The sequence below is a fragment of the Dioscorea cayenensis genome, chromosome 3 (assembly GCF_009730915.1).
Source record: "Dioscorea cayenensis subsp. rotundata cultivar TDr96_F1 chromosome 3, TDr96_F1_v2_PseudoChromosome.rev07_lg8_w22 25.fasta, whole genome shotgun sequence".
NCBI classification, from domain to species: domain Eukaryota; kingdom Viridiplantae; phylum Streptophyta; class Magnoliopsida; order Dioscoreales; family Dioscoreaceae; genus Dioscorea; species Dioscorea cayenensis.
The window spans coordinates 17,768,945-17,841,033 of record NC_052473.1 but is presented as its reverse complement, the minus strand read 5'-3'; the positions used below and the strand labels follow the sequence as shown (position 1 = coordinate 17,841,033).

At 34.5% G+C, this 72,089-nt stretch overlaps 4 protein-coding genes across 4 annotated transcripts; 3 read left to right on the top strand and 1 right to left on the bottom strand.

Annotated features, from left to right (window-relative positions):
• Positions 1 to 6,349: 6,349 nt before the first annotated feature.
• Positions 6,350 to 7,371, bottom strand: LOC120254312 (protein GLUTAMINE DUMPER 1-like). Its single transcript, XM_039262436.1, has one exon. It carries the CDS (start codon positions 7,149 to 7,151, stop codon positions 6,768 to 6,770), a length of 384 nt encoding a protein of 127 aa, XP_039118370.1. The 5' UTR covers positions 7,152 to 7,371; the 3' UTR covers positions 6,350 to 6,767.
• A 20,599-nt stretch (positions 7,372 to 27,970) lies between these two features.
• Positions 27,971 to 32,404, top strand: LOC120251166 (glutamate receptor 2.8-like). The gene is made up of 6 exons (XM_039259707.1): positions 27,971 to 28,225; positions 29,525 to 30,694; positions 30,744 to 30,865; positions 30,952 to 31,264; positions 31,353 to 31,762; positions 31,844 to 32,404. Exons 1-6 carry the CDS (start codon positions 27,976 to 27,978, stop codon positions 32,402 to 32,404), a joined length of 2,826 nt encoding a protein of 941 aa, XP_039115641.1. The 5' UTR covers positions 27,971 to 27,975.
• A 9,970-nt stretch (positions 32,405 to 42,374) lies between these two features.
• On the top strand, positions 42,375 to 45,822 carry LOC120256289 (glutamate receptor 2.7-like). The gene is made up of 4 exons (XM_039264004.1): positions 42,375 to 42,693; positions 42,927 to 44,242; positions 44,317 to 45,024; positions 45,109 to 45,822. The coding sequence occupies exons 1-4, from the start codon at positions 42,384 to 42,386 to the stop codon at positions 45,700 to 45,702; spliced, it is 2,928 nt and encodes a 975-aa protein (XP_039119938.1). The 5' UTR covers positions 42,375 to 42,383; the 3' UTR covers positions 45,703 to 45,822.
• Positions 45,823 to 62,769: 16,947 nt separating this feature from the next.
• On the top strand, positions 62,770 to 71,652 carry LOC120251145 (glutamate receptor 2.7-like). The gene is made up of 7 exons (XM_039259687.1): positions 62,770 to 63,073; positions 67,512 to 67,665; positions 68,041 to 68,188; positions 68,269 to 68,847; positions 68,924 to 69,631; positions 69,719 to 70,198; positions 70,987 to 71,652. The coding sequence occupies exons 1-7, from the start codon at positions 62,770 to 62,772 to the stop codon at positions 71,650 to 71,652; spliced, it is 3,039 nt and encodes a 1,012-aa protein (XP_039115621.1).
• Positions 71,653 to 72,089: the final 437 nt, after the last annotated feature.

Genomic DNA, 72,089 nt, shown 5'->3' with positions numbered 1-72,089 from the left:
TTAAATATATTAAGATTTGTCACTTTTTAATCTAGATGTTTCTACATTTAATGTTCAATAATTTTAAATTCTAAATAATAAATCAAAATAATATATATTTATTTGTTGTATTAATTATATATATATGGCAAATTGAATAAATAAGAAGAGTTAATTTCTATTTAATTTAAATGAAATTATCTGATCTAGCTCACTATAGTATCTTGCAACACTGTGCTGAAGTGACTTTTTGAGTGCGTAGTGTGATCTCACGAGTTGAGATGGATTCAGTGCACCAGTATAAAAAGCTTTTTATATTCAGGTGCAATGACGTGTACGCCAAGCCACTAATTAACTTTTCACGGTGACTAACTGCAGATAATTTGGAGATAAAGAGCTTTATGGATAAACAAGATTTCCAACAGCGGATATATATATATATATAAATATATATGAGCAAAGATCATATGAGCACGTGCATGAGTGAGAGTAAGTACAAGAAAAATAATCACATATTGATGCATGAACAATACGATCGCCGAGCATGGTACCTGATCAATACAGGTTGATTAATTTCTATTATGTTCACAATTGATGGTTTAAATTAAAATATTGTGGTATTATTACGATCGCACCTACAATTTAGATTATAATATTGCGTACTTTAGCTGTCTAATGCAACTATTTACATAATCATATGACGCGCATTTGAATGGTGGGACACCGTTGGGATTTGATGATACTTTGACGATTGATAATCAATCTTTTAGATTTTAAATCTGACGATGTATTGCGTAGAAGATGCAGTATCTTATATATATATAATAAAATAAACAGCAATTATTAAATAAATATGTAATTTTAAATTCTGAATAATCAAATAAGAAAAAGCAAATTATAAGTCACAATGCATGGTTAAGGTACAATGACACTAGTTGTGAGAGAAATATCAAATATATGGGCTTAGGCCCAAGTGAACAAGCAATTGATTTTTGATAGTTGATTTTACATATTTGTTTTTGAAATTCTCAATTTGAAGTATCATATAGAATATAAAATTCTGATTATTTTTCATATTTTATTCTATAATAATATAACTTCTCATTATAGAGTTATATAGGTTCTATATGATTGTTCTTTTTTCATTTGAAATTATATTTATATATAGATGTTAAGTTAGTTATTTATAATCCATTTCATCAAACATGTCAAGAAGGAAAGCTATATGACTTTAATTATAATTATATGATGTTTTGTGATGATTTGCCATACATTAACTCTTTTGTTGAATTCCTACTTTTAAAAATGAATTTCCAGTTCACAATAGGGATGCAATATTTTTAATTTTTCTATGAATGTATTGTTTCCTTAATTTTTTGGCTATTTTTATTCACAGTAGCATGTTTTATCAGATATGTTGATATTTTAATTTAAAAAGAATGAATGCTTGCGAATTCTATTTAAATATAACTCACATCACAGTCTATAATGATATAAAGATTTACCCTAGCACAGATGCGCTTCAATGTTCCAGTCATAGTAGTGAAGCCAATGGATCATTTAACGTGATTTATTTTTCATTTTCACCCTACCCAATATAATTGATACAAAATAAAATAAAATTTCCACAAATTTACATTTTGAAGTAAAAATGATTAATGTGAAAATTTATAAGAAAGTATAATATTAATGTAATATATATATATATATGTATATTGATAAAAATATATATCATAAATTTATTATAACAGATACTAGAGTCCAAAATCAAATTAGTGCAGATATATATATTGAAAATAAATATAATCTCAAGTTTTGAATTCAATAAATGAGTCAAAGTATAGAAACTTTATTTTGATGCTCAAAGATAGATACATTTAATTATAACTTGGTCCTTAGAAGTTTAGTGTGAAGGTGAAAAGAGATTGATTTTTGATGTATGGCGTGATCTTTTTGGTGCACTATGTATGGTATAATAGAGACCAAGAATATTATCTATGAAATAGAGATGGTCCTCTATTTGGTTTGTTAATTTTGTGGTCCTAATAATTAGCCACTTTATGTTTCAAGTCTAGGACCATTTCTTACATTATAAATAATTATAACATATTTCTTTATATCTCTATATATATATATATATATATATATATATATATAAATATAGATAAGGCCAAATGATCCAATTCTTAACTTTTTAAGTAGAGAAAAACGAATATCAATATTATAAAAGCTGCTCCATATGTAACTTGATTAAAAAAAAAATTAAAATGCAATATTAAAAAATAATACTATAACAAAGGAAATTATTGGCCATTCTCTGAAACTTCAATATTAATTCACAATATAACGTATATTTTGTCAAGATATATATATATATATATGAGTACAAGTCAGCACGACTATTAAATTCCTATCCACCGGACCATCTCTACATTAGAACTAGTTCCATTTAAATATTAAAAATTTATTTTATTTATTAATCTATAAATAATTATAACATATTCTTTATATATATATATATTTATTTATTTAAAAATATAGCTAGGCCACATGATCCAACCCTTAACCTTTTTAGTAGAGAAAGAAATGAATATTAACTTTCTTATTATAAAGGCTCCTCCATATGTAAGTTGAAAAAAAAAAAATCAAAATACAATATTAAAAAATAATACAACAAAGAAAATTATTGGGCATTCTCTCAAATTTCAATACTAACCCACAAGATAACATATATGTGTGTACAAATGTACAATGGCGGTTAAATTCTTATCTATGGGCCACAGAACAAGAGGTGGCATTGCTTTTTTTTATATATAAATAAGAAATAACCTGTAGTCCCCACCATATTTATTTTTAAAAAATTCTAACGTTACGTTTGTTTTTGTTTTTTTTACATTTTATACTTTATGTTTCAATTACTTTATATCAAACCCTACCCACCTCTTCGCCTCATTCTATCTTGTCGTTTAAAAAAAGTTAGATCGAGCGTCTCTCATTAATTACTTGTGGTGCTGGAGATGAGGAAGAGGGAAGGATCTCACCATCGAAGGTTTATTTCACTATTATTGTTCATGTAAAGTTCTGATTTATTTTGTTTTGCTCTTTATTGTTGTGGCATGATACTAGTTAGGACTAGGGTTTGGTGAGAATTTTTATTTGATTTAATTTGAGGATAAGATTCATAAATTTCATATTAGCATAGCAAAAATCCCTCTTTGATTTTGGAAGATCTAGAGACTGATTTTAAAGGAGATTAAAATACGGAATTTATAGATATTAATCTTAACTAGTTTCATCGTAGAAATTTCATGATTTTTACATAAGTATCTTTAGTAAAATTATAAGCTTTTAAACACAGTGTGACGTGGTCAATATCGCAGTACCCTTGAGAATTTATTAATCTATTTTGTGATTGTAGAGTCTGATTTAGATTTAGACTTATATAAAAAGTTGTAAAAGATGATTGTATTTTTGGCCTCGCCAACTTTTAAATTTTTACCATTGTAATTTGTGAGATATCATCGATTTTTAGTAGGTGACTCAATAACATTGTAGGGAAGCATAATGATTGAGCGAGAGAATTTGAAGATCTTAGAAGTTGAATCGGACTCTTTATTTAACAAGAAATGTTGTTTAATTTTAAGTTAATTATATGTGCTCCTAAAATTTAATCTTATTTAAAAGTTATATATTGTGAGATATTTTTATTAGAAAGGGCATGTCTGAAATTGTTGGTTGCATGTGTATGGGTGTCAGATTTGTGATGCTGTTTTAGTTGCTTAATCCATGATCATTGCTGTCGATTATGGTTAATCATTGTGTTAATAGCCAGATGCCAACCTTGCCCATATTTAGTTGTATTGTTGAGTGGGCCCAACATTGTATAGTCAATTGAAAACATTTGACACGCCACACCTACGATTTCATTTAAGAAGCTATATTTTTTGGTTTCGATTTTAGAAATTATTTGTAAAATATAGGATCTTTTGCTAGGCTTGACGTTGGTGTTTGGGTTATGATTTGAAGTTATCGTTGGTGTTAATCAGGGTTTAACTCTTGTTTGAATAAACAAATTTTATGTAGGGAAAGAAAATGTTCAACCCTTTATTTAGATAGACAAATATTATGGAAAAAAAGAAAATGAGGGTTTTTTGATAAACCTTATTTGGTTAAGGAAGGGAAAGGAGAGAAAGAACATATAATAAATTTTTAATAAATAATAATAATAATATTCTTATTATTATCATTATTATAATTATCATCATTATTTTGATTTTGATTTTTATATTTTAATTTTGACTCGTCTCAAATACAATCATTTATTTTTTATTTTTTGAAAATATGTTATAAATTATTTAAAGACCAATTCCTCTTGAACAAGATCACTTTAGTAATCCTATTTTAATATTTTAATTATAGCGTAGTAATCATGTTGAATTAAATAATTATTAGTTTCTTTTTCTCACTAAAAAATTTTAATTTGATTTATACTTTGAATAAAATTTTTATAGTAAGGTATTTTATTGAGATAAATTCTTCTAAGGATGAATTGAGAGATAAAAAACACGCCATAAACAAACAAATAAATAAATAAGTAAATAAAAAATACATAAAAATAAAGATTTGCAATGGGTGTCATGTGAATACTTGATTAAAATAAAATTAAGTTAAAAAAAAGTGGAATAAGAAACTTCTGAAGTGACATTATGTAATTAATTTTAAAAAATAAGGTATTAAATATTTTTAAATTTTTTAAAATATTTTAGTAGGGTTCTGCCTCTCCCAGCACCCCAAATCGGGTGGCCAGAAAAAATGGGGTTTTGGAGGGTTTTAGAGTACTAGAGTTAACCCTTCATTTCCTTTTATAAATTAAAAATATCTATCCAAACAAGGAAATGGCTTACTCTGACCCTCCAAAATCCTCGTTTTACTTTAGTTTCACTCACCATCCCCCAATCCAAACGTAGCATTTAGTTTCTGATTACTTAAATTCTGAATTATTAGATAGTTTATTTAATTTATGATTGTTATATTCCTCTGAGTTGCTTGAAACTTATATATATATTTTTGTTTTCTGATTAATAATATTTTTAAAAATATCAATTTAAGTTTGGATTCAAATAATTTGTTTATTTTAATATGATAAAAATGGTATCACATGACTTTCTAGATATTTTACTTGTCAAATTACTTTGTATTTTGCTCAATTCGAACTTAATAATTTGTTGTTTTGTAAATATGAAGTATTTTGACATACAAAATAGTCCCCAATTAACTATACACTAACCCTATCACTGGGGTTTAACACTAACGATGTCGACATGTATCTCTGTTAAGAAACTATAGTTTCTCACCGTTCGTCGATGAAGAATAACAACCTCGATATTCCGCGCTTTTGGTCACCGAGGGTAAACAAATGAGCTCGATATTCGGTTCGGGTCACGAGAATAAACAAAATGATCTTTGACATTTTTGTTTTTGGCAATAGTTATTTGTGGGATATATATGTTTGACTTTTTTTATCGGTTATGTTTTATTGTAAACTTGATTTCTGAATTTGATTATGATAAACTTATATTTTATTATACTTTGTTTGAGTTTTGAAATTTTGAAACTTTTATGATTTCAATATTTTTAGTGGATACTTGCTGGGTTGTCAAGCTCATAATCTATTATTAATTTTTTTTTTTCAAATCAGGAGTATAATAGCTTAGCAAGAGTGAGCAAGTAGCATGCCCTATCCGAGGCGTCGATGTCAGTAATTTTGTCTTTATTGTTAACTATGAGGTAGTATTTAGTAAATTTTTTGTAAATTTTCGATTATGACTTTTACCGCACCGGGCCTGGTTTGTCGGGTTTGAGGCATGCCATAATCATTGTAAAATCCTTTGTACATTCCCTCACAATAACAACTAATGACAACTATAAGTTGTCTTTAGATCAAGGAAAACACGTAAACTTTAATTACATATACATTATAGATATTTATACATGATATATAATTTTATATACATTACACATACATTATACATTCATATATCTTCAGTTTTATATACATTATACATACACACATACATACATATATCTTAAACTTGTTAAATTTTAGCATTATAGCAATGAAGAAGCACCATTTGGCTTTAAGTATCAGATGCACTGGTCATACATCTTTATGTGTCATCTGGCATCAGTTGGAATGGCATTATTTAGTGACCAAAGACACTCTTACAAATCATCCACACATGTTTTTCTTTGTTTTCTCAACAAAAACCAAGAGATATATATACTTTTGTGGAATTCCTTTTCCTTTCATTTTAGTTATCATATAATATTATATAATATCCAAGAGATGTATAATCAAGTCTTTGCTGTGGAAAATAACATGAGAAAATTAAGATATATCTGTTGTAAGCTAGGGGACAAAACTAAGAGATTAAACTTAACAAGGAATCAATGAGAAAGTCATTTATTCTCATTCCCTCACTCAAATAAAGATAGAAAAAAAAGGTGAAAAGAAGTGCAAAAGGTGGTTTAAAAAAAAAGCCAAACCAAAGCTACCCATTCCCTAATTCCAACCACAAACTTCATCTCCATATATAACTCCAAACAAACAACATGATGATATGACTTCATACCTTTAACTTAAATCATTCATCAAACACCAAAGAATAGAAAACTCTGGTGAAAAAAAAGTCCTTCACTCGAATTGAATCACTCCTTCAATTCTCCTACATATAATATATATATATATATATATATATGAAGTAAGTAAATAAGAAATCAATAACCTATCAAGAATGCTCATGGCTTTCCTCATAAGAACTACTCTTCTTGTGATTCTCTTCACTAATTCTATCTTCAAAAGAAGAGGCTCTGCTAGACATGGGAGTGGCCAAGAAGGTTGGCTTCTCTTCACCTGCCATGATCACCACAACATGCTTCAATTCAAATTGATTAGATATAACTTTGTTGTTGTTATCACTTTCCTTTTGCTGATCTCCAGTATCTGTTTCTTGAGACTCCGGAAACCCGGAGAGTTTCCAATAAGAGCAAGCAAGGATGAGAAGAGCAAAGGCGATGAGGCCGAGCATGGCGGCGAGGCCGGCAAAGAGATATGGCACCGGAGAATGCCAACCGGAGTTTGGCTGTTGATGGTGAGCCATTTGAGTACTCATTGATGGCCCTTGTGATATTTCTTGTGAATCAATGCTTGTTAAAGTCCTTATTTCTTGTTTCTTTTGTGGTTGGAAAAGATGAGGGATATATATGAGTTTTGTGTTTGTGGTTGTATTTATAGTGTGAATGAAGAGGTTCTTGTATTTTGATTTTTGAGTAGTAAAGTGGGAAACGAGTGGTGATTGAATGGGAAACGAGTGGATGTGTTTGTCTGGAATAGGAAATGAAACTACTCAATGAGTCTTTATTTTAAGTTTGCTTTCATTGTTCTTCTTTTTCTTTTCTTTTTTTCAATTTTTTTTTGGGCTAATAATTTTTTTTTCTTCTTTGGTTTGTTGAAGTTTTATATTCATTGAGATGTTGGGGACTTTTAATTGGATGATGTTAATGTGAACTTATCCATAATTGGGCCCTCTATGGCTAGACCTCTAACTCATACTTGAAGAAATTATGTTATATTTAATAGGTTTATTTTATTTTAAATGTATATATATATATAACACTTTTTTTTAATAAAAAACATATCACTTTTTTTAATTAATCATTTATTTACTTTTTAAAATAAAAGCATAAATTAAATTCTTTAATAATAATATCTCTTGAATCATATATTTTTATGTTTTTAAAAACAAATTTATACATCTATGCAAAAAACAAAAAGGCATTCTTTCATTTGCTTAGAAATGGTCTAAAGTGAGAAATGTTAAGAAATAACACTTCACATAAATGCTTGAAAATAATATCGTTTATATTAATTCAATTGTTTATTTTAGAAAAAATTAAAGAGTCTTGAAATGTGAGAAATGAGCTTTTATATGGTACTTATTTCTTTCATTTTGATAAAAAATTATACATGAGTTTATTTAAATAATATTAATTTTATATTAGAGTGTTTTGCTCATAATAATAATAATAATAATTATTATTATTATTATTTAAATTTATTTATGACGAGATAGACAATAATAATGATGGGCATGGAATGTGGGGGAGAGGAAAGGTGGTGGGGTCAATATTAAGACATCATCACCTTTATTTTTTTATTTTTATTTTATTTTTTTCTCTCATTTTATGGCTATTAAAGCATAATTTAATTTCTACCAACCATTTCTTTTAATTACCTTCTTAACATGTCTCCTTGAATAAGTACCTCTTTTCCTTATGGTCGCTTGCTTGATATTAATACAAAAATTATATCTCTAAACCTTCACATATATATATTTAAATGAATAAATCACCGCTTCATTGAAAAAAAACCTTCATATAAAAAACCTACTAATTAATACACATATTTGGAGAAATATGATCATAAAACAAAGAGTATATATATATAAATATTAAATGGAAAAGTGAATTAATTTAGAGGGGCATAAGGAGAAGCATGGTATCGATTGATGTCATATAAGATGAAGTGGTTGGGTCACATGATGTGCACCAATGCATCAATTTTTTGGTTTAATGTTGGTTTTGTTATGAGCTATGCGTCACTTACCTAACAAACTAAAGTTGTAAACAATTCATTGCTTGTTGCCATTTTAATTATATTAACTTAAAACCTTTTTTTTTTGGACATTCGTATATATATATTTATATTTGATAAATTTAGATAAAATAATAATTTTTAACCAGATTGAAGGAAAAATAAACTATCACTCTTTTTATTATTATCAATATATATATATTAATGATTTATTTGTTTTTTTATATGAAAAATGGAGCAAAAAGCAGTAAAGTTTACCGCGGAGGACGGGAGTCAGGATCAATAAAAGATCGAGGCCATCCATATAAAATCGAACGGTTGGTATCAATCTCGGAAAAAAGACGATTGGGATAACCCCTGAGCAATAGGAGGTGAACACGTGGGTCAGGTGGGTTTTGGGGCTCGATAACGATGTATGATTGGTGGGCCAGGCCGTGTCTAAAGGCCCATGAAGTCGTTGTGGGCCATAGGGAGACTAAGGTCAGGTCATTGGGCCTAAGTGGCGGGGCCCACATCCAACGTCATTTCCCACCCGTACAACAACACACTTTGATGCTCCGCCTCGCCCACAGCACTAAACGCACTAAATTATATATATATATATAAATGATTAGTATGAGTTATTAATTATTAAATAATATAAATAAATAGATGTTTTATATTTAAAATTCTCAAATAATATGAATTTAATTCAATTGATTATCTCTAGGATATCTGGACAACCAAACAGTAAAACACTTGACTTCTGTAAGTGAAGTAAAGAAAAGTACAACTTTTTTCTAATACATGCTTGAAATTTGTTAAATAATAATAATAATAATAAATAAATAAAATGATCAAATAAATTATATTAAAATAATATTTATATATATTATATAATTGTGAAAATTTTATATAAAAATAAAAATGGGAGAGTGGATGTAAATGGCGCACTTTTCTTGTTTGGCAGTGTTCACTGGAGCCATCACCATTCATGGTTTGATATTGAAAAGACAAGCCTTTTTTAGATTTTTTTTAAATCAAATTGGGGAAAAAATGGAAAAGAAAATGATGAATTATATTATTTATTATTAATGATTATATGTGCTAAAATTGTGGCGAGGTTTTTTTTAATTTTTTTTTAGAATTAATTAATTGTTTTCGATTTGACTTAATGACGTTGATTCATTTTGAAATAATCATAATTTTGCCCATGAATTAAAAGGCATTTCAAAATCTTTCTCTGATTAAAATGGACAAGACTAATTCCATGCTAAGCTTGTAGACTAGCTTAGAGGCACCATTCTTAATTTTTCCCTATATTACCAATGTATTATTTATTATTTTTGAGTCTTAAGATCAGCATATATTTTTATATTGAATATTTTTTATTTTATAAATTCATTTTTATAGAGTAGAATTTTTTTTAGAAAGGCGACAAGCGCTGGAACCCAAGGACGAACACGTGGGGGAGCAGCGCTCACCACTGAACCGTGCCCTCACTTTACGTAAGATGTGGATCGAACTCGGGGAACCACGCTCGACACTCAAGATGAAGACTCTACGCAAGGGATCCGATGCCAATAGACCAAATGGTCGTTGGCATAGAGTAAAATTCTAAAATTGTTGAATGATATTCATTTTATTTTATTTTTATATATATTATCATCATCTGACAGAAACATAATATTTATTTTTGTGTATTATATTAAAAAAAATTTAAAAAAATAAAAAGAGAATTGTCTCTTGTTATTTATCCCTTAATTAACTTATACCAATTATTTTTAATTTATATTTAAATCAATTATTAAAAAGCTTATTAAGAAATGTATCAATTATGAAACATCAATTTATTTTAATAATTCAGTAAGGATATTAACTGTGCCAAGTTTTTATTAAAAAATTGGATTTTACCTAATCTATAAAAATTGGAGTGACATGAATTGATGGTAAGTTTGGCACCTTTTTAAAGTAAAATAATAAGTGAATGTAATATTTCACTTTAATTTGTCTTACAAATTAAAGTGATGCAAAGTCTTTTCCCATTAAAGTGTTTTAAAAGTGGATTAGACCAAATTATTTGTAAAGTATTATAACCAGTGAACCAAATTCTATGTGCTTATGTTCTTTACATTAGATTGTCTTCCTATATTATTATATATATTTACAACAAAAAGATAGATAATTATCTTCACATGCATTGAATCATGCTAATAAAACACAAAAAATTCTAGATAAATTACAATTTTATTGAGCAAAGTAATATTAGTTACATACCATCTGTTAATTACATTGGATGACAATGGAGAGAAATAAGATGTGTCAATAAATAAAATAAAATAAAATAAAAATAAAATAATTATTGTTGTTAATTAATTTTTAATAATTACTTTTGATTTGACTTAGTGACGTAGATTTATTTTCAAAGCGTCATAATTTTGGCGAGTTTGACACCTTTGAAAGTAAAATAAAAGAAGGTAATAATTCATCATGATTTTGCCGACGAATTAAAGCTATTTCAAAGTCTTTCTCTGATTAAAGTGGATAAGACTAATTCCATGCTAAGCGTGTAGACTAGATTAGGCTTGTGATAATTAGATGCTATAACTAGTGAACTAGTGCCAAACCACCACTCTTTTATCCTATGTTACCAGTGAGTTATATATAAATATATTTATTAAGACCCCATATAAAACCAACAATTATATGATTTATTCATATAAAGTCTCTTTAGTAGAGTGTTTATTTTAGAGAATATCCGAGATCAAACTCCAATGTTCACAGCAAATAAAAAGTATATATACTTATTGAGCTTGTTCCACATTTATGCATGTCTCTGATATCTCTTAAATTAGAGAAGCATATTACCTATTTGTAAAAAAAAATCAACATATCTTTATATTAACGGTTTTTTTTTATTTAATGTATTAATATTTTAATATTGTTGAATTATACATTCATTTTCAGTCGTTCGCTAATAATATATATTCTTATCTATTATACTAAATAAAAATGAAAAAAAAAATGATGAAGAGAATTGTCTCCTGGTTATTTATGGTTATTTTTCAATTTATATTCAATTGTTAGAAAAACTTATTTGGAAATATATCAATTAGAAACATAAGTATATTTTAATAATTTAGTAAGTATATTAATTACGCTAAGTTGTTATTAAAAAGGATTTTATCTTGCTAATGGATAAGAATTGGAGTGACATAGATTTATGGTAAGTTTGACACCTTTTGAGTGAAAAAATAAATGTGAATGTAATATTTCAACGTGAAATTTCTTACAAATTAAGTGTGTTCAAAAGTGGATTTCACCAAATTAGTTGTGTAGTGTTATAACTAGTGAACCAAATTCTATGTGCCTATGTTCTTTTTATCTGATGGTTTTTCCTAATATTATTATATTCACAATAAAGGATAGAGAATTATCTTAACGTGCATTGAATCATACTAATAAAAACATAAGAATTCATGGACCATTGTTTAAAAACAAAAATCAACCTAATAAAAGTGGATTGGTCACAATTTTATCAATGTAAAAACAAGAACAGTTACATACTATATATCAATTATATTGGATAAAAACTAGAGAAGATAAAAATAAAAAATTAAAAAATAAAAAAATCAAAATATCAATCAACAAATGCACTAATTGTTGATTGGCCCTACTAATTGTTGAGTTTGACCATGCCATTAATTCTTCATCAACACTGGAAGGCGCAAGGATGTCATTTCTCCCTCTTTGTCGCGACTTGGTAGTAGGTGAAGAGAGTTAGTGGGGGAATATTTTGTTGTGTATTTGGGGGTAGGTGCACCTACCCCATCATTATGCAGACCTTGGATCAAAATGATCCTAGCCCTTAGTTTTGTTTGGTGAGAAGGGCTATATAAACCCCCATGACATTTTGTTAAGACACACAGGTGAAGTGGGAGTTTAGAGAGAGAAGCAGGGTGAGAGTGTGAGAAAATAGTTTTGAGAGTTAGTCTATTCTCTAGTATACAGAGGATACTGGTTTTCTCCTTATTATTCAGAGAGAGTTTCGTAGCTTCGAAATTTTTCCACTTAGTGAATTTCTTCTATCCCTTGCCCGTGGTTTTACCCTAATTATTTAGGGGTTTTCCAAAGTAATATCTTTTGTGTCTTTATTTTTCGGCATTATTCTTATTTATTTTCGTTTGCTGATGACTAGCCATATCCAGGTCCTACATTTCCCTACCACTAATGGTATCTAGAAAACAATCAGGGTAAGTGAATTATTTATCCTAGTAGCAAAAGAGGAAGAGAGATATCAACTCTTTAGTCAAGTCAAAGTTTGTGCCTCATTCACCAAGTTTGATGGCTGAGTCCAAAAAGATTAAGATTATGCTTGATTGTCGTAATGGAGTACACCTTTCAACTTGGGGTTTTATGTGCATTTAGAGCTACTAATATATATAATTTTTGATTAAAAATCGAGGTGGGAGAAAACAATAATTATAAATATTGTTATTCCTTCCAACTAAATGTTAAAATATATATGTATATATATATATAGCTCGGACTACAAAATCCACACTGAGAAGGTGGCCCATCGATCGAGTTAATAAATAAAGGTTAAAATATTTTATTTAATTATTCACAAGTGAATTGGAGTTTACTTAAGTTGATAAATCACACAAGTAAAAAAGAATGCACTAGCAACAACTTGATGATATAATAATAAAATAATTATCATTACCAAGTAATTTATTATTTTTGTCATCACTAAACCCTCTACTTAAATAACATGGCATGAACAATTCTCTCACCGTGGACCATTCTGGATACCATCCTTGGCCCCTCGAAGACCGAATCCTCCGACCTCACGTCCTGCAATCCTCGTGGAATATCCGCTTGAAAGAAATATTCATATTTCAATGATCGCATCTTCGCGATCTCAGTATTATTTATAAACTCCGTACGCTTCTTTCCTGGCTCTCACAAAGACTGTGTACATCAACAAAGCCTCAATGAGGCTTCACAATCCCATCAGCTCTCACTCAACTTTTAGCGCTTAGAGCCTCAAATCCTACTCTGGCGATCCTCGATGCACGACTATCGCTCACGGCATAGATACATTTACTACTTCTCCTACGAGGCCTGAGATGCTGGACTAGGCCTCCTCACTGATTAGACTCCCTCTACTTTCTGCCCTTTGCTTTCTCCTCCCTGACTTTCTTCCCCGCTCCCGAGAGGATTTAAGACTTAGAATCTTTGTTCCCTTTTAATAAATCGAAATGTTTATCCCTTTATTCATAACATGGCATCATCATGGATTCATGAGCAACAATTATCATTAGTTTTATTTTTTATTTTTATAGTAGGTGGATTCCTAATTAGATGTTTGGATTAGAGAGAACAAGTAGCTAAGAAGCTTTAGTAATTAGTTTAATCACTAATTAATGAGGTTTTTGAAAGGGATTAGGGAACAAATATTACTTGGTTGGAATCTCTAGTGACCAAAACATTACATTGGACAAGTTGCTCACCACATCTCTCTTGATGTATGTGTCCATTATGAAGACTATAATATTTTGAAAATATTATTTTATGTTTCCATTCTTATATTTCCATTTTTGGAGAATCAATTGGGTATAAAAAGGTTTCCTTCTAGAGTCATTCTCCTATATTAAAAATTATCATTATTATTATTTTATAAAAAGCATATAGCACTAATTCTATGGATTAGGTTTTTGTTTAGGTTTAAGAAGTGGATTAGAGAGCATCACTAGGTTAATTAATTAGCTTCTACATCTTAGCACTAGGATTAATTTTACCGTGGAATTTGGCCTAACTTTAAATCAAATCATATAGTTAGGTTATTTGTCATCAAATCATTATCTACTTGTTCTTATTCTATTTTATAAACTAAAGAAGACAATGTGTGTATATATTCAAATAAAAATCTTAATCAATACGGAGTATGTTATTTTATACATATAACAAAATGCATTTATTTATTTATTTATTTTTTTCATTTAATTTTCAATCCGTGGTAGTTTGTTGTCTGAAATATTGTTAAATCTATTTCTTCAAGATTTTAATGATATCTTACTATTAAATGTATAATTATAATTAAAATTTTAATTCATTTATTGGTCAAAAGCAATAATAGAGATGGGGTTTGAATTATGCTTGTACTAATTTATACGGAAAAGTTTTTAGTAGAAATGGGAAAAAAAAGGAGCTTTTGATTAAATGATCAAAGTTCATGAAAAACATTATCACATTAAAAATTCTTTCAATCAATTTATTAGTACTTTTTGACTAGTAATCAAAGGTTAGAAGAGTACAAAAAACTTTTCACAACTTGCTTATATCAGCATTTAATTAGCTCAGTTTTCCACTAATTCACACTAATAAAATAAAATTAATTAAAGTGCCTTTTTGGACAAAATGATCAATTTTAACATCTTTTCTCAACTTTTTTCAACATTCCAAATCTTACGAAATGATCTCAGCTATTATTTATTAATTTCTTAAAACCAAAACTATGTATTTTCAACCCATTGTTTTCACTTAACAGATAATGTCTTCCACGCAAAAAACTTTATTTTTTAAAACAAATTTAAATAAAATTTTTGAAATAAAAATTTTTATGTCTTTTTCCATGCTAATGTTTTTATGGTGTTCAGCCTTTTTAATTAAAAATGAATTAAATTAAATATTGTTTTTATGTTCTTTGGCTACATTACAAAAGTTTATGAGATGTGATTTTTCTTTATTTATACAGTAAAAAAAGAGAGAGTTAGAGGTTTTCCCTTGAGGTTGTGAAAACTATTTTTTGAATGAAAACTTTATATAGAATGACATGAGCTATAGGAGGAGAATAGAAAATAATAATTATAAAACTTATAAAAAATATTAATATTATGAATTGGTTTGATTTATACAAAATTTGAAATATAAAAGCTAGAAAAAAAAAAAACAAAGAAAAAGAGAAAAGGCTTGATTATGAGATGGGCCTCATTTATAGTCCATAAGTGAAAGATCCAACCAAACGTTCTTGGGCTCCTTTTATCTTAGTCTTGCTATGAATTGTTCTAGAATATTTATTAGTCAGTGGATTTTTGTTATTTTATTTTTATAAAAAATTAAATAAATCACATATATTAGTTTCTTGTAAATTTAATTTATATAATTAAAGCCATCCTATAGTTTCCCTTATTTGCAATTATCTCTTTTTGAATCCTTGGTCTATAATTTACATTGAAAATTTTTTTCTAACTTTCTCGAAAACTACATTTACTTTTTAAAAATTATTTGTAATTTTTGAAATTATTGATGAACTACCAGCTAAGCCCCTCCGTTCTTTTTATATGTCATAAACCCTCGTCCTTTTATCCGGCTATTTTTTTAAACATCAAGAAGTATTTATTATTATTATTATTATTATTATTATTATTCCAAAATTACTCTAACACTCTATTTAATTCTATTCTTGAAATTTAATATGAGAGAGAAATGTGAAGATATAAATTAAGAATAATTTTGAAAGATAACTAATTTTTATTAAATTATGCGAGATAATCAACTTTCTTGGTATGTGAAATCTAGGTTATTCACGATAGATAGAAAAGGAATGGAATGAGTATATCAGCATGTAAAAAAGAAATTACTTAAAAATTTCAGTAGATTGTTTGGTATTTGAAAAATTCGCAACTTTAGTGTAGCTTGTTTTTGGTTGAACCAGACATCGCTTTAGGGAGGAGCCGAAAGTGGGAAGGGTGTTGCTCGCATCATTTAATCACGTATCACCGATCCGGAGGGTGATAAAAATGGTGGAACCTCACTGCTAATGGGATTTTCTCGACCAAACTCTTCTCATACTTCTTGGTGGATAGGCGGATGTTTGAGGGTCTCGCCGGGTCGACTTGGCCCTTCCCATAGCTTTTTCTGTGGCTTTGTCATCAAAATCGTGTGTGAAATGCTTTGGCTAGTAGGAAACGATTGCATTTTTAACGCTTCTTCTATGTCTTCGCACTCTATTATTTTGAAAATTGCGCATGTCCTGATTTCTTGGTTCTTTCCACATGCTGTCTCCGCCGTGCAAAAAGCTCGAGGAGCATACTTCATCGCCTGTCGTGCTATAGTGTTCTCATGTCACCGCAGTGTTTCCGCTCGATAGAGTCGCTGTTGGAGTTGCTCTTGGTGATGGGGTTTTCAATCAAGAGATGGGCTAGATTTTTCGTAGTTTTGTTGGTCGCCGAGTGGGACATGTTGTGGTTTGTTGTAATTGTGAGTCAACTCGCTTGTGGGTGGGTTGTTGGTCTTGTTCGCTCTCGTTTGCGCGTTGTTCCATCGCTTATTTTTCGAGAATGAATGCTGATTTTATCCACCTTATTCGCAACGTTTTAGGCATAATGGATTTTTAAAATTTTAAAGTATTTTTTATAATTACAATATTTATTTTTGGGAAATGTGCAGTAATCTTATATCTAAATCTTTAATCTCTGACTAAAAAGAAATATGAAATGCCAATTTTACAATGGCTGGAGTGGCTCTATAATTATTTGTTATCAATTTTTCTATTGCGGTAGTGACTATGATTATTTGTTATCAAAGCTCAATGATATAAAAAAATATATATGTTTTTCTTAAATGAAAAATTGAAGTGATTTAATTTGTAATTTACTAGCTAAAATGAGTAAATGATTATTATTCAAGAACTAAAATTACATTATACCGAAATAGAGGTGACTTTTTGTTTTGTATAGACTATTTTGGTTTTGTAAACTTTGAAAATTTTATGGTGATGAGTTTTTTTAAACTTAGTTTTTTCTTCTTTTAGTTTTAGAAACTATATTTCAAAATTAACTTGTTGAAATTAAATTAAATTTTAATTTTGCTATTTTTAATTCTCAATCATGTTTTATTTATTAATATATAGTCTATTTGATATATATAATATAATAAAAAGCAATTAATCAAAATACATAAAAACAAATTTAATTATATTAAATATTATATAATTATTATTTAAAGAGTTAAACAGGTATTATGAAAGACATTAACTTTTCTGCAAAATATTATTGCCAACTACAGCCAAGTTGATGGCAGCATTAACTGTCAGCAACTTTACCCCAAAAAAATCTATTGACAAGCAAAATTCATCTTTCCATTCCATTTATTGCAAGCAGAAGAATTTTCAGAGACAAATTTAGTTTGAAAAGCTCTTTCACCAAAAAAATAATAAAAAGCATGAGACTCTTCACCACTTTTACATCCACCATCACATTCACATTGATTGTGATATGAAACATTGAAACAAATAAAAAGGTGGATAAACTACATAAATATCCAACAATACATCGACTACAGATGCTAGAAGAGAGACTACAACAAAACCAAAAACCATGTGCAAACCGAAAGATGCATTCATAAAAAACAAAGAAACAAGACAACACAAGCAGCCTCCAACACCCTCCCCACCGCTACCCTCACCCAACGCTAGAAATCACGACCACCCTCTAATATCGGTACATCCCCGAGAGCTCCTCCACCGACATACTCTGGAACTCCAAACTCATGTCTGATAGTCGATGAGTGATGAGTGCTCCTCCAATTTTGACTAAAAAATCTTTGTATTTGTGTGTTAGCGGTTTTTTATATATATATATATATATACAATCTTTTTCTCCATGTCAACCAACAGTGTGAACTCATGCTCTTTTATTCTTTTTCATGGATTCATGTAAGACTTTGTCTTTGCATGCCTTCTTGTGGTTTTGATTCTGTTCATTGACCTTCAAAGGACTAATTATTTGACTTTTTCAAAAACATCATTTCTCCCTTGTCATTGAAAATGTATACATAGTTTTGTGGACTTGGCATGCTAATTTGTTGATGCTTTTGATGCTTGTTGTGATAATTTGATTGATTTTTGTTGATTGATTTTTGCTTGCATTGTTACTGAATATTTTGGTTTCTTAAGTTGAAAGACAATCTGGAGTGATTCATGCCAAAAATTTGTATAAAAATAATACCAACAAAAACCAGAGAGCTTTGAACTGTTATGTGGTCCATGTCTAATTCAGTAACCAGGTGTCATGAGTCTTCTGACACGTTTACACTAAATAAATATTTTAAAAAAGGATAATCCAAACATCTCACCACTTTTTAAAAATGCATCTCAAAAAGAATGTTCTTGAAATAATATTGATATTATTACTGGTTTTCTTATTATATATTTAACTTTCAATATGAACACATGCCTTTGCACAACAACAACAACAAACAAAATATGGTGCTGAGTGCACTTAGCACAAAAAGCATTCAAAAGATGAATAAAAACTCAAAAAGTAAAAACTAATATATATATATATATATATATGTAGACATACTAGTTATGCTAAAGTGGAATGCTTCCTTTCCTTCTTGTTCTCCAACCATTTTGAGAGATGAAGAATTCCTACTAAGGTACTTTGGTTTTCTTTTTCTTTTTGCTTTCACTTTGATCTTGAGTTTTTGTGATGTTTTCTTCTGCTTCTTTTTTCATTGTGTTCTGTTTATCATGCTTTTGTACTAGCTTAGTTTTTTGTATTACTGTCTGTATTTGTTTGTAAAACTGATACCTTTTTCATGTTTATTGATGGAATTGAGAAAATTTGTGTGCCTTTGACATTGTTGTGATTCTTGGATATGGATTGCAAATGACAGGAGTAGCTTAGGGATTTACTGTACATTGAAGCTGTGTTTGGAATGGGATCAGATCTGTTTTATTGCTTCTCATTGTTCCTGTTCTCAATACCAATTTCATTTGGTTTGTGTCTCTGATGGGCAAGCTTTTGCTTTGCTCTGTCAAAGAACTTGGTGTTGCCATCCTCCATTAAATCATCTTGGAACTCATCTGATCCTAATCCATGTGATTGGGTTGGAGTTGAGTGTGATTTGCACTTCAATGTGGTCTCTTTAACCTCTCTCAGCAAGGAGCTCTCCGTGAAACTGGGGCCGGAGATTGGCTTGCTGAGGCACCTCCAGACTGTTGATCTTAGCAACAATGAAATTGCTGGATCGATACCGTCGGAGTTGGTAATTGTACTCACCTTGAATATTTGGACTTTTCAAACAACTTCCTCACCGGGGACATACCGAATGTGCTAAACTTCAAGAGACTGTCCTTCCTCTCCTCTTCACCAATGCACTCAGTGGAATGATTCCGGCTTCCTTGTTTCAGAATGGCATTTGGAGACAGTCTATCTGAACCAGAACAAACTCACCGGCCGATCCCGCACAGCATAGGAAAAGTTGTCCAGTCTCAAAATACCTTTGGTTATCTGAAAATCAGCTGTCAGGCAATGTACCAGATTCAATCGGGAATTGTACTAAATTAGAGGAGCTATCCCTGTTCGACAATCAGCTCACCGGAGCTCTTCCTGAGACCTTGAATAACATAAAAGGGCTCAGTTATGTCGATGCTAATACTAATGATTTTCAGGGAAGGATTCCTCTCAGTTCAAGCAGTTGCGGCAGCTGCAAATGTTCATTTTGTCGCTCAATCGCTTTCAAGGTGAGATCCCGGCATGGCTGGGAAATTGCAGTAATTTGACAGTGTTTGCTGTTGTAAGCAATCAGTTGTCTCGGCCTGATACCGCCTTCCATCAGTTTGCTAGAAAACCTCGAGATACTAGTATCTCTCTCAGAACTCTCTGTCAGGGCCGATTCCTCGATATAGGGAATTGTCGATCACTGTATGATTTTTCAGGCATATGGAGAACCAGCTTGAAGGCATTATTCCAAGAGAATTGTCAGCTGTCTCAATCTCAAAAACTCTCCGCTCTGTTTACAAACTACTTCACCGGTGAGTTTCCGGGTTGAGATTTGAGGATCAAGAGCCTCAAGAGGTTCTTGTTTTACAACAACTCTCTCTCTGGGCTTTTGTCTCCAGTAGATGACTGAACTTAGAAACCTCAAGAATGTCACTCTTTTCAATAACCGGTTTAGTGGTGTCATACCCTCAAGGGTTGGGGATCAACAGTAGTTTAGTGCAAATTGACTTCACTAATAATAATAATTTTGTTGAGGCATCCCACCAAATCATCTGTCATGGGAAACAATTGGAGGTTTTGAACTTGGGTTATAATTTTTACATCAAGGTAATGTGCCTGCCGATGTCGGGAACTGTTCAAGTCTGAGGAGGCTGATTCTTAGAATAAACAAGCTCAGTGGTTCTCTACCTGATTTTGCTGAGGATTCAAGCCTGTTGTACATGGATTTGAGGAGAATAATTTGAATGGGCCATTACCTCCCAGTGTGGGTAATTGTGTGAATGTCACTATGATAAAACTTATCAAGCAACAAAGATCAAAGGCTGGGTTCCTCAAGAAATTGGAAAAGCTAGTTAATTTGCATGTTTTAGATTTATCGAGTAACAGATTATATGGTCAGTTGCCTTCACAAATTTCTCAATGCAGTAAGTTAGATATACTGAATTTTGAGCTTTAATTCTTTCAATGGAACAGTTCCATTGAGCCTGAAAAACTTGTTGCTTCTGTCTCAACTGATGCTACAGGCAATCAATTCAGTGGCGTGGATCCCAGATTTCTTGTCAGGATTTGAGATGTTGCTCGAATTGCAGCTCAGTGCTACGCAATGATCTCGCGGCATGATTTCCTTCATCATTAGGCAGAGTAAGCAGTCTTCAAATAGCTACAAACCTTAGCAGTAGCGGCATCTTTTCAGCTGGCCAGATTCCTTCAGAGTTTGCGTAAATCTGAATAGACCACAGACCCTTGATGTCTCTCTACAATAATCTGACCGGAGAACTAACTTCATTCGCGATCTTAGTTCAGTCGCTCTAGGTGAATGTTTCATATAATCAGTTCACTGGTTCTCGTCGAAAAATTTGTTAAACTTGTTGGTTTCCTTTCCAAGCTCATTTCACGGCAATGCAGGCCTTTCGTTGTCCGGAAGGTGAATCTTTTCTTGCTTGAAGAATAGCAGTCCCACATTATGTGGTGGAAGCAGGATAAGAAAAGATCTCAGTACGATTGCCATTGTGCTGATTAGTCTTGGTTCGTTCTTTTTCTGCATGTTACTGTTCCTTGGTGCTGCGTTGTATTCTCCTTGGGCGTAGGAGGAGTTACCGAGGGAAGGCCATCGTTACATGAAGGATCATCTCCCTCCTGAACAAAGTACTGAAGCCACTGAAAATTTGAGACTGAGAAGTACATTTTGGGAAATGGAGCTCATGGAACTGTTTACAAAGCTTTGCTGAGTCCGAATGAAGTCTATGCTGTGAAGAAACTTGTTTTCTACTCCAGAAAGGGATCCAATGTGAGCATGGTCAGAGAAATCCAAACAGTTGGTAAGACCAGGCCATAGAAATCTTGGCGAGATTGGTGGACTTTTGGCTGAAAAATGACTATGGATTGATTCTCTACGACAGTATGGAAAATGGAAAGTCTTCATGATGTTTTACATGAGATAAAGCCCTCCGCCAGTTTTGGAATGAATAGCGCAGCAAGACAGCTCTTGATTGCCAGGCCTTGCCTATCTCTACGATGACTGCAACCCGGCCATTATTCACCGCAGACATCAAACCGAAGAACATCTCTTTTAGACTCTAACATGGAACCTCCCTTATCTCTGATTTCGGAGTGCTAAGCTCATGGATCAAATTTCAGCATCTCCTCAGTCTCACGCAATCATCTCATGGGTACCATTGGCTATATGTCACCTTGGTATGACTTATATCTTCATATATTTTCATACTTTATCATTAACAATTGTTTCAGAAACAGAATGCAAACTCACTTAACTTGTGGATGACTTGTTTTTGATTCTCTTCTGTCAGAAACTGCATTTACAACTAGAAGAAACAAGGAGTCCGACATGTGTATAGCTAAGTGGGGTGGTTCTACTTGAATTGATAACAAGAAGATGGCTCGATCCATCTTTTTCCGGATAACATGAACATTGTATAAATTGGGCACTTTCCAACTTTGAATGGTACTGATGATGGTAATGACGGTAATGATCCAAGTATCGGCATGAGAATTGCTCGGTTCTGTAGAGTTGGAAATGAGCGAGTACTCAAGTTGTGCACCACAATGTTACAGCCAGTGAGGCGGTGACAGGCCTTCGTGAGGGGTGTTGTTGCACCAGCTAGCGGAGCTTGAGATCCCAGTGTTGCTAGATATGGAAAGGACGTCAAATGAGCATCACTGACCTTTTTGTAGTCGCTGTCAGTGCTGAATGTCGGTTTCTTGAAGAAGTATGACTATGAGACTGATCCATCACATTGTACAATGTAACGGTTGTTTTACAGTTTCCTCTGACAAAAGAAATGGTCTTATGTATCATGGTTCAAGTTCCAAATTTCAATCTTACGTCTTGCTGCTTTAGATTTCGATCAACATGTCACATGCTGATCAGTCTAATCTCTTCTATCTTCACGAAACTCATGCATGCCATGCAGCTATTCTCGGTTTCAGCTTGTCTAGCTTCATTTCCTGGTAAGCTGATCTACAGTGCAGATTCATGCTTATTTGTTTTGATTTTCGGATGCAATATCTTTTCTGTCTTTGAATAACTGAAATTTGATGAGAGTGTTTTTGCATATCTGCCTACGAAAATTGGGAAGAAAGTCAGCTGATCGGGAGAAGTGAAGTCTTTAGAGCTTAGGACTTGGGAGTCTTTTGGAAATACTGGGATTCTTTCTATACTAGTGTTTGACTATATGCTCCAAATCTAACACTTAGAGAAAAGGAAGTTGTTCAAAACATTCAAAAGTGAGGCATGTATAATGAAATCTGATGAGTTTCCAAAAGATAACAAAAACCATTATTAAAAGGCATGTGTTGAACATTTCCATGTTTTCAAGATATCATGACTGATAGATGGTAGGGTGAACTGCGCTTTGTTTACTCTCCACTTGAATTCTTAATAAAATCAATCTTGTGATATAAATAGTTTACTAACATATCATTGTTAGTCCATTTATATAATTTCAGTATTGGATTATTCTCTTCCTACTTGCCTCACCAATGAACTCATTGAGCTCCTTTTGATTGTAGGACTAATGCCAAAGGGGCATGACTCAATTCTTGAAAGAAAATCATTTTAGATTTAAATTAATAGTTTCTTACATATCATTATCGACCTAAACCATTTAGTATAATGTTTGGTATTTGCATTATTCTCTACTACAAGTTTATTAATTAATTTATTAGCGTTGCCGAAGAAATTCCCTCAAAAACTGAGATATAATGAGATGTATTCTCTTCGAGTGCCAGAGACTCTGTCTATCTGTGCTTGGTTATGCAAGGTCGACTTTCCGAATGAATTCCCAGATCAATTGATCTCTTAATAACTTGATATTTTACACACACTCAGCTTTCTTCTTTCCAGCTATTCGGCAGTAACAACTGCATGACTTTCAAATATTGGAGAATTCCTGCGCCAGTGTGGATCATGACTGTCTTTTTCTGCATTGCAATTATCATGAAAATTTCTGCTGAGAATGAAAGAAGAATATGAGTCATTGGATAGCATCCTTTACTTGTCAAGCATCATATAAGGTCTGCAGGAAATTCTCTTCGAGAGAATTCAAGCCCCAAAGTTGGAATAATAGATAAATCTCATTAACTTCAATGTTCGTCGTCTTCTAAACTATTTAACTCTGCTAAATTATTCTAGTCTTTCATGTGATGGAGACTTGGCAGGAATAAGCTTAGCTCAAGTTAGCATTGAAGTCATCTACAGTTAGTCTTCTTTTCCTAAAATTCCAGATACCTTGTATATGTATCACTGAAGGAACATTGCTTTTAAAGGTCCCTCTCAAGTTTTTAGTTTACTCAAAACTTCCTCTAATTCTCTTAATATTCAGGACCCACATTTGAAAAATTTACCCTGTTATATTGGAATCTCACACTTGACTTGCTGGGACTTACTGTGAAGAGACTTACATTGGCACAGTCTAGTTGGCATTGCTGTTACTGTCTGAGGCACCTCTAACGAGCTTACTGTCAGTTTTAATTTACGATGTCTATGTTTATATTATATAATTACTGATTATGTCAGCTATTTTTGTTATTTTTATGTCTATTGAGTTTTATTATCAATTATATATACCATGCTTTTTCTTTAATCCAAGTGGTTTATTTTTATTTTTTTTAATTTACTTTTGTATATTATTTAACTTTATTAAAATTTTTAAGAAATTATTTTTATTATCATCCCCTCATCTTTCTTATGGAGGAGAGGAAGCGGCATGGGTTAATAATGTATATTTTTAGGGTGGTAAAAAATCCGGTCGCGACAAAATCGGGTTCGATATAACTATTAATATAAATAAAAAACTTGTAGTCTCATTTAAAATTTGGACATACTTAACATGTTCAAACCCGGTTTATTTTAAGACCAGATTGTCTGGATGTTTAAATTTGTCCAAATTTTATAAGCTATTTTTAAGTTCACTAAAATATTAAATTATATAAAAATAATTTAATTCACATTAAATGAAAAAAACAGCGTCAATAATTCAAAACTCAACTCAAATCATAAAAACTTAAGTCTTAACAATATATGTTTGAAGTTTTTAGAAAATTGTGCTTATAACAAATGGTCCTAAGATTGTGGGCTTTTAAAATTTTAGGGGTAAAAGGGTCCGATCGTCTGCAATTTTTCACGTCGAATTCGGTCGGATTTAAATCACGACAACTAAGTCATGTTCGGACTCGCCTCGGATTTTGCAAAACTTATGTCCAAACCCTTTTATTCCGAGGTCGAATCATAATCGGCTAGGTAGTCCGATAGACTATTGCCACCCCTAGTATATTTTTAAAAAATAATAATAATTAATAGTTAAAATATTAAAATTGTTACATGATTTGAGGTGCATTTGAAATTTATCATTCATTTCTTTATTTATTATTATAAATTAAAAACTTATTTTTATAATTATATAAAAATGATAATTTAGTATAGAGGGATTATCAACAATTGCAAGGTGCTAATTTAATGTGTCCATTAGGGTTCAAAGATTAGACGCAGCTGAAGATGCTGCTTGTTGTCTTTTAATTATATTAAATAACAATTTAATATAAAGATTTTTTTTTATTCAAAAATGACAGCACTACATACATCACGTAGTATACTACATGAATAGAGAATTAATCGTCCAATCTGCATCACCTCTCGCCAGGACAAAGAGTTGGACCTAGGAACCGAGATCTCATCTACCAATGACTAGTTACTATTATTGTTTTTGAATGAGTTTTTGAACTCTAAATTTTTGATTATTTTATTCTTATTTTTCCTGCATAATAAAGATAAGTACTATAAATTTTTAGGTTTAATATAGAGAATTATCTTCATATTACAAGATAATTAATTAATTATCCAACAATTGTAGGCTTCTGCTCATAGTGCTAATAAATTAATTAATATATATATATATTTTAAGTAAAGTAAATAAATCACAAATTTATTAGGAAAACTAATTAAAATTTTTGAGTTTAAGCTTTTTCACATCTGGAGTTGTTGATAGGAGAAATGAAAAGTTAATTAATTTATCTGTCCATCGCTTAAATTAAAAGATGTGAAAGTTACATTTATGTTGACGCTAATTATATAAAATAATAATTTAATTCAAAAAGTATTAATAATTGCAAATTGCCAATCTATTCTATTCTTTGCTTTTTGTCCAAGACTAAAAAAACATGTGAAGATGTTGACTACCTCCGGTCTCTGTCACACAAATTTAGCAAATGGTCAAAATTCATTGATAATTTTAAATTTATAAAAATTATATCAAATTTCAAAAATTAGTTGTATTTAAAAACTTTTAAAAAATTCTATTAATTTTTCTCTTTAATTATTTCTTTCCTTGTCTCTCTGAATCACTATTGGAGAAGTGGAATAGTTAAACATGATTTATATGTAAGATTTAAAAAATAAATTTTAAAATTATTTATTTATTATGTTATAAATTTTTAATTAGATAAATAAAAAAAATACTAAAAACATCATGCCTAAGCAACATTTGCCCTACTACAAAGGACGAGTATAAAACGTTCAAATATTTGGAGCTCGAATTTCATTGGACATAATAGTGATAATAAATTTTCAGTTATAGATTCGCACTTGTAGCTTATATCTCGTGTCACCAAATAAAAGCGCGTAAACTAAACATTCAATTCTCGGCTCGGTTGATTAATAACATTTGTCATATTTATAATAAAATAAAATAAAATAAAATAAAAAATAAAAGCTGTTAGAAGGAGACATATAAAAAGGACTCGAGAAGGGGTATTTATTTTATAATAATTATATAAGACAAAGATTTATCACCTAAAACAACCAATGACCACAAGTCGTTAGTGTTTATCTATTTGTTCCCCCGTTTTAAAGACCAAAGATCCGGCATCATTTATCGACCACACGGTTGCTTTATTTCTAAAGAGTGCACAAAAAAGATCCCAAATTAGACTGAGTTCATCATGTCCACAAAGCCAAATACAAATAACGACCAAACTAATAAACTAAACCATCACTGACCACCTTAACCTTATTGTTTAGTTAAACCATATAAATTAAGAATACTAAGGGCCTGTTTGGATAGTCAAAATTATAGATAATCTGCATTAATACGCCATAATTTAATATTTTCCGATAATTTCGCCATCGTACAGTTTTGGAGTCTTATATTTTAGAGTATAAAATTATGGCAGTAATATAAAAGTATGATAAGAGAAAAAATATTCCACTCTTAGTGGAATATTTTTTTATTGTAAAAAGTCTCTCTCTCTTTTTTGATCTAGCCACCGGTGGTTCGACCAGCCTCCGGTGACCGGCCACCCGTCCGAAATGGCAGGTCCAACCGACCTCCGATGATCAATCGATCAGCCCATCGACATCGATCAACGGTCCCATCGGGCTCCGGACATGCGCTGATCCACCGGTGGTCAAATGAGGCTTCGATCGTCACCGGTCCCACCGTCTCCGATGATACACACGACGATCCATCGGTGGTCCGCCGATCAGCCTCGTGACACACCGGCGATCCACCCGGGTGATCTGAGTTATCGATCGGCCGATCTCCGTATTTTTATTTTTGTAACCAAACACTCATTCTGTAGTAATAAAATATATTATAATTTTCGTAATAATTACTCTAGCATTCCTACATAATAAAAATTACGCTATATTTTTATTTTCAGCAAACAGACCCTAAAGGTTTATAATTAAGGAACAAGAAATACTAATATATTTATTATTTAAAAGTAGACTCTTTTTTTCTCAAGTCTTCTCAATGATCCAAAAACCCTCACCATTTAATACACATCACCACTAGGCCTTGCACCAAGCCATATTCCATTCACTCCATAATTAACATGAAGGACCACCTCCTCTTCCTCATCATCTTCTTCAATCCCTTGTTTTTGCTCCCCATCTTCTCCGGGGAGCCGACGCCGGTGAGTATTGGCGTCGTCCTCGATATGAATTCTTCATTGGGCAAGACCTGCTTTTTGTCCATGAAGATGGCCAAGGATGATTTCTATACTTCTCATCCTGACTACAACACTAGGATTGTTTTCAAGCTCCGTGATTCCCTCCGGCAAGTCATCGGCGCCGCCGACGGAGGTTCTTTTCTTCTTCTTGTTTTTCTTAGCTTGAGGATCAAATCAGGCAATACATGTTTGTTGATAGAGTTGACAGTTGACATTAAATTTTCCGGTTGCGTAGCTGCATTGTTTTTGTTTTGGGGGCCTCCCATCCGCTCTAGTTATCTTTGACATTTGTTAATTAATACTCATTCCTCTAACTTAGAGATACCTGCTTTTTACTTTTATTTTTCTTTTTTATTGGGGGAATGCTAGCGAATTTTTGGTCATGTTTTTAAGACCCTTTTTTATATATATATATATATATAAATAGAGAGAAAAATATTAACCGTTAACTGCAGAAGTTCATAAAAATATTCGCAATTGAGCATAATAATGATTGCGAATAGAGATAGAGACATTAGTGGGTTAATTAAGTTTAGTTTAGATTAATTAATTTTAATTTGGTTTTTGTAAAATTATTGTAGTTCTAAATTTTAAATCTACGAACATATGATCTGTGCTCATATATATACATATATATTAGATATTGAACTTAATTTTACTAATTCAATTATTGCTATAATAAGTGGTAGTGTAATTATCTATTTATATATATATATATATATAGAAAGTTCAGAGTTTGATTTTATTTTAAACCGTGATCAAGAATTATATGTAGAGTCCAAATATTAAACTCAATTTTATAAAATTTATTATCATTGGAATAAACGAAAAATTGTACAATTATCTCCATAGAAAATTGGGGATTTGACTCGTTATCTAAATATGATTAAGGATCTAAGTTGATGTCCCTATCGTTATAAAAAAATAAAATCTTCAACTTGCTAAATATTACTTAAATTCAATGATCTTTGTGTTGAACAAATCAATCACAGTGGTCTACAAAAGGCTAATGTTGAATTGTTCAAACATCTTAAATCACGGTCTTAAGAATACCAGTCAAAAAGTTTACTCACTACTTCATATTTCATACCAACTTTTTCTTTAATTGTTTCAATTATATGGAGCAGTTGACTTTATTCTAAATGTTCAAATATCAAAATTTTCCATAAACCAAAGAGCCGGTTGAGTGATACTCAATCCATTACGTAAGATTTAGTTTACTAATTTTATTATCGGATTTAAAACACACTAAAATAATAATATAAAAAATTTATAATATAAAGAGCGGGTTTATAACTCAATTTTTATGCTCTCATATAAGAGTTTATGTATAGATTGTTATTATTATTTTTTTGCAATCTGATTATATATGTATTTGTCGTATTTATGAAATACAATATTAAAAATGCACATTAACATATATAATTTTCAGCTTTAGACCTTATAAAAAATGAGAAGGTTCAGGCGATCATCGGACCACAAACCTCCGGCGAGGCGCAGTTCGTCGGAGATCTCGGTGAAAAAGCAAAAATTCCCATTATCTCCTTCTCGGCGACGAGTCCATCTATCTCCCCCTCCCAGTCACCTTTCTTCCTCCGCACCGGTCTCACCGACGCCGCCCAATCTCCGGCCATCGCCTCCCTAATCAAATTCTACGGCTGGCACCGTCTCGTCCCCATCTACGAAGACACTGATTCCTGCGCCGGCTTCATCCCTTCCCTCATCGACTCCCTTCTCGACGCCGACATCACCGTCCCCTACCGCACTCTTCTCTCCAAGAATTCAAATGATGACCATATTTCATCAGAGCTTTACTTGCTTAAAACCATGCAAACAAGAGTTTTCTTTGTGCACATGTCGACGCCCCTCGCCTCCCGGTTTTTCCAAAAAGCCGAGGAGGCCGGCATGATGACTGATGATTATGTTTGGATTATTAGTGAGAAGCTCACTAGTCTAATCCGTTTGATGAACTCTTCCATCATTCATGATTCAATGAAAGGTGTGATTGGTCTCCGGCCTTATGTTCCGAAGACCGGTAAGCTTGCTGGGTTCCAAAGGAGGTGGAGGAGAGAGTTTAGACGTGAGTTTGCTGATGATGCTGATGAGAGTGAGAGTATGATACTCACTACGTATGGTTACTGGGCATATGATACGGTGTCAGCGGTGGCGATGGCGGTGGAGGCTGCGTCTCCACTTGATAATGGTCGAGTCATGAGTTCAAATGGAAAGACTGATTTGTCGGAGATTTCAGCGTCCAAGACCGGGGAGAAGCTTCTTGATGCTATAAGAGTGTTGAGTTTCACTGGCCTTGCCGGAAAATTTCTTCTTGTTGATGGAGAGTTGAATGTGTCGGCATTTCAGGTATTGAATTTCAACGGTGATCAGAGTGGGAGAGAGATTGGTTACTGGACTCCGGGGGCTGGCTTATCTCGGACGCTCAAAGGTGGTGGTAATAACTCGGAGAGTCTTGGGCCAGTGATATGGCCGGGGGAGTCGACAAGAGTACCGAAAGGTTGGGAAACACCGACGGGTGAGAAGAAGCTGAGGATCGCCGTGCCAGGAACCGTCCTCCCCGGCTTTAAATCCTTTTTGGATATAAAAAGTAGATGCGAAGACAAATGAGGTGATCGCCGGAGGTTTTGTGATTGAAGTGTTTGAGGCAGCAGTGAAGAGACTGCCTTATGCATTGCCGTTTGAGTATTTTAACTACTCAAGCTCTGATGGGAAGAGCACCGGATCTTATGATCTCCTCGCTCGTCAAGTGGCGGATAAAGTAAGTTATTTTTTTGATTTAATATGGTATCAGAGCTTGGTATGATTTATTTGTTTTAATTATACATATTTGTTGGAAAAAAACAGAAGTATGATGCGGTGGTGGCAGATATGACGATTACATCGAATAGATCAGAGTATGTAGACTTCACGTTGCCGTATACCGTTGCTGGAATATCGATGGTGGTGCCGATAAAGAACCAGCGGAGCAAGAATGCGTGGATCTTCGTCAAGCCATTGACACCAGACTTATGGCTTGTGAGCCTTGGTTTCTTCGTCTTCACCGGGTCTATTATATGGGTGCTCGAACATCGAATCAATCCAGAGTTTCGCGGTCCTCCGACAAACCAAATTGGAACTATCTTCTACTTCACCTTCTCAATTCTAGTATTTGCTCACAGTTAAGTGATCATCATACCAAACAGCTAATTACATTGCACAATATTTGCATGACAAACTAATACTAACATAGTTTTGGTTTGATGTAGGAGAGAACATAGTGAGTAATTTAGCGAGAGTAGTGGTGATCATATGGGTGTTTGTTGTGTTGATCTTGCAATCAAGTTACACTGCCAGCTTGACATCATTGCTGACAGTAGAGCAATTTGAACCAAGTTACACACATATCAGTGAGCTCAAAGACAATGGAGAGCGTGTAGGGTACCTTAAGGACTCCTTTGTTAAGGGATTCCTAGTTAAAACATGGAAATTTGATCAAGAAAAACTTATACCCTTTAGATCACCTCAAGAGTATGCTGAAGCTTTGGCCAAAGGGAGCCGAAATGGTGGAGTTGCAGCAATTATAGATGAGATTCCTTATCTCAAAGTCTTCCTTAAAGATCACTGTGACAACTACACCATGGCTGGCCAGACCTACAAAACTAGTGGATTTGGCTTTGTAAGTATATATACATTCATCCATGGAATACTTTCATCTATATATATTATATATTCAATTTACCGATATGTCATTGCACAGGTGTTCCCAAAAGGTTCACCGATTGTATCAGACCTCTCGAGAGCGATACTAAACATTACAGAGGGCGATGAGATGTCTGACATCGAGAGGAGATGGTTTGGAGATCAAACAAACTGTCCTAAACTAGGGAGCAAGCTCTCATCAAACAGTTTAGACTTCACAAGTTTCTGGGGCTTGTTTCTCATCACAGGAACTGTTTCATTGTTGGCTTTCTTCCTTTACTGGATCATCTTCTTGTACAAGAACAGACATCAATTGATGTCGAACATGGCATCGCAGAGTTCTCTCCGGTGGCGTCTTCAGTCTATCGGTCAGCTTTTCGATCAGAGAGACTTATCTTCTCATACATTTAGGAATGCTGAAGTAAAGGATGGATCAAAGAGAAGTACTGAGGATCAGTCTCCACATTCTAGCCCTTTTAATAACAATTGTCCTCAAAGTCCAATGAGTTTCTCTACAAGTCAAACATTTGAAGAAGGAAATGTTTCAACTGAGCTTGCAACTCCAAATTCAGAAACACCACTGCATGTAGTGAGACATTGCTGCTGCACTGATCATTAGACTTGATGAGGCTTGCTTGCTGATTAATTTACTATATTTAATATATAGATGATTCAAAAATACTTAGATTTTTGTAACTAGTTTTTATCTTTCTCTTTGTAAATTGTATAGTCTAATGTTGATATGATAAGTTGGTTTTTGTAAAAAATAGGTGCGTGCATGGAGCTTTGTCCATTTTCTGAAGTTATGTTATTAATTTAGAAAAAGTGAAAAGCAACTTGTACATAAAACTACTATGTATATATGTTCATTGGCCATCAAATAAGATTCCAAATCTTAAGAAAGAGACAATAGACTGAATAGCGTTTTTTTAACTTTCAAAGGCAAACAGCACTCTTGTGCAGGGAACTCAGAAGAAGTCTAATGAAGGGGACCATTTAACTTTTGTCTCATGCAATGCTTGCTGACCAAAAGCAAGTCTTATTATACACACATTAATTGTCTTTTGTCTTGTTGGGTTGATACTCTGATCATGTCAAAATCCAACTTGACATGTCATATGAGCAACAAACTTGTTTGAACACCATATATTAAGTTAGAACATCTTTGTCTTGAATTTAGGCTTTATATAGTTTTAACGTGTAAGCTAGGAAAATAATAAATATAAAGACTACATTAGAAAAATAGTATTTTTTTTTTTAGGGATAAGTGAGAGTTTGAAAGATCATGCCGAAGGAACATGGTGGTTGGGTAATTATCAATCTTGAGGAGTTCAACTGCGTCTTTTTGAGTAAATGGTGGTGGAAATTTTCCCATGACACCTCATGGTGTGGTCATCTTCCCATTAAGTTCAGCTATTTTGCTAGCATTCCAAGTTGGAGCCTTTTTCCCTAGAATCCAAAAGCGTTGTTCTTTCTATTGGAAAGCATTCAACCGTCCTTGAAGGCTTTTCGCTGTTGCTCTTTATCGATCATTGGTGATGAGACTTCTATCCTTTTTTGGTTTGATAATTGGTACATGGGACTAACACCAAAATTTATTTGGCCCGATGCTTTCACCCAATCCCCTACTCCTTGGGAGTTTGTTAAAGATAGCCTTGAAGGTTTTTTGATGGTCCTTACCGAGTCAGACCCGATTTTGGAGGGAATCCAGGATCGTATCAATCCTTCTCGCGCACCTTGTTTCGACCGTAGGATTTGGAAACTCACTGCAAATGGAGTTTTTTTTTTCTATTAGATCCTTCTATAGATTCTTTATCGACTGGGGTAAGCGATGTTGTATTACACCGCATATTTTCAAAAGTTTTTGTCCCCGCAAGATCAACGCTTTTCTTTGGCTCATGTGGGACAACAAAATCCTCACTCTGGATAACCTTTTTTCTCGGGGCAGCAACATGCTTCCTGCGATGACTTGTCCTCTCTGTCATCTAGACATCGAGACCGTGGACCACTTGTTCTTTAATTGTTGCGTTGTCTCATCCATTTGGCACTTCTTCTACAGGCTATTGGTTTTTGATAGGGGCCTTTTCTAAGTCCGACCTTTGAGAAGATTGGATCAAGGCCCTAAGCCCCCGGCTCCATTATTCTTGCTCTCTTTTAGCTAGAGCTATCATTTGGCATATTTGGTTGGGTAGAAACAATTGCATTTTTGACTGTGCCTTTTTTTCTATTTCTTCCTTGTTCTTTGAAAATTTACCACATGTTTCTTTCTTGGGTTGATGTAGCTCCAGCCTCTAAAAGACAAAAAATGGAGGACACTTCCACAGCTATTCGATGGTGTATTCGAGTTCTAGGGGCCTTCCCACATGTTTTTTGCGAACCCCGAGTGATGGCAGGGGCGTGTCTTACGGCTAGTCACTTCCTCTTCGTCCTCACTCGCCTCTAGGGTGATTCTCTTCCCTTGGAGGTTGTTCGTGCGATCGTCTCTTGTTGTGCCTTCCCACTCCCCGTGAGTCGCCCTCGTGTTTTTCGTTATGTTTTGCTTTCTTCTTTGTTATTCGTTGTTTTTAACCACTGCATGTGGTAGGGTTTTCTGTGTTTTTTCTTCCTCTGTTCAACTTGTTCCTCCTTTTTTTTAATACAATTGTGGTTTATCCATTTTTTTTAAAAGAAATTTGAAAGACCAACTTTCTTTTAAATAACATTGGCTAAGATAAATAATTTATTTACTCTATTAAAAAAAATAGCTAAATAGTTATGGAGTTTCTATGATTTGGTTAGACATAATTAGTAGCTAATTGTTTTTTTAATAATTATAATTTTAGTAAAAAAATATTTAACTATGAAAATATTTTTTTAATATTGGTGCTTCATGACCTTTGTAAAAAACAATAATTCAATATTAAAATGATATATTTCCCACAAAAAATATCTTTGGAGGTTATGGTGAAAGCACCCCATAGCGAGTAAAAAAATAAAAGAAATAATTAAGTTGGCATTTAAATCAACAAATGGATTTAAATAGCCTCATAACAAAGGAAAAATTTTATTTGGTTGGTCCTGAGGGGATTATTTTTGTTGTTGGGGCTTTTCGGTGAGAAATCAATGGCGTGAGCTGCAGACTACATGCGTGGACACCCATCCTCCAAGTCATCTTCACTGTGAAAGGCGCCACATTAGGAACTTATCCACGTGTGCATTTTTTCTCCATGTCGGATGCCACTGGCTTTTTCTCTTTCTTCTGCCCCTTTTCTCCCTAGAGTTCAGTAACCTAAAAATCACCACAGTGTGAAAGCATCTTCCGGTGAGCGTGAGATTATCGGTAGTAGGGAAACGGCGGGACCTCCACGCCGAAAATAGTTTTTGCAGAGTCATGCACTTCCAGATCTGGAGACAGAGGTACAATGACGAGGGAGTTGTGGAGAAAAAAAGAATATGATAGCCACACGGGGTGGGAGGCTCTATTGCATCATGCACAGGGAAAAAAACTCTTGATTAGTTCTTTCCCTTTTGTGTAAAAGGGAGTGGGTGTTTTCTCTCTCTTTTTTTTTTTTCCTTTTTGTGCAAAAAGATGGTGCAAATGAAGAAACTAAATATATTGTGGGTTTTTGGCCAAATATGTACATTTGTTAAAAATTTATACAAAGGAACAAACCGAATTGAATGCATTACATGTTTTTCCTTGATGAATTGTGTTTGTGGTTTTGAAATCTTATTGTTGATGTACTTTTCTTTTACCTGCTTTCTTGATGAATTGTGTTCCTTTTATGGAACTCTCCAAAAATGGTGTATTTTTTTAGTATTGCACTAAACGTCAAAGTGCATTTCCTGCAATGTTCCGTAGCAAAGTTAGTTACTTGTTGTATTTACGTGTTTTTTTGTATAATTCAAGTAATATATCTATAAAAATTATTTGTATTCCTTGTTCTACTCCACTTTGTGTTATTTGATTTTTATAAACCTCACATGTATCATTTGTGTATTTTTGCATTCATGTGTTTGATGGTGTGCAAGAGACAAATATAGTTAAAAATTTAGGTAATGTGTAGGATTTACTGAGTTATATGATGTTATCCACTTACGAGAAAAAAACTTACTCTTAATGTACCAATATATGATCTTCTTAATATAATGTGATTTTTATTTGATTGGAATCAAGAAAAAGAAATTTAGGAAAAAAATAAAAAAACAATACAAGAAAACTTGAAAGCACATGTAAGTGCTTCTCTTAAGTTCAACGATGCATTAGCGATAGGGTAATAGATGAGCTAGCCTAGTTCCACAAAAACCCATTCGGGTTATGTGCTCTTGACCTCTTACTAGAGAAATGTGAACCACGATCATCGCACTCTGTCTCCGGATCTAGAAGTGCAGAACTCTTCAAAAACTAATTCTTGCATGGAGGCCCAATTGTTTCTTTGCTGCCGGCGATCTCAAACTCCCCGGAAGATGCTTTCACACTATATATGGTGATTTTCTGGGTTATTGAACTCTAGGGAGAAAAGGGGAAGAAAAAAAGTAGAAGTAGCCATGATGTGGCATCCGACATCCATGCAGTTCAGCATCCACAGGTGAAGATGGTGCGGAGTATGGGTGTCCACGCATGCGATCCAAACGATCCACGTCATTGATTTCTCACCGATGAAGCCCCAATAGCCTCGCCTGTGCAACCAAATTAAATGTTAGTGCTTAATTTGATATAAATTGAATGGTGGTACTCAAACTGAAATATGAGCAAAGGTTAGTACTTAACCAAAAAAATTACCCATTGGAGGGGAATTTTATTGGGAATGTAAAAAATTAGAAGAGAATATATGAGAATATTACTATTATACCCTTAATCTAAAAATAATATTTACATATGACATATGGGTTTATTTTTAATATTTAAATTAACTATAGGCATTATAATTATGTATTAAATTATGTAATTATCATTCAATCTAATTATTCATTTAATAATAATTTTTGTAGTGTGAAATATTTTATCAATCTCATTGTAATAAATTTAATTATTGTAATGAAGTGTTTAAATTAATGGATTTTATTATAAATATATCAATAATCCCAAACAAAAATTACTCATCCCAAAGTTTTAATTTTGTAAGCTATTACAAAAATAACTTAGATTTTTTTTTTTTGCATAATACAAGATAAAACCATCACAAAATAAATTACACGGAAAAAAAGGTTTTTTTAGAAGAGAGGAATGCTATTACACTAGCAAGGGTAGTTATATTCCCCTCTCAGGAGTAATAATGCCAACCCAATGGATACCCCAAACATGGGTATCCATTGGGATTAGTGATCATTCCCCTCCATAGGGAGATAATTACTTCAATCCAAACATTACATCCTTAAGACTCTTTTGACAAATAAAATAATCCTATGGTTGCATAGATAATTAAAAAAATTGTCAAAGCTATTTTTTTAAAACCTCTTTTAAGCCTATTATACAAAGTTAATTGGTAAAAAAACATTTTCTTTTTTTCCTATACTTAATTTTTTTAATTTCATCTACATACATTAAAAATATTTAAATAAATTTCGTGCACAACAAAAATTTATTAATTTTTCATACATACCGCTCTATAAACATAAAAATAGTATTATTTATGTGAAAGAGAGTTGATATTTTACTTCCTTTCTAAGTCAAAACTGGAGGCTGAGAAGCTAGGTAGGGAGATAGGATATTCTGAAATTTTTTAGGCTACACACGAGAGCAAGGGTGGAGAGGGTGAATTTGTGGACAACAAGTCAAGAGTTGTCCATGTAGGTGAATTTGAGTCATTTCTCATTTTTTTTTAATTGTTATCATTTAAGTTTTGATTCACAAGAGTTATAGAAATGTTATATATATATATATATTCTTGGTTAAAATGTTAATTTTTAGTTACAATTGTTTTAGTGTATTAGTTGCTATTTACGTGAAGCCATAAAAGCTAATGAGTGAGTTATAAATGATAATAATTGCTTTTAAACGTGTTATAGGAAAAGTATAATGCTGCATTGATTGACAAATATACCGATGATATCTCTTCCCATCCAAGTTTCGATGGTCAGTCATGGTCTGATGCAATTGGGGGATTGAATATTACACACACAAGTGTTTATGGTTTTTGGAGTAGAGTAGACTCAATACAGTTGTTTAGTGCAGCATCTACATGTCCTTCCACATCTGATTTAGCGTGCGAACCTTTCACCTATCAACCGTTTGCAACAAATGAATCTATGTTGCAAAAGAAGCTTGCGGAGAAAGTTGAGGATTTAGAAAGTATAGTTCTTGGTATTCAACTAAAGGTCAAGTAGGGTTACAAAGTAAAATTGGACAAAATCTTAAAGTTGGTGGAACGCGGTCATCCAACATTATTTTTTCTCAAAGCAAGCCAATTGGGAATTAATTCACCACTACCGGAGATGGGGGAGAAAAATGCATAAGGAGATTTAGATGACCCTTAGAATGGTGTTGTTACCATTTGTTTTGTTTGAGTACCTTTAAAACTATTTTAATATTTTTGTTGATTGCTTGCAACTTTATAACTTCAAATATTTTACATGTGTTGTTGAATTGTATTATGAATTTTAGTTTTTTTGGTTGTGATGAACAAGTGATTGCATTATGGTTTGTAGGATTGTTAAATGCATTTGGTATTATGTTCATATTATGCACAATCTGAGGTTTAATGTGTAAAAATTTGTATATATATATATATATAATACATTAGTAGTATTTTTCGAGCGGAAAAGTATATTCTTTACCAATGGAATCACATTCTTTCCCGATGGAGCAATTAATTTTTGGTGAAAAATAAAATATCGTTTTACTCGATCGAATTTCTAAATTTTAATATTTTTTTACCAATGGAAAAATACAATACCGAAGCGAAATTATAGTAACAATTATGCTTTTACCAATTAATAACAATATTTGCACCGACTCGAACCATAATTTTTCTTGACGTGAATATTATTAAATTAATATTCTTTACCAATGAACAAAAATACTTTCTACCAACGGAAAGTTATCTTCATTGACATATTTCTCATAAAAAAAATTCTTTTTAGCAACGAAAAACAATAATTTTTATTGATGGAAACTTATTTTTTTACCGACGGAATTATAATAAAATAATATTTTCCACCAACGGAAAAAATATTTTTTACCAACAGAAATGTTCCATTAACGACGAACAACACCGACAAAATGAATTAAATTTTTATAATTAAATAATTATTGCTGATGGAAATATAATCATTACCGACACATATTTCCGTCGGTACTTGTTTATTTTTACCGACAAAATTTATAATTATTGACAAAATTTATTATTACCGACAGAAGATCATTACCGAGATAATATTTAGTCATGGATTATTCCAGACCAACATTCTATCGGTAATGATATCTACCGACGGAATGTCTACCATTATCGACAAAAATTTTCATCGGTATTAAACTGTTTTTTTTTTGTAGTGAGGGTTGGAATCTTTTCCACTGCCAACGGTCTTTTAGTCTATTGGCATTTATGTCTCTTGCGCATGAATGAGATCATGAGTTTGATTTCCTACTATTGCAAGGTGAGAGTGATTGATATAATTAAAAAACCTGCGCACACCCTCCCATGAGGCTTGTTCATATTTGTCCAAAAAAAAAAAAAATTCATATGATAATCACTAAATTTTACTGTTGTTTTGGTTTTGTATTTTTTTTAATGAAATTTAATTTATCTACTTTATTTTAAAAAAAATCACTTGTGTCATGTATTATTTTTGATTTATTAATTGGTCATATTTTATGTTTGCGTATGATCATCATTATTCATATGATAAAACTATTATAAACATACTTCGTCTTAAAACTAATCAGACCAACTTATGACTTGGTCATCAATTGAACTAGGCCCAAGTATTATTTAATCTTCATTTGAAAATTTTATCTATTTATAGTTTTGATGATGTTTTTATCTTACCTTATTGTCTTCAAACAAATTAATTATTATTTTTTAAGTAGTATCAATCTACTGTTTTTTTCCCATGGAACAATTTTATAAAACTATGACACAATGAGAAGTCATTTAATAGTTTAATAATCAAGACCTATTAAATTATTTCTTAATATTGACCGTTGAACTTTATAGTTTAATAATCAAGAAATCTCAATGAGAAGTCATTTAATTAATTATAATCACACAACTTTTATATTAATTTAATTAGTACTTAATTATTAATAGAAATTTCTTTATTTTTTGGAGAAAATAAAATTAGAATAACCTCATGAGTCAAGACATAAAACAACGTAAACCTAACTTAGAGGTCCTTGCATAGGAAGGAACTAAGAAATTAATGGGCAACTTCTCAATGTTCTCATCAATTTTGAACATATCAACATGTCAAAAGAGGGATGGTTGCATATTATCAACTAATGATTTCATTTAATAACTAATGCCTCAGTATCTTATCTTGTGAACGTGGCATTCTTTCTCATGGTATAAATGCCACAAGAATATTTAAATTGTAACTTTACAAAAATTACAATTTATAATAATAATAATAATTATTATAATTATTATTTTTAAAAAATAGATATACCATGTTTTATTTAAGATAGAGTACAAGGATAATGGGGAGGATTACAACATAAAGAACGAGGGAGAAAAAAATGAGACGGTCACCAGAAATAGATTTGTCCTACCAACAGAGAGACGAAAGACAAAACAAATAAAGAGAACATAGTTGGACTGCTGGAGCTCAGAAGATATAACTCCTAAATTACTTTTTTTTTTTTTAAAAAAAAATGAAGCATCCCGTGCTTTCTAAGAGTGCCACTTGGATGATGATTTAGGGATGGCAACGGGTCGGGTCAGGTGCGGGTATTACCATACCCTGCATGATTCGATCACCCCACTAGATACCTCGAACCCGAACTCGAACTCGACGGGTTTTAAAACCCAAACCCGCTTTACGCCTTTAGACCCGACTGTACTGAATGTACCATGGTATACCCGCCCTCACCTTAATATTAAAAATTAATAAAAATATATTATTTTATAAAAAAATAACTTAAAAAGTAATTATAATTTTTTTATAAAAATAAAATTATTATAAAATTACAAGACAAAACAAAGAGGAAAAAATAAAAATTTAAATTGTTAAGTTAGTAGAACATATTAGTATATATATGTATATATATATATATATTTTAGTAATTTTAATTTCGGGATTGGAGTATGGGTTAGACTGCAGTACAGGGTCGGTATTAGAATTCCCAAACCCGCACCCGCACCCGTTTCATACAAGTCGGGTTTTACCCGAACCCGACCCGAAACCCGGTCAAATCGGGTTTTACCCGTCAAACTCGGGTCAGGTCGGGTCGGGTCAGATATGGGTATTATTGCCATCTCTAATGATGACTCCCTACCTGTCTCCAAGATCCACCTCTCCTTATGATCTCCTTGTTGTTTTCCTTATTCTTACTGTGACTGTTTTGGATTTTTTTCTCTTGTGGATGATGTACCTTGATGTTTCTATTTTGTTTTCCTATGTCAATGCCACAGTAGTTTATACATATATTTTTTTAATCAATACACAAAAGATTTAAATGGGAGACAACCCCACCACAAAGAGTGATTAGGTCATGCTAAAGTGGAGTGTAGAGAATTAGGGCTTCCTTCCAGGAGATGATGGTAGAAAGGGATCATTTATTTATGGTAGCGTTGATGAAACCGATCTTAAGGACCTCTGACAGAGTCCATTATTTACTGTTAGTCTTTCAGTGTCATTGCTATTGTGCCCAGAAAGTGGAGTCTATGCTTGATAGTTGGTATAAATCCGAAATTATCCCAAGATATCTTTCATCAAAGAAAAACAAAAATTATATGCATGTGCTATATTAAAAGCATATATAAGATAAAGCACACACATTTTTGGTAAAATAGGGATGAACCACTAATTATTTATTGAAAAAAAAAAAACAGAAAATGATAAAGATGTCAAAACAAATAAATTATGAGAAAAAAACAAAAGAATCAAACTAGACGAACAAAAATAAAAAGCATAGTAAAACAAAACAACAACAAGGCGAAATATAAACATAAAATAAGTTCATCATGAGATGGAAGGGAGACAAAAAGGACACACAAAATAAGACATGAAAAAATATGAGGTAAAGACAGCCATTAGTTAAATATTTAAAGATTTATTTTGTGAGATATCGAATCACAAACTGGCATGAAAGGTCGAAAGGTTCATGAAAACGTCGATACTTTTTAATCATCAGGAATGGCTCCTCAAATGTAGCTTTTTAAAAGTCCAGAGTTACATTTATCTAAGCAATAATTATATTTGACACATTTTTGATCGGTATAACTGTAAATTAGACAGATTTGACACAAGCGGGAAAAAAGTTTTTTGAATTTTAATATCACCAATATTTTGGCGTATCTTAGATGGGTAGAATTGTAATTTTCTTTTTATGAAATTACATTGCAAACATATGCTTGACTTTGACGTAGTTGTGAGCCAAAAAATCTGACATTTTAATGGTTGACCTGTCCTCCTCTCCGCCAAACTTATAAGCAATCCATTGAATGGAATGAAGAAACATGAAAGAAATGGGGAAGCCAAGGTATCATCAGTTGATCTTGTTTCTCTTCCTCTTGTGTTCACGTCTGAATATTGGGCAAAACAAAGCCTATGCTCAAGGAACCACTTCCAACAACTCTAGAAACACAACTAGTTCATTTGATGTGGGTGTGATTCTTGACACTAAGACATGGGTGGGAAACATAAGCTGGAGATGTATGGCCATGGCCATGGAGGACTTCTACAATTCTCACTCAAACTTCACCAAAAAGCTTTCTCTTCATTTGCGAGATGTCAACAAGGATGATCGTGTTGCTTCTGCTTCTGCAGGTCTTTTCTCTCTTTCAATCTCTCTCTTTATCTGTTTCTCTTGTCTAGACTTGTCCTTTAGTTTGCATGTAGACTTTAAGAATTGTCTCTGTTTCTCTCTGGCTGTCTCTAGATGTGAGATGTTTGTTATACTGTTCATTGATGTTTCATGTTGTTTGATGGAAAAAAGAAAAGAGAATTGTGTGATATATATTGGGAATTCATGGTTTCATGGTTGTGTGTATGAAATGCAGCTATTGATCTTTTGAAGAATGTTCAAGTGCAAGCTATAATTGGACCACAAACATCAAGACAAGCTAAGTTTGTGATTGAGCTTGGAAACAGTGCTCAAGTTCCAATCATCTCTTTCACTGCTAAGAGCCCTTCTCTTTCAACAAAGCAGTATCCATACTTCATCAGGACTGGAATGAATGATACTTCTCAGGCCAAAGTACTTGCTTCTCTTGTTCAAAACTTCGGATGGAGACAAGTGGTCCTGATCTATGCGGACACTGAGTTCGGGAACGGAATTATATCGCATGTCATCGATGCTCTTATCGAGATTGATGCCCGTGTAACTTACCGGAGTCCAATTCCTATTACAGCCAATGACGAAGCCATTAGCAAGGAGCTTGAGAAGCTCAAGGACATGCAAACCAGAGTCTTCATTGTCCACATGCCATATTCTCTTGGTTTCAAAGTCTTCTCAAATGCAAATAAAACAGGAATGATGAACAAAGGTTATGTTTGGATCACTACTTATGTCTTGACAGACATTGTGGACCTCTATGGATCATCAGCAACCAGTGTAATGCAAGGTGTTTTGGGTATTAAACCTTATATCAGTGAGGATAACCCCAGGCTTCAAGATTTCAAGGCAAGATTTGTAAAGAAATTCAAGTTGGAGAATCCATCTGCTCAAATTAGTGAACCCTTGACAGTGTTTGGTTTATGGGCTTATGATACTGTATGGTCATTAGCGATGGCAGCCGAGAGTCTTTCTTCGGCAAATTATACATTCTCGATGAACAATGTGAGGAAGAACTCTACTGATTTGGAAAGTATTGGTAAATCTCAGACTGGATTAGAAATTGTCCAGTGGATCTCAAACTCCACATTTGATGGAATTAGTGGGAAGTTTCAGCTGATCGACAGACAGCGAGAGGTGGTCAAATTTGAGATTGTTAATGTTGTTGAAAATGGGAGAAAGAGGATTGGATTTTGGACACCAGTCTATGGTTTTTCTAAAGAATTAAATTCAAAGAATGTTAGTATTGAAGTAGCCAAATGGCCTGGTGATTCTGATCATGTTCCTCCTAGAGGATGGGAGTGGCCAACCAATGGGAGAAATCTTAGTGTTGGAATTCCAGTGAAACCCGGTTTCCCTGAGTTTGTGAATGTTACTACTAACGATTCTTCAATTCGACCAACGGGTTACTGCATTGAAATCTTTGATAAAGTAATGGCTGCATTGCCTTATAAAGTCAATTATACTTATGAACATTTTGCCAATGAGAAGGGCGAAATGAATGGTAGTTATGATGATCTTGTTTATCAGGTGTACCTCAAGGTTAGTGATCACTTGAACTTTGATGCTTGTTTATCCACATTGTATTTGATTCTTTGTTTGACTGATTGATGCAGAAGTATGATGTTGTAGTCGGTGATATAACAGTGATAGCGAACCGATCTCAATATGTCGATTTCACTCTGCCATACACTGAATCTGGTGTGTCGATGATTGTCCCTGTCAAGGATCAGAGCAGGAAGAATGCATGGACATTTGCAGAGCCATTAAGCACAAGCCTCTGGATTGCAAGTGGTGTATTCTTCATCTTCACAGGGATTGTGGTTTGGATTTTGGAACACCGTGTTAATGTAGAATTCCGAGGCCCTCCATCTAACCAAATTGGCACAATCTTCTACTTCATTTTCTCAACTCTTGTCTTCTCTCACAGGGAAACGATAGTGAGCAATTTAGCAAGGATTGTTCTGATTATTTGGTTTTTTGTAGTCCTGATTCTGCAACAAAGTTATACTGCAAGCTTATCGTCGATACTGACAGTGGAACAACTCCAACCAACTCTCAATGATTTGACTGAGCTTGCAAGGACAAATGACAAAGTTGGCTACTTGGTTGATTCATTCATGCCCAATCTCTTGAAAGGAATGAACTTCGATGAAACAAGACTCATTCCATACAACTCTGCAGATGAGTACAATGAGGCATTAAGCAATGGAACAGTGGCTGCCGTTGTCGATGAGATTCCATACCTGAAAGTGTTCCTCCACAAGTACTGTGGCAAATACACAATGGTTGGACCTACATACAAAACTGATGGATTTGGCTTCGTAAGTCTAATAAAATTAACTGCATGCATTGTTTATTTGCATTCTAATTACTAACATGTATTTCTTTTGTCGATGAATTTTCAGGCATTCCCAATAGGATCACCAATGGTTGCTGATGTTTCAAGAGCCATCTTAAACATCACAGAGAACAAAGAAATAATGGAACCCCTTGATAATCAGTACTTGTATGATGATGAAGCATGTTCTGTTGAGGAAGATGGTTCATCTTCAAGCATGATTACGTTCAGGAGCTTCTGGGGATTGTTTCTCATCACTGGTGTGACTTCCATGCTTGCATTACTGATACATATATCCATGTTCTTCTATCAGAATTGGCACATAGTCAGAGATACTGATCCTGAGTTATCTTTTGGGCAAAGACTTCTTTTGTTGTTCAAATACCATGACAAGCCAGACTTAAATTGTGCTGATACATTCAAGGAGAAAGACGAAGAAGAAGAAGAGAAAATGGTTGCACTGGAGATGCAGAGTACAGTGAGCGCTTCTTATAATGGACATGGTGATCATGTTGTTGGGAATGAGGATGATGATGATGGTGATGCAGGGACTCCATCAGAGGGTGAAGGGACACCAGGTAGAGAAATTGGTGGCCAATTTCCAGACCCACCTTCATTTGCAGATATGTTGAGTCATAGAAGGGGTTATGATTCTGCTTAGGATGGATTATTTCCAAATTTACTGATACTGTAACTTCTGGGATCTTTATGGTTATGGAAGTCCTAAACTAAAAATAAAAAAAAAGGTGGGATCCAAATATATTAGCCATTTTTCTCAAAATATTAGCCATTGAGGAAAAAAAATGTTGTTATGCTATATATATATATATATATATTTGTGGTAATGGTTGTTGAAACCATGGATATTATTGTCAAAATTGTATATCCTAAATTAATATAGATACATATTTATTAGTGTAATTTCATATATATATATATATATATATATATATTTTGGGTACTTTTGTCTTATAACCAATCCATTATTGGTGTTGATGTATTATTTATTTATATATTTTTTGAAAAATGGATAAACCACATTCATTAAACTGGAAAGGGAAGATAATATCCACTAGCAGTGGAAAGATACAAAAAGCCAAAAGGCAAACAGGAAAAAACAAACAGGAAAAAACAAAGAAACACCACTCCCGGCCCTAAGGGCCTGGAGCAACAATTCCAATTACTTAGCTATGTCATCCTTGCTAGCTCTAGTGTTGTCACTCAAGAAATCCAAACTGCGTTTGGTAGTAGCAGTCGGCTCTTCGAATCTTGCCTTTTTAGACTCAGGAACTGCATCAACCCAAAGCAAGAACACATGAATAATTTTGTGAAAAACGATGGTATATGTAGAAAAAGATTCGCTAAAAATTCGTGCATTTCTCTCCAACCAAACATTCTAGAGTAAAGCACGAGAAATAAGATCCCCAACATCCCTCACACGGCTCGGGAGTTTGGGTCTTTAACGTTCCCACAAGTCATGAACCAACCGGGGGGACGATGGTAGCTGAAAAATGGAAGTAAGAAAATTCCATATTCAAATCACAAAAAGACAAGCAAAGAAGAGATGATCAACTGTCTCTTCGTCCGCATAGCACAACGCACATGTAGTAGTAGGGAGACGATTACAACCATGAGCAGCGAGTCTGTCTAAAGTAAGAATACTATAATCCCACATTAATCAGTTGAAAATACATATTTTTTTAGGGCATAGATTTAACAAATCAAGTTAGTAGTTTTGCACATAACCCCTCCATGCTTAAGAAAGCAATAGAAAGATTTGACCGTGAAAGTCCCATTTGCTATCAGCTTCCAACTTATTAGGTCCCTTGATCCGAGAGAATCCGAATCTTCGAGGTTAGGGGAAGTCTAAGTCTGATCTTGACCCTCCCTTATCCATTGAGATCGCAAAAGATCAGCTAGATCATAAATAGTGCCAGAAAGAGAACTAGTAGATCTGAATCTATCTGGCCATAGATATGCCGGAGCACGTTTATCTAACCAACTATCAAATCAGAAGAAAATCGCCTTTCCACACACCACTTTATGGTCAATACAAGCTCTAAAGGCTGGCCTACTCACTAAAATTCCATTCCGAACAAAAGAGCATCCATTTGGAGAACAATTGTGTAAGTTCCAATGTGGAGTTTAATGGAAATAGTTGAAGAGTACTACCCCTTTTTCCGTTCCACGACTGATCATTAACAACTTTCCACCACCATTTCCCGAGGAGAGCCTCATTGAAATCTCTTAGATTTAAGATACCCCATTCCCCGTGTTCTTTGGGTCAGCAAATACGGTTCCCATTAACGAGCCTCAACTTTGGTTTATCAATGTTCGCCCCCGACGACAGGAAATCCCTTATAATCCTATCATTAGCTTTGATCACCTAAGAGGGGAGATTAAAGATAGACATCCAATAAGTAGGTAGGGCAGAAAAAACAGAGTTGATTAACGTTAATCTTACGGATAAAAGTCTAGATTTCCAGGAAGTAAGTTTTGATCTGAATTTAGCAACGAGCACTTCCCAATCTTGTCTACGGGGCCTTCTTCCCGAAATTGGGATACCAAGGTATGTTACTGGTAGAATTTCTTTAGAGAAATTCAAGGTATTCACCAAACTCGTCTCAGGAAGTAGATTACGAGCTGAGGAGAACATGCATTTCTTGTGGGAATTTATAGCCAGTCCTGAAATGCCTTCAAAGAGATAAAGAATGAGCTTGATGATTTTGAGATCCTCAATACCACCAGCAGTCACCAGTAGGATATCATCAGTATATTGTAGGTGGCATATTTTTCCCCAGGTACCAATTGGGACCTCGTACAAAACACTTGAATCTAGAGCATGGTTGAACATCAAACTTAGAACATCCGTAGCGAGAACAAAAAGGAGAGGAGATAACAGGTCTCCCTGTTTAAGACCATGAAGGTATCAAACATATCCCTTCTGCTCACCATTGACTATGAAGTTTGCTTTTGACGAGAACAGAATGGACATGACCCAACCTATCCATTTAGTTCCAAACCCATAAGCATGCACCAGTTCTATCATAAAATTCTAATCAACCATGTCAAAAGCTTTAGCAAAGTCAACCTTGACAATAGAGAATATGAAGCCACACTATTTCTAATTTGTTAGATTATTTTATTTATTTATTTTTAAAAATTAATAAACCACAATTCTTTGAAAAAGGCTATAGAGAATAGGGGATCACACGAAAGAGAGAAGCACATATAAGGACCACTAATGGTAGAGACAATAATAGATATAAAATAAAATAATAAGAACCAATTAAGAAACAGACCAAGCATTAAAGGAGGAATAAAATAGTGACAACACATGTGCACAGAAGATTCTTGTAGTTTGGATCAAAAGGTTAGTTGGAACAAATGATGGAAGTTGACTCTCTTTGATCTCTTGCATAAGGATTGCAGGACACCAAAAATTTGAAGCTTCACTTGATCGCGTTAATTGAATCATCGAACTTCAATCTTTTTGTCCTTGGGACTGTAGACATCAAGAGAAGAAACAAATGATTAGATTTAATGATTTTTAAAGCTAGAGGAGTATTTATAATTAAAAATGGGAATAATTTCGCTCTAGACGGATATTCCAAACAATGGCCTTGGCCAAGAAATCCCACGTTTCATTGAGTGAAGGCTGAAGGTAGGACCTCAAGGATGCCTACATGTCTCGTAAAGAGCTAGGGTAATGTGTGAGCCAAATATGTTGCCACAGTGGCACCAAACTTATGTTACTAAAGGGCATGAAATAAATAGATGGTCAACCTTTTTTGCATCAGAGTGACAAAGTGCACACGTAGTGGTATAAAAATATTTCATCTTCTGATAACAAGGTTTTCCAGTGTGAGAATCTTCTTATTCAAGATTGTTGTAGTGGTACCATATTTACATTGTGATGCATGGAACTGTTGGGAGCCTATTGCATTTTTCTAGTTTCTGGATTTTCAAGTGTAAGGATCTTAAGGCAGAGTGACCTAAAGTTATCGACCTCTATCATAGAGAAAACTATAGAAGAATTTAAGAGAGAATCCTCCCAAGGGGTTAAGGCTAAAAAATTTGGTGCCTCTGTTATCTGGAAGCTCCCTATAAATCCTTACATTGATGTTAAGCAGAGTCGGATTGGTAGTAGTCCAATGGAATTCATAGGCATAGGAAGAATCCCCATCAAATAGAGATTTTTTCGGCCAAAGGAATGGGGCATAATTATTATGGAGAACCTGTGGTTAGTGTACAAAGAAGATATGAATTAGACTTTTGATGGTACCTATTAAAAATCAGGTATTACTAAAAGCCTCAGACCAAAGATACCCTGGAACCTTTTTATTGATCTAGCGATTCCACCATAAGAGAGTGGTTTCATCTTCCTTGATTTTTAGGGTAACAAAGAACTTGAAAGCAGAAAGACAGCTCAAGATACCATCCCAAAAAAAGATATCTTGTTGGGCTTGGTATAGATTCTGAGTTGTTAAGGAAGTAGTTATAATGAATAACTCCGGAACCACACTAGTTCACTTTGGTTGTGATCTTCCACAATCACACGCCAAGAAAGATTAGATTAAAGAATACAATGTTGTTGGAAATATAGTACCACATCGGTTGTGTGATAGAAGTGTAATGGGTTTATATATAGGTATAGGGGTTGAGTCACTAAGTCTTGAGACTTTTTGGTATAAGACCCCTAAGCCCACATAGAGCCCATATAGGGCCCACTAGTACCAAAATATAAAATCTAACATGGTATCAGAGATTCAAGGAAAAAAAATGATCCTGATAAAAAAGGCAGTTATAGTAGGACCTAGTAAAAGACCTCTGAGGTTCCAGAAGGAACACAAGTCAAGTTAAAATAGGACCTCTGAGACACAAGTAGTGTACAAGTCCATGTGTGTAGGACCTCTGAGATACAAAGTAGTGTACAAGTCCTAGTAAACAGACCTCTGGTGTACAAGTCTGAGCAAGTTTGACCGAGTTGAACTTGAGGGAGTGTGTTGGAAATATAGTACCACATCGGTTGTGTGATAGAAGTGTAATGGGTTTATATATAGGTATAGGGGTTGAGCCACTAAGTCTTGAGACTTTTTGGTATAAGACCCCTAAGCCCATATAGAGCCCATATAGGGCCCACTAGTACCAAAATATAAAATCTAACATTCAATATGCCTAACTACTATGCTCTTGGGGTTTGCAAAGTAGCTTCTAATCAACAAGGTAACTATCAGGTTTATTGATACTTGGTCTGAGCCAAAGGAAATCTCTGTGGATTCACTCTATAGATTTCTTACTCAAATTGGGAGTTTGAAGATAGACATCCACCAAGTCGGAATACAAATAAATACCAAGATAGTGAATATGAATCTACTCCCAGCAATAGGAGCTTGGATTCCATGAGGATAGTTTTGATCTTGTATTCTTAATCAGTTTCTCCTTGTACTGGCATTGAGAGCTCCTATTGGACATAGGAACACGGAGGTATGTTATGGGTAGTGTACTTATGGAGTAGCTAAGAGGCCTACCAAGGGAGCTTTTTGATCTTTGGCCAAATTTGGTAGAGTACATGGCAACATGCAAGTTTTGTGCAAATTAATCAATAGACCTGACATGCCCTCGAACAGATATAAAATGAGCTTGCTGATCTTAATGTCTTCCTTGCTAGCTCCTAGCATTAATGATGATTAGGTTATCTGTACACTGAAGTGAAGATGACACTGTTTCCGAAACATTCCTAGCAGCATAGAGGATTCGAGATGTAAGAGCTGCATGTGAACATGAAGCTTATGACATCGTAATGAGCATAAATAACAGCAGGGAAAGGGATCATTCCATATAAGACTAGGGTACAGTGATACTTGACAATACCACCATTACAAAGAATGGAAGCTTTGCAGTGGCGGAACTAGGGCCAAAATCAAGGGGGTGCTAACTTTAATTTAAAAAAAATTATATTACTTCAAACTTAAAATTATAATAATTAATATTTCAAAAAATATACCACAATTATATCACCATGAGATAAGAGTTTAATTATTCGGTCAAATCCATTCTGGTTTCAACTTAAATATGAAATTTTTTAATATTAATTCAAACTAAATAATAATAATAATAATAAATATTTTAAAAAATATAAAATATATATACAGCTAACAACTATCATTACTAAGTAAAAGTTGAATCATTCGACCAAATACAATCTAGTTTTAACTAGTTCAATAATAAGATTCGCAAGATTATGGCATTCAACAAAATCAAAACTGATTATAAAATTGTTTTTTAAAATTTGAAGATTTATTATAGAAAAATTATTAGAGTAAATTTTTAATTGGGTGAAGTAGTTTGTTACTATAGAATCTAAAAAATAAGTCCACATGATATCCAAGATTATATTAAATATAAACATATAAATATATTCATATTAATTACAAATATAAATATAATATATATAAGCATACATGTGATTTATGTGTGTATATATATATATATATTATATAAGATGGGGTCAAGGGGGTGCTCAAGCACCCCCTTGACCCACCCCCCTCCTTCCGCCCCCGAAGCTTTGGAATTGTGTAAATTGAACTTAATCCAGCCTATTCATCTAAGTTTGAAGCCTCGGGCTGACTGTAGCTCTAGAAGAAAGTCCTAGTTCATCATATCAAAAGTTTTAATAAAATCCACTTTGGTGATGTTTCCAGAAGTCCTAAGCTTCCATAGGCTGAAGACAAAAAATAAAAAATAAAAAAATCAAATCAAATAAAAATCAAATCAAATAGGCCTAAAAGTATATATTTTCAGTCTACTAATATGTATTATTCTACTATATTTTATTTTGTAATAGTCTAAATAAATTAAAATAAAAAAAGAGAAAAATAGACATTCACAATATTCCCTTCTTGTAAGATGACTGAAAAAAAAAATAAAATGAATTTTTTTTTTCATATAACATAATGATGTAATTGACTAGAAATTGATTGTAAGACACATCAAACAAATTTATTCGGACACTTTGGTGATGTTTCCAGAAGTCCTAAGCTTCCATAGGCTGAAGACAAAAAATAAAAAATAAAAAAATCAAATCAAATAAAAATCAAATCAAATAGGCCTAAAAGTATATATTTTCAGTCTACCAATATGTATTATTCTACTATATTTTATTTTGTAATAGTCTAAATAAATTAAAATAAAAAAAGAGAAAAATAGACATTCACAATATTCCCTTCTTGTAAGATGACTGAAAAAAAAATAAAATGAATTTTTTTTTCATATAACATAATGATGTAATTGACTAGAAATTGATTGTAAGACACATCAAACAAATTTATTCGGAAATTGTTCATGAATTTTCCACAAAGAAAACACTGCTTGTATATCATCGCCATGGCTTTACTCTATTAAAATATATACCCATGATGTATCCATTTTATTTTATTTTATTTTAAATTCATCTTTATTCACTTAATATAACTATTATATACCTATCTTGTTTCAACTACAAGTTAAAGCATTATTTTTTTTTTGAAAAATTATTGATTTATAGCTTTCAGGATGTTTACCTTATTATTATTATTATTATTATTATTATTATTATTATTACTATTATTATTATTATTATTATTATTATTATTATTTTGTATTATAAATAAACCACTCAACTCAACCATTTAAAAAAGAGCCACTCTCATAAAAAAAAAAGTGAAATTACTATTCCTCTTTTGTCAAAGTGGTTTATTATATTTCTTTGGAATCTAGCTAAAATTCGTTGTTTAATAATAATTTTTTTAAGATATAGTACTACTTATGCATATTGGAAATAGTAATGATATTTTGGTTGAATTAATAAACCGAATTGGTAGGCCGAATAACGTGGATGCCAAGTTAGCATCTATATCAACATCCACGCCATTCTTTTTAATTAAAAACTTAATTTATTTTTATCATATAAACCTTAATGTAAACGGTAAGCGGGAAACCCTCTCCTTAAACCCTAAATTATAAATCGTAGGGGATTTGCGATTTATTATTTAGTGGTTAGGGCTTAGGTTTGGGGTTTAAGGTTTAGGATTTAGGATTTAGGATTTAGGGTTTAGAATTTTTGAATTTTGGTTATAATATTTTATAATATTTGGGTTTAAGATTTTAGGATATTTGTGGGGCCCCGCAGCTGTGGGCCTCACCAAAATTTATTTTTTAAATTTTAACGTTAATTGGGCAGTTGCCTTTTTATTTTTATGTTTCAGTTACTTTGTTTGAAACCTTAGCCACCTCTTCGCCTTTTTTTGTATTCGTTTTGCAGATTAAGAAAGTGAGAAATAGCTGTTACCCTATCTCTGGTTTTCTGATCCCATCTACATTGAGGAAGAGAGTTCACAAATTTCTTCCGAGGGATCACAAGTGTATAACCTGAATTTGATAAGATCTATTATTTTTTTGTTAGATAAGATTTAGTTTTCTTGCTTAATGCCTTTTATGATGTCTATGTTTGTGCATTCATAAACATGAAAATTTGTGTTAACTTCAATTGTATGCGTTGCTATTGGAAGAGCTTGGCAACCTGATTTAATTGCTATTCTCTTAAGATTGATGCTAACGGAGATTTGTTATCACTTGAATTTTTTTTTTAATAAATTGAATCGCTATAAGGATGATATGTTTTAGAAATTTATGGCATTATAGAAAAGATCCCTAATTAATTTGGAAGATCTAGAGATAGAATTTGGAAGAGATCAAAATAGAAAAATTTTAGATTGAGGTCTTATTTAGCTTACTGCCAAATTTTAGAATTTTTACAGAAGTATCCTGTAAATTATAAGTTTTAAACACAAGTGACATGGACAAGATTTCTGTGCAGCCCTTGAATAGTTTTTGATTAATTTCATGATTGTACATTCTGATTTAGATTTAGATTTATATAAGGAAGTTGTAGAAGATAATTTTATCTTTGGCTTTGCCAAATCGTAGATTTATATGGCATTTCTGTAGGAAGTATGAAGATTGATCAGAGAATTTGAGGATCTTAGAGGTTGAATCAGGACTCATGTTTAATAAGAAAGTTGTTCAATTTTAAATTAATTATATGCTCCTAAAGTTTAATCTTATTTTAAATTTTATGTTGTGAGATATTTTTATTAGAATGGGCATATCTAATTTTTTTTTTTGAATAATAGGCGACAAGCGCCATTTTTTTATGAATATAAACAGTACTGAACAGTATTGAAGCCCGGACGTGCAATATATATACAATACAAGTATAATATAAGAATCCCAGGTGAACAGTGTATGAATAGTATGGGGAACAGTACTGTCAAGGGAGGGATTTGAACTCATGACCTCCCCCTTTACACTTTCGTGTTATACCATTGGACTATCCAATGGTTCATGTCTAAAATTGTTGGTTTGCATGTTTATTATTTTTTAAAAGTGATTGCTTAAATTTTATAGATTTCAAGCATTGTGAGATTTGGATATGTTATAGATGTAGATGTCTAGTTTTCTCAGAAGATTGAAATTTCTGATTTGGGTTAGAATTTGCAAAGCTATGCTGATTTCAAACTTTAGGATTGTAGGGGAATTGGTTATTATTCTTGACTTTGTTAGCTTTGTTAGTATCTTGAAAATGTTTTTGCATTCATATGAATTTTAGAATTTGTTTTGTTTGTAATTTTGATGGGTTATTCCCAAATATAGGACTTTCCGAGAAAACTCGTTAGTGTGAATTCGAAATCTGGCGTTAGGCAGGTAAGTAACCATATATAAATTATACTTTGTATATAGATCGTTTTACACTAGCTAAATTTGTGAAATTAAGTATTTTATTTATTTATTCTGGATAATTGGATTTATGTTTATTAGTCAAATTATGTTTATTTAATTAATAGTATTTCGGAATTATCTTTAAATTATTTAAAGTTCCAAATTAATGATATTCTTCTGAATTGAAGTGTTTAAATGTTTTTTCAAATTCGGATTATTTTAAATTCTGAATTTTCAGATAATTTATTTAAATTTTGATTATTTAACCTCTGAATTTTCATATTTAGTTTCTGATTATTTAAATTTATGAATTATTAGATAGTCTATTTAATTTATGATTATTTGTATTCCTCTGAGTTGCTTGAAAATGTTATATATATATTTTTTGTTTTTTTGATTAATTATATTTTTAAAGTATCTGTTCAAGTTTGAATTCAAATAACATTCTTATTTTGATTTACAAAAATGGGATCCCGGGATTGGTAACAAAATTTTTTTAAGGCAAATTACTTTGTATTTTGATCAATATGAAATTTGAAAGTTTGTTGTTTTTGTGAACATGAAGTATTTTGACATAGAAATTAGTTTTTGTGAATATGAAGTATTTTGACATAGAAATTAGTCCCCAATTAATTATGCACTAACACTGCCACTGGGGGGTTAGACACTAACCTTGTCGATAAGTATTCTATTAAAAGACTATAGTTTCGCATCGTTCCGTGGGTGAAGAATAACGGCCTCTGATATTCTAGCTCGGGTTACCGAGAGTAAACAAATGAACTCTGATATTCTAGCTCGGGTCACCGAGGATAATCATATGACCTCTAACATATTGTTTTGGCAATAGTTATTTGTGAGACATATATGCATGACTTTTTTGATCAGTTATGCTTTATTGAAAAACTTGACTTCTGAATTTGATTATGATAACTTGTATTTTATTATACTTTGTTTGAGTTTTGAAAATTTGAAACTTTTATTATCCTGATGTTTTTAGTGGGTACTTACAAGGCTGTCAAGCTCATAATCTGTTGTTAATTTTTTTTTCAGATCAGGAATTTAATAGTTTACCTAGAGTGAGCAAATAGCAAGTCTATCCATGGTGTTGGTTAAGCTATAATTTTGTTTGTATTGTAAACTATGAGGTTGTATTTAGTAATTTTTTTGTAAATTTCTAATTATGACTTTTGAAATTTACAGTTATGTTAGATTGTATATTATATTTTGTAATAGGTTTTGAGGCCTTGCATGCTTATTGTACTATGCACTAAGTGTGCGGCAGTTTGTCAGCCCACCGGGTCTGGCGAGCCGGGTTGGGAGCATGAAATATTAGGGTTTAGCTTATAAAAAAAAATTAAATCTTAAAAAAAAAAGATAAATAAAGAATGACGTGGATGCTGATATGGATGCCAATTTGTCATCCACGTTATTCGGGCTACTAATTCAGTCTATTAATTTAACCTAAATAGCATTTCTGTATTGAGAATGATGTTATATATTTTAATTTTAATTATTTTATTTTATTTATTTTTTGTTAAAATGGATATACTATTTAGATTAATAAAACTGAGAAGTAAATAGTCTAAGCAGAGTACAAGAAAAAAAATAGCAACAATAGAAATACGATCCACAAGCAATCCACATACAACTAAGTTAACACACAAAAACACACATGACATCAACAAACTCTGAGCTCAGATGCATGAGATCTTTACTCAAGATGTTTTATGTTAATTAAGGCAATACTTAATTATGATTGGAATTTTTATCTATTTATTTAGAGAACATAAAATTGAAGTAATCTCATGAGTCAAGACATAAGCCTAACTTAGCGGTCTTAGCAAGGAAATGCATGGGAAGGAATTAACAAATTAATCCACGACTTCCCATTACTTCAACATATGAACATGTCAAAAACAGATATTCGCATAAAATTAATTAATCATATGATTTAAAAACTCATTTCTTATTAAACTATCTTGTAGAGATGACATTCTTCTTCAATGTAAATCACAAAAAATATTTAAATTATTACTTCACAAATATCATACTTTATCGTTTATTTTCGTTAAAAGCTCTTTTGATAAAATAAAAGTTTTTACATTATTCCGTAGTATTTTAAACTCAAACTAAATAATATACATATTTATATTACAATTAAAAAATAACAATGTTATCGCTAATATAGGACTCCAATTGGCAATTATTTGGTCGGAGTCATTTTTTTTCTATTGCATTGTGGTAATAAATGGAGCAGAACTAGTGAGATCCAGCATTGGTTGTTGGATTTCTCCAATCATTCTCATATACCACCAAGAATTCAAGGGGTTTTTTTTATTTACAATAGACATCGAAATTTTCAAATTTTATCTTTTTCATCTTAGAGACTACAGAGACTCTAATTAAAAATATATTATTAATTTTAAAAATAATTAATAATAGTGGGAGCAAGTTACAATTAAAATATGAATATTTTTTTTCTAACCAAATATTCTAAATAATGACACAAATCAAAAACCCTCCGGTGTTCTTAAATTCCACCAAAAATCTCATTATTTTTTCAAAAAAGTGGGATATCAAGGGTAAGACAAAAGATATGTCTAAAATGGTTTCAAATCCGAAATCACATTTCAATATTTTGGGGAAAACTAGGACGGTGCAAGTGTAATTTTATTATAATTAAAATAAAATTTACATTGTAAAACCATTGACTCCTTGCCTACTGGGTGAGAGAAAACCTATTCTTTGGTTGACCTGGAAGTCAAGCAAACACGTTGGCAACGACTTGACTTTGACTTTGACTTGTTATGAGGCACGAAGACTTCCATCCTAAACTTATAAACAGAAATTTTGAGTGAAATGAAGAAACAAACATGATAATTATAATCATGTTTCTTTATTATATTGCATGTTAGGTACGTAGGTAGGTGCATGTTTGTTTTGTAACTTTGCATTAGTGGTGTCACATCAAGTCCAGAGTGCATGTGAATTGAATGAAGAAATGGTCAAAGAGGATCACGTTAATGTAGGGGCACATTGTAGTGCATAACTTAGAACGTGGTTTCAAGTGGTTACACACCACCCACGTGCATGTTGTATTTGAAAAGGTAGTTATGTATTTGAGTTGAATATATGAAAATCTCTAAGATAGTGAGAAATGTGTTACCAGAAAAAGAGTTGTTTTTTCTAATCTCCTCTTAATGTTTTTGTGAACCTTTGTGAGATCCCAAGAACAAGTTTATTTGCTAACATCTGGTATCAAGAGCTCGGTGAAGAAGCTACTATCGGCACTGCATGCCAAAGTACCCGCCAGCGGCGAGTGAAATGTCGGGCGGCGTTCAAGTGGCAGCGAAGGAGAGCTCATGTGGGATTCCGTATACCGTGTTGACGCGTAAGAACTTCTCGGTTTGGTCTATCAAAATGCAAGCCGTGTTGGAGGCGAATGATCTATGGGATGTGGTGGATCCTATAGATCCGAAGACGTCGATGGACGCAAAGCGAAACAAGGTGGCGCGTGCAGCCATATTCAGCGTGATCCCCGAAGATGTGCTCTTTCTTGTTGCGAAGAAGGAGAACGCCAAGGATGTGTGGACCACACTGAAAGTGATGTTCCTCGGGGCCGAGCGCGTCCAGGAAGCGAGGGTGCAATCCCTCAAGGAGGAGCTTGATGTCCTCAAAATGAAGAGTAGCGAGAGCGTTGAGGATTACGCTTTCAAGGTTGGCACCATTGTCAACAAGATTCGAGAGCTCGGGGAGAAAATGGAAGATTCCTACGTGGTGAAGAGGATGCTTCGCTCACTCCCTAACAAGTTCTTGCAGATTGTAAGTTCAATTGAGCAATTCGCTGATTTGAACACCATGTCGGTCGAAGAACTCATCGGGCGACTCAAGGCGCATGAGGAACGCATGCGAACTGCTGATGATGGCAACAATGAGCACGTTTTGCTTACTCGGTCTCAATGGAAAGTCATGGAGGAGAAGAAATATGGCGAGGTGTCCAGCAACAACTCTACAAGAGCTTATGGTGGCGGTCGTGGCCGTGGCAAAGGCCGTGGGCGCGGACATGGTCGTGGACGCGGTGATGGCGAGCGCGTCAACGACGGCAAGAAGTTCGATAAAACCAAGATAAAGTGCTACAATTGTCAGAATCTTGGTCATTTTGCATCTGAATGCAGATTAAGGAAGAAGGAAGATAAGGCTTATGTTGCCGAGAAGCAAGATGATGAACCAGCGTTGTTAATGGCTGAAGTATGTCATGTAGCCTATGCTAATGAAGGAAGAGTTGAGAAGGTGATGCAAAATGAAGAAAAACAACCCATTAATCTGCTCATCAATGGAGAACATGCAGATGACACTTGGTATCTTGACACGGGGGCGAGCAACCACATGACTGGGCATCGGGACATGTTCACTACCCTAGATGTCACGGTCGGTGGGACGGTGAAATTCGGTGATGGATCCATAGTAGAGATATGTGGTCTCGGATCAGTGTTGTTCAAGTGTCAATCAGGTGAGCACAAGGTTCTAACTGATGTGTATTACATACCTTGTTTGAAAAGCAATATCATCAGTTTAGGACAACTTGATGAACGCGGATGCAAGACTGTGCTGGATAATGGCTTCTTGTTTGTATATGATAGACAACAGAAGCTACTAGCAAAAGTGAAAAGGTCAAGAAATAGGTTGTATATGATGAGCCTGAATTTAACACAACCGATTTGTTTATTGGCAAGCATCAAGGATAATGCATGGTTGTGGCATGCTCGTTATGGGCATTTGAACTTTCAAGCTTTGAGAAAATTGGCACAGAAGGACATGGTGATCGGCATGCCGCAATTGGAGCATGTAGATCAGTTGTGTGACGGGTGTCTTGTCGGCAAGCAACGGCGTTCACCGTTCCCACAAAAGGCTACCTATCGTGCCGAGCGTCCACTTCAGCTCGTACATTGCGACATCTGTGGGCCGATCACACCTGCAACACCAGCCGGGAAAAGGTATTTTATGCTTTTGGTTGATGATTTTACTTGGTATATGTGGTTGGTACTACTACAAAATAAAGATGAGGCGCTTAGTGCATTCAAGAAAATCAAGGCTGCAGTTGAGATAGAGGCAGATCTCAAGATTAAAGCATTTCGCACCGACCGCGGTGGTGAATTCACATCTAAAGAATTCACCAAGTTCTGCGAGGATATGGGGGTGAAGCGGTTTTTAACCGCCCCATATTCTCCGCAACAGAACGGAGTAGTAGAGAGGAGAAACCAAACTGTGATTGCGATGACGAGAAGCCTATTGAAGAGCAGTAAAGTGCCAAGCAAGTATTGGGGTGAAGCAGTAACAACTTCCGTCTACATACTAAATCGAGCTCCCACGCGAAGTGTGTTAGACATGACACCCTATGAAGCTTGGCATCAAAGAAAACCCAATGTACATCACTTTCGTACTTTCGGGTGTGTTGGGCATGTCAAGGTGACAACTCCACATGTGAAAAAGCTGGAAGATAGGAGCATTCCCATGGTATTCTTTGGCTATGAGACAGGAAGCAAGGCATATAGGATGTTTGATCCTGTGCAAAAGAAGCTCCATGTCTCCCGTGATGTCGTTTTCGATGAGAAAAGGCATTGGCAATGGGACACAACAATTGAAGAAAATATGCAAGACTTGGGTGGCATTTTTACTGTGCATTATTCCACTAATGATGCAGGAACCAAAGATATGGGTGATGTAGATTCAGTATACTCTGATCATGATGAACCTAACAACTCTCTAGCGCACATTCCACCTGTAACAGTGGCGGGAACACTTGTCGGAACACAGGCTGCATCTCCACTCACTGCATCACAAAATTCGTCACCAACTATGACATTATGCACTCCATCATCGAACTCATCCACAAACAAGCCACATTGGTTTCGTTCCATGCAGGAATTGTATGATGAAACTTCAGAAGTTGAGATGGAGTATTCCGGGTTGTGTATGCTAGCAGCTGAGGAACCTGGGAGTGTTGAGGAGGCACAGAAGCATGAAAGCTGGAGACGTGCTATGCAAGAGGAACTGGAAGCAATTGAAGACAATGAGACATGGGATCTTGTTGATTTGCCACCTAGTCACAAACCCATTGGACTCAAATGGGTATTCAAAGTGAAGAAGGATCCAAATGGTGAAATAATGAAGCATAAAGCTCGCCTCGTTGCAAAAGGGTATGTGCAGAAACAAGGTATTGATTTTGATGAAGTTTTTGCACCTGTTGCTAGGATCGAAACTATTAGGTTACTCATTGCTTTGGCGGCCCAAGAATCATGGGAGGTGCACCATATGGATGTCAAGTCGGCATTCCTTAATGGTGAACTCAAAGAAGAAGTGTATGTGGCTCATCCTCCTGGTTTCGTCGTCGAGGGTGGTGAAGGAAAAGTGTTGAAGCTAAGGAAGGCATTGTACGGACTTCGACAAGCGCCGAGAGCTTGGAATGCAAGGCTTGATAAGAGCCTTGTCTCACTCGGATTTGGGAAGTGCCATTTGGAACATGCAGTTTACAAGAAGCATATTGGTAAGTCTTGCCTTCTAATCGGGGTGTACGTCGATGATCTAATCATCACAGGCTCTAACAAGATTGAGGTAACCAAGTTTAAGGATCAGATGAAAGACTTGTTTAGCATGAGCGATCTCGGTCTCTTGAGCTACTACTTGGGAATAGAAGTAGTTCAATCATGCCATGGAATCGGATTGTGCCAAGCAAGTTATGCAGCTAAGATACTTGAGAAAACAGGATTGGAAAGTTGTAACTCAGTCCAAGTTCCCATGGAGGCCAAACAAAAGTTGAGCAAGAAGAGTACAACTCCACCGGTTGATGCAACTGAATACCGGAGCATTGTGGGAAGCCTCAGGTACTTAGTTAACACCCGACCGGACATAGCTTATGCCGTTGGGATTGTAAGTCGATTCATGGAATCTCCAACAACAGAGCACATGGCAGCAGTGAAACAAATTCTGAGATACATTCGAGGGACTCTTGACCTTGGATGTATGTATATGAAGAAAGGAGTAAAGGAGCCATATCTCGTGGGATACGGTGGATGTCGACATGGCCGGAGAGCGTGGGCGATAGGAAGAGCACCACCGGTGTCGTTTTATTACTTTGGCTCCAACCTAGTGGCGTGGGTGTCACGAAGCAAAAAGACAGTTGGCTTTATCTTCTTGTGAAGCCGAGTATATAGCGACTACTACGGCGAGCATGTCAAGGTATTTGGCTTGGGAGGCTATTGGAAGAGTTGATGGAGGATGTGAAGAGCAAAGTTGTTTTGAAGGTGGATAACAAATCGCCATAGCTCTTTGCAAGAACCACGTGTATCATGATCGAAAAGCAAACACATTGACACAAGGTACCATTTTATTCGTGAATGTATTGAAGACCCGGAAGATAGAAGTGGAGCATGTGCGCGATAATGATCAATTAGTCGACATTATGACAAAAGCCGCTAGGGGCGTTTGAAGTTCTTAGAGATGCGCACAAAGTTGGGTCTTCAAGTCGTGAAGAAGAAACAAGATTAGGGAGGTGCATGATAATTATAATCATGTTTCTTTATTATATTGCATGTTAGGGTACGTGAGGTAGGTGCATGTTTGTTTTGTAACTTTGCATTAGTGGTGTCACATCAAGTCCAGAGTGCATGTAAATTGAATGAAGAAATGGTCAAAGAGGATCACGTTAATGTAGGGGCACATTGTAGTGCATGACTTAGAACGTGGTTTCAAGTGGTTACACACCACCCACGTGCATGTTGTGTATTTGAAAAGGTAGTTATGTATTTGAGTTGAATATATGAAAATCTCTAAGATAGTGAGAAATGTGTTACCAGAAAAAGAGTTGTTTTTTCTAATCTCCTCTTAATGTTTTTGTGAACCTTTGTGAGATCCCAAGAACAAGTTTGTTTGCTAACAATATCCACATTTATTCATGAAGAAACATGATGAGATGGGGAAGCCAGGGCATCATCACTTAATCTTGCTTCGCTTCATCTGGTTATCATGTCTGAGCATTGGGCAAAACAAAGTCTATGCTCAGGGAACCACCACTTCCAACAAATCTAGAAACACTACTAGTTCAATTGATGTTGGCGTTATTCTTGACACTAAGACATGGCTGGGAAACATAAGCTGGAGCTGCATGTCCATGGCCATGGAGGACTTCTACAATTCTCACTCAAACTTCACCAAAAGGCTCTCTCTTCATTTGCAAGATGTCAACAAGGATGATCGTATTGCTTCTGCTTCTGCAGGTCTTCTCTCCTCTGTCTCTCTTGTTTAGAATTTAATAAATAAATGTCTCTGTTTATCAGTGTATTTCTCTAGATGTGAGATGTTTGTTATACGGTTCATTCATGTTTCAATGTTATTTGACTGAATAAAGCACGGAGAATAGTGTGTCATGCAGGAACCATTGATAGTCCAATAGTAACTCACTGCAAAATATTTTTTTCTTTGAATAAAATGAATAAATCATAAATTTATTAAAAAAAAAATCTTCTAAATATGTATAGAGTGTTTTTTCTTTTATTAAAAGGAGCTCAAAAGCTTTTTATTAGCAAAGAACTAGAAAGAGTGTATAACAACAAAGCTTAAAACAAACTGAAAGCTAGAACAAGGGTCTGAAACAGCTTCATAATCCATCTTGGTAGCTCGCGGCCTTGATGAAATAAAGTCAAGTCATGCAAGGTACAACCATGGACTACTAATCCAGAAGAAGCTTTGGCCCAGCTTTTTGGAATGGTATGCTGCTTAATATCTCCCGGATTCCTCAACATGTCTCCTATATTCTCCATCAAAGTGGTGGTTCTCCAGCACTGAAGATGCACCCCTTGCTTAATGATTTTTGCTAACTCCTCATGGGTGATGAACACTTGCCTGGGCTTCAAATTGTTTTGATGAAGATATTGAAGAATAATTTTCAATGCTACAGCCTTTGTTTCAAATAAAGAATCAGCTTTAGAACTAAAGCAGCCTGCAATAGAGATTTTAGCATTATAATCACATATATAGAAACCAGCCCCAGAACAAGAAACCTCTCTGTTCCAAACAGCTGAGATGACAAGAAATGGACTATCAAGAGCAGAAAAGTTATTCAAAATAAGATTCCTCCCTGGTTTAGAAACCAGATGTATAGAAATATTCTCTTGTATGAGCCACAGCCTTAGAAGCCAACAACCAACATTAATTCAGATTTTCATTTCTAAAAACCTTGTTGCATCTCGCCTTCCATATATACCAAGCAGTCATAGCAATAACAGACTGAGTAAAGATATCCTTATGTTGCAAACCTGGTTTAGTCCCACATCGCCTAATTGAGGGGGAGTCCATGTGCATATATGTGGGGGCAACCCCACCCTATCAGGCCGGTCTTTTGGGGTTGTGGGTCCCCCGCTGTGTGTAACATTAATTGATGCAGTATTGGAAAAGAGAGATTCGAGAAGAGAAGGGAAGTAAGGAGAAAGAAGAAGAAGAGAGGGGATAAGGAGAGAGAAAGAGGGGAGGGGACAAGACTGAGCAAATATTCCTTGATTTCATTTACTCAATGATTCGGTTTATATAGCGAATCATCCTCATGATTGTAACAACCTGCTGTGCTGGCATTTTCACAAACATCTCATATGCCAGGACAGTCACACCATCAATAACAACCCTCTAATGGACCCTTCCCTCCAGTAATTACAACCCTTACAAAACTATTAATTCACGGCATTACTTGCTACTTATTTAATACCGAAATCATTAACCCATCACGAAATCTTTGAATTTAGATCCCTTGACACCTTGGTTCTTGCGGTTACTCTTCCTGGTGCCAACATTGGTATCACTTGCTGAATCTTGTGCATTAATTGGCCCCCGGTCCACCACACCCTTGTCCTCAAGGGAAAATTCAGGAAATGTATCTTTGAAAGCCTGGGCATCTTCCCATGTTGCATCAGACGCCTGCTGTCCCTCCCAATGTACCAAGACCTGCGGAACAACCTGTGAGCCTTGAAGATTATCCCTATACTTCACAACAGATCTGGGAACCAATAGAGGATGCTGGTCTATAAAATTTGCAGGCAATGGACGAATAAGTTGGTTTGGACTACCTTTGAACCGTTTCAATCGAGAAACATGAAAAACATTATGTAGTTTAGCAGTTTCTGGTAATTTCAAACGGTAAGCTACCACACCAATCCGTTCCTCAATCTGGAAAGGCCCGAAGAAGCGCATTGAGAGCTTGTGGGGTCGGGCTAATGAACTCTGTCGATACGGCTGGAGCTTAAGAAGTACCCAATCCACTGGGCAAAATTCTTAATCAGTGCGCTTGGCATTTGCCTGATTCCTCATTTGAGTCTGGGCACGTTGAAATTCTCATGGAGGGTAGTGATGATAGTGGCCCGCTCGGTTAAGATATCATCAACGCCCGCGACAGTGGAACTCCCAGCAATGTAGTTTGTTAAGGTTGGTGGTGATCAACCAAAGACGGCCTCAAATGGTGTCATGTTGATTGCCGAATGCCAAGCCGTATTATAATGCCATTCCGCCCATGGCAATAGACGAGTCCAGAGACGGGGATTGTCGGCGGCAAAGCAACAGAGGTAATCCTCCAAATAGTGATTCAATACCTCTGTCTGCCCATCAGTTTGAGGGTGATACGCACTGCTGGTCGCTAACATTGTCCCCTGAAGACGGAATAACTCCTTCCAAAAATGACTCATAAAAACAGGGCCACGATTCGAGACTATTTGTGCCAAAATACCATGCAACATGATAACCTCCTTCACCAATAACTCTGCTACCTGAGGAGCAGTGAAATTAGGCCCCAATGCCGCGAAGTGGGTATGTTTAGAAAGACGGTCGACCACGACGACAATCATAGTTTTGCCACCAGATGGAGGAAGACCAGTGATGAAATCCATTGATATTGAATGCCATATCTTCCCTGGAATCGGCAGCGGCTGCAGTAAACCTTGAGGAGCTCGATTAAACGGCTTGGAAGCCTGGCATGTTGGGCACTGCGAGACAAAGTCACGAACTGTCTTGACCATCCTTGGCCAGTGAAAGACACTACTGATTTGAGCCACAGTGTGCTGAATGCCAGCATGACCCCCCATTGGCGTAGTATGAAATTCAGCCAAGAGTAATGGAATAAGCGCTGAATCAGTAGGGATGCTGACTTTGGCCTTGAAGAACAAGATGCCATCTCTAATTGCATAATTGGGGTGATTGCCAGTATTCTCTACCACCTCCATGATTAGTTGTTTTGTGTCAGGGTGAGCGGCATACTCACGACGTAGTGCTTCCCAGAGGATAGGATGAGGTTGTGAACTGGCGAACAGAGAGTGACATGAAGCACCCTGAACACGAGACAGAGCATCTACCAGTCCATTCAATGATCCTGGTTTATACTGAATGTCTAAATCATAACCAAGGAGTTTAAACAACCACCGCTGTTGTTCCGGTGTTTGAATGGTTTGATGCAACAATAAACGTAGTCTACGATGGTCGGTCTGAATTGTGAAGCGCCGACTGAGGAGATACTGATGCCATTTCTTGACTGTCTCCGTAATAGCAAACATCTCCCTGGTATAGGTGGAAGCTGCTTGAAGCCGTGGATTGAGTTGATGACTAAAGTAAGCCAAGGGATGTCCCTGTTGCATCAAGATGGCGCCAACACCAGTGCCGGAGGCATCAGTTTGAACCACAAATGGTTCATTGAAATTGGGTAATTGTAAAACAGGGGTGCGGGTTAAAGATTCCTTCAATTGTTCAAATGCTTGAGTGGCGGAGGAGGTCCAAATGAATGCATCCTTTCGCAAGAACTCTGTCAGCGGGATCCACAACCCCAAAAGACCGGCCTGATAGGGTGGGGTTGCCCCCCACATATATGCACATGGACTCTCCCTCAATTAGGCGATGTGGGACTAAACCAGGTTTGCAACATCGCTCCTCCGATCAGACCCGACGTCCTTGTCAGATCAGGTACGCTTAACTCAACGACACTTCACTCAGCAGCGCTTCACTCAGGTCACTTCACTCATGTTTGTCCTTGGTAAGAACCCTCCCTGGTAAGCCCCTCTACTGGTCAGAATTCTACGCTGGTCAGCCCCTCACCCAGTCCTACACCACCTGCTCTCAATGAAAGCACCAATGTTGCACACAGCGAGGGACCCACAACCCCAAAAGACCGGCCTGATAGGGTGGGGTTGCCCCCATATATATGCACATGGACTCCCCCTTAATTAGGCGATGTGGGACTAAACCAGGTTTGCAACATTCCTTACCAGCCATAGAGTTGAGGGTTCAAAATCTTACTCTTGTAATATTGTTTATTAATACTGTTCACAACAAGAATTGTATTTAACAAACATCATTTTCGGTTTTTAATCCGTTGCTAATTCATTTTAGCAATTGATTAGAAACGAAAATTTTCATTTTCTAAAAATGGCATTGCTAATTTTTTACCAACAAAATAGGATTCCGTTTCAGACATTTGCAACGGATTTGTGGATCCTTTATGGAAAGAATAATATTTTTTCTAAATTACATGATAAGAGAAATTTATTTTTAAAGGGGCATTAAATTACTAGTACATCTCTATACATGTATGTCTCTTCGACGACACTTATCATCTTATAAAAAGAACAAGAAATTGTTTGTTATGTATGTGAAATTCATGGTTTCATCATTGTGTATAAAATGCAGCTATTGATCTTTTGAAGAATGTTCAAGTGCAAGCTATAATTGGACCACAAACATCAAGACAAGCTAAGTTTGTGATTGAGCTTGGAAAGCGATTGCTCAAGTTCCAATCATCTCTTTCACTTTTGCTAAGAGCCCTTCTCTTTCAACAAAAGCGGTATCCATACTTCATCGAGATTTGGAATGAATGATACTTCTCGGGGCCAAAGTACTTGCTTCTCTTGTTCAAAAACTTCGGGATGGAGACAAGTGGTCCCGATCTATCACGGACCATCGAGTTCGGGAGCGGAATTATATCGCATGTCATCGATGCTCTTATCGAGATTGATGCCCGTGTAACTTACGGGAGTCCATTCCTATTACGACCAATGACGAAGCCATTAGCAAGGAGCTTGAGAAGCTCAAGGACATGCAAACCGTAGTCTTCATTGTCCACATCTCTGTATTCTCTTGGTTTCAAAGTCTTCTCAAATGCAAATAAAAGCAGGAATGATGAACCAAGGTTATGTTTGGATCACTACTTGTAAGCTAGCAGGACATCGTGGACCTCTATGGATCATCGACAACCGATTGTAATGCAAGGTGTTTTGGGCATTAAACCTTATGTCAGTGAAAATAACCGCAGGCTTCAAGATTTCAAGGCAAGATTTGTAAAGAAATTCAAGTTGGAGAATCCATCCGCTCAAAATTAGTGAACCCTTGACGGTGTTTGGTTTATGGGCTTATGATCTGTATGGTCATTAGCGATGGCAGGTGAGAGTCTTTCTTGACAAATTATACATTCTTGATGAACAATGTGAGGAAGAACTCTACTGATTTGGAAAGTATTGGTAAATCTCAGACTGGATTAGAACTTGTCCAGTGGATCTCGAATACCACATTTGATGGAGTTGGTGGGAAGTTTCAGCTGATTGATGGACAGCTTGAGACAAACAACTTTGAGATTGTTAATGTTGTTGGAAATGGGAGACACAGGATTGGATTTTGGACACCAGCTAATGGTTTTTCTATGGAATTAAATGCAAAAAAGGATGTTAAGGCTGAAGTTATTAATTGGCCTGGTACTAATTCTGCTCATGTTCCTCCTAGAGGATGGGAGTGGCCAACCAATGGGAGAAATCTTAGTGTTGGCATTCCGGTGAAATCTGGTTTCTGTGAGTTTGTGAATGTTACTGTTAATGATTCTTCAATTCGACCAACAGGTTACTCCATTGAAATCTTTGATAAAGTAATGGCTGCATTGCCTTATAAAGTCAATGATACTTATGAATACTTTGTCAATGAGAAGGGCGAAATGAGTGGAAGTTATGATGATCTTATTTATCAGGTGTACCTCAAGGTCAGTGATCACTTGAATTTTGATGCTTGTTTATCTGCGTAGTATTTCATTTTTATTTTTTGACTGATTAATGCAGAGATATGATGCTGTAGTTGGGGATATAACAGTGATAGCAAACCGATCTCAGTATGTTGATTTCACTGTGCCATACACCGAGTCTGGTGTGTCTATGGTTGTCCCTGTCATGGATCGGCGTAGAAAGAATGCATGGACATTTGCAGAGCCATTAAGCACAAGCCTCTGGATTGCAAGTGGTGTATTCTTCATCTTCACAGGGATTGTGGTTTGGATTTTAGAACACCGTGTTAATTTAGAATTCAGAGGTCCTCCATCTAACCAAATCGGCACAATCTTCTACTTCACTTTCTCGACTCTTGTCTTCGCTCACAGGGGGAGCATGATGAACAATATATCAAGGATTGTTCTTATTATTTGGTTGTTTGTAGTCCTGATTCTGCAGCAAAGTTATACTGCAAGCTTATCGTCGATATTGACAGTGGAACAACGCCAACCAACTCTCACTGATTTCAGTGAGCTTATAAGGAGCAAAAGCAAAGTTGGCTACATGGTTGGTTCATTCGTGCTTCGTCTTTTGAAAGGGTCGAACTTTGATGAATCTAGACTCATTCCATACAAAACCTCAGATGAGTATGAAGAGGGATTAAGCAGTGGAACAGTGGCTGCCATTATCGATGAGATTCCTTACCTCAAAGCGTTCCTCCACAATCACTGTGGCAAATACACCATGGTTGGACCTATATACAAAACCAATGGATTTGGCTTTGTAAGTTTGGTGAAATTTAACCACATTTGCATTGTTTTTCTGCATTCTAATTACTAACATGTGATTTATTTGTCGATGAATTTGCAGGCATTTCCCATAGGATCACCAATGGTTGTAGATATTTCAAGAGCCATATTAAACATTACAGAGAAGAAAGAAAAAATGGAAGACCTTGACCAACATTACTTGTATGATGATGTTGAAGCATGTTCTGTTGAGGAAGATGGTTCATCTTCAAGCATGATTACTTTCAAGAGCTTTTGGGGATTGTTTCTCATCACTGGTGTGATCTCCATGCTTGCGTTTCTGATACATATATCCATGTTCTTCTATCAGAATTGGAGCATTGTCAGAGATGCTGATCCTGAGTTATCATTTGGGCAAAGACTTCTTTTGTTGATGAGACACCATGACAGGCCAGACTTACAATGTGCTGATGCATTCAAGGAGAAAAAAGAAGAGGAAATGGTTGCACTGGAGATGCAGAGTTCAGTGAGCGCTTCTTATAACGGACATGATGATCATGTTGTAGGGAATGTGGATGATGATGATGATGATGATGATGATGATGATGATGATGATGATGATGATGATGATGGTGATGCAGGGACACAAGGCAGAGAAATTGGTGGCCCATTTCCAGACCCATCTTCATTTGCAGATATGTTATGTCATAGTAGGGGTCATGATTCTACTTAGAATTATTTTCAAATTTACTGATCTCGTTACTCTTGAGATGAGTGTATTATGGAAGTTAAATAAAATATTCAGGGACTGAAAAATATCAGATAAAAAATGCATGCCAAAATAAACATGGAAATATATTTATTATAAATTTTCCGTGCCAACTTGGAGAGAATTAATTGGGCTAGCATCGCCCTTATTCCTAAAGTGGAATCACCAAAGACCCCGGGGGATTTTCGACCCATTAGTTTGATTAACTCCTCGTTAAAAATTATTTCTAAACTACTGGCGACGAGGTTAAGTAAGGTGATGAATTTGTTGGTGGATAATGAATAATCTGCCTTCCTTAAAGGGAGGTGTATTCTAGACAACATTGCAACGGTGGAGAAATTTATTTTTAGCATACATAAGCGTAGATTGCCTGGTCACATTTTCAAGGTTGATTTTAATAAGGCGTTTGACCTAGTTGATTGGGATTTTCTCTTAGATTTGTTAAAAGCCAGGGGTTTTGGGGAACGTTGGATAGGTTGGATCAAATGCATCATGTTTTCTTCTAAAGCGTCCATTTTGGTTAATGGTTCTTCAACTGGTTATGTGCGTTACAAGAGTGGGCTGCGGCAAGGTGATCTGCTTTCACCTTTGCTGTTTGTTTTGGTAACGGATGTGCTCAGTTCTATGTGGGGGTTCCGTTAGGGGAGTTTGGCAGCAGATGTAATCTTCATTATGCTGATGATCTACTTGTTTTGACCACTGGTGGTCTGGAAGATCTAAGAATTGTTAAGTTGATTTTATTTATGTTTGAGGGGATAACTAGTCTAGCCACCAATTTCTCTAAAACATGCCTTTATTCTTCGGACCTTGGGAAACTCCCTGAGGTGGATGTGACTGACACGCTTAGTTGTGAAAGGGGATTGCTTCCAGTTACGTATCTTGGTATCCCTATATCTAGAAGAAGACCAAGGAAACAAGATTGGGAGGGCCTCATTTCTAAGATTAGAAAGAGGCTAGCTTCGTGGAAAGTAAGACATGTTTCTTTGGGGGTAGACTCACACTGGTTAACGCGGTTCTTACTGCGATATCTACGTACTGGATGTCCCTGTTTCGGCTACCCTGGGGGATCATCAAGGAAATTAACCAGTAAGACATGTTTCTTTGCTAGAAATGATTGCATGTTTAATGCTAATATGGTGTCTGTACATGCTCTAATTTTGAAGATTGATCGAATATTATTATCCTGGTTTTCTACATTTAATGAGAAATCGAGAGCAAAGATGGAGGAGCATTCTACTACCATCAGGCGTAGTCTGGAGTTTCTGAGCTCTACGGGGGATGAGTAGGGTGACGCATCCATTCCGGATGCAGGGCATTTTTCGCATATTGGCTAGTCGGCTGTGTTTCTAGGGGATGGTAGAGGTGGTTGTTTCACCTCATTTTGTACTTCTTGTTGTTTCTTCTTTTGTTTTATTCCACTTCTTGTGGTTGTTGTTGGGGTTTGTATGTTTCTTTTGTCTTTAATTGAAGTGGTTTATCCACCTTTTAAAAAAAAAACAAATTTCAAATTTTCTTTGAGAAAGGATGAGATATTAAGAATTATTAACAAGAATTGTTTTGCTTGAGACTTGGAAAAATTCCTGACTCATCCTTCGCCCAGATGCTTAACTACTCAATTTGGGAGTCCCTATCTTTGATAGACGGCCCAGATGCCAGTATTGAGAATGGCTAGTCTCAGACATGTTTGTCATCTTGGAAGGCGAAATCCCTATCTCTAGGAGGT

Bases quoted from the DNA above. Each gene is read 5' to 3' on its own strand.
- LOC120254312 (XM_039262436.1), bottom strand. From the start codon at position 7,151: ATGAGTACTCAAATGGCTCACCATCAACAGCCAAACTCCGGTTGGCAT.
- LOC120251166 (XM_039259707.1), top strand. From the start codon at position 27,976: ATGAAGGACCACCTCCTCTTCCTCATCATCTTCTTCAATCCCTTGTTT. The intron at 28,226-29,524 runs GTTCTTTTCTTC...TATAATTTTCAG, and splicing joins CATCGGCGCCGCCGACGGAG to CTTTAGACCTTATAAAAAAT. The intron at 31,763-31,843 runs GTAAGTATATAT...GTCATTGCACAG, and splicing joins AAACTAGTGGATTTGGCTTT to GTGTTCCCAAAAGGTTCACC.
- LOC120256289 (XM_039264004.1), top strand. From the start codon at position 42,384: ATGAAAGAAATGGGGAAGCCAAGGTATCATCAGTTGATCTTGTTTCTC. The intron at 44,243-44,316 runs GTTAGTGATCAC...TGATTGATGCAG, and splicing joins TTTATCAGGTGTACCTCAAG to AAGTATGATGTTGTAGTCGG. The intron at 45,025-45,108 runs GTAAGTCTAATA...ATGAATTTTCAG, and splicing joins AAACTGATGGATTTGGCTTC to GCATTCCCAATAGGATCACC.
- LOC120251145 (XM_039259687.1), top strand. From the start codon at position 62,770: ATGGGGAAGCCAGGGCATCATCACTTAATCTTGCTTCGCTTCATCTGG. The intron at 68,189-68,268 runs GCTCAAAATTAG...GGCAGGTGAGAG, and splicing joins TCAAGTTGGAGAATCCATCC to TCTTTCTTGACAAATTATAC. The intron at 69,632-69,718 runs GTAAGTTTGGTG...ATGAATTTGCAG, and splicing joins AAACCAATGGATTTGGCTTT to GCATTTCCCATAGGATCACC.